Genomic DNA, 72,089 nt, shown 5'->3' with positions numbered 1-72,089 from the left:
AAATGAATTGGACAGGTTTTCACTCATTTTCATTCAAACAAGAGAATTCATTATAGACAGGTCACCACTCTGTCACGACACAGCTGACCTTTCACTGTTATTTCTCTTCCTTTTTCTCACTGCATGCTGGGATGTGGCCCAGCCCAAAGTAAGGACCTGGACAATAATAAGCAGGTACAGTAAATTGATCAATGTGATGGAGGTTCAAAAGACTGTCAGAAAAATGTCATCAACGTGATTGTTTTTCCAACTTCTGTCAAAATAACAAAGAGCAGCTGAAACACTTTTCTCCTAAAGTGTTCTGACGTTCATTTCCATGTAATACATTTATGTGATTGCACAATATCTATTAGCTTATCTTTCTTGTTATCTCATTCTTTCTCTTGTCTTGTTTCTCTCAGTGTATGTGTCGCCTAAGTATAGTTGCATTTGTGTGTGTGTGTGTGTGTGTGTTTTCAACACATTTTCCTCAATACACCAGCAGAACTCCTCTATTTCCACCCAGTGACAGACTGCCTCAGGCTGGCAATATAACTGTCTTAACTAACCGTCAACATAAGGAGACAACAGAGGAGAAAATCCAGTCTCCTCTTAATGCTGCTTCCTCTTTTGTTTTTATCATGGTTTGATACTGAAACAGGAAGTGGCTACATCCTAAATTCAAATCCATGCTGCTCTCCCATTAAATGTCTGCTGTTGAGCTGTGGAGGCAGTTTGATCCAATCAAGTGTATGTTTTTCAGAAAACTTTAAGCCAGAAGGCGGAAAACCTTAAATATCAAATTCAAAAACTCAGATTGACTCTCTCCATGTGTGACAAACTGAAAATGTGCTTTGTAACAGATATTTGTTTTGTTTTGTTTATGCATAAAAAAACAGATATATATATATTGCATTGCAGCAATGAACAAATGCAAAAAGATATGTATGTATGTATGTATGTATGTATGTATGTATGTATGTATGTATGTATGCATGTATGTATGCATGTATGTATGTATCTGTACATTTGAGTAATGTTTAAATGAAAATACACACATGCACACTGACTTTTTCACTTCACATTCTGTAGTGCTCTTACTCTATTCTATTTTTATTGAACGTTATACAAGACCAAACAAGTCTACCCCAGGACAGCTTTTAGCATTTCCCGTTTGTTTATAATTCAGAACAGTTAAGGATATTTACAGGGACACTAAGTAACATTTAATAACATATGAGAATGAATATTTCCCCTAAATACAGCTCAGTTCTCCCCTGCTGACCCACACAAACAGACACATTTCTGATATTAGGAACGTCACACACAATCACACACTGTTTTTATGGCCTAGAGAGGAGCATTAGTATTGATGAAAGAATCTATTAGAAAAAGCAGCTGACTGTAGACTTGCTTTATTTCCCCTGAGAACATCCTGACTGAGATGCTTCAATAAGACCTCACAGTTCTGCACACAAGGTCTCAATTGACAGATTGTTTCATTCACGCAGCTTATAGATATTTCCAGTAAACCAAAATTGAAAATGTAAACACACTTTGTCCAGCTTTTCTTTCCCCACAGAATTTGATAATTCTAACACGACATTTGAGACTTACTGGTTAGTTTGGAAATTTCATCTTAAACTATGAAGCCAGAGAAAGAAGCAAAGTTCACAAACATTATTTCCTCAGAGAAAGGCGAGTTCAGGCAATATGATGCTGTAGCTCCTGTGGAAGATAACTGTAAGTCTGCTCAATGCTCTCATGAAAGTTTAAGAAGACAGGGGAAATAGAAGTTGAAAATGTCATTTGTTTTAATTGTCTAATTTATATGCAACCTTTTCCTTCTTCGTGCAAACTTGAAGTTTATTTTCCTGATATTGACTTTTATTTAAATATAGACAAAAAACTAAGAGAAAATTATATCTGAAAAATAGAGACTCACGTAGTTCAATAAGAAGTGATATATTATTTTACATTGAACAAATCCAACTTTTTCTCCATGATGTCATTAACACATGACAGAACATTCCACAACATGTTGACATCTTAATTTAACCCATCCTTCATCGAGAAGCTTTAATTTTCCAGGACACTTTAGGCAGACAAATACACAACGTGTAATTGCAGTAATATGGCAATTCAGAGCTGTTCTATTAGGTTATTATTTTTCTTGGATTGAATATTCTCTGTTGGTTCTGCATCTTCAAAGTGATCCATTAATGACAGTGAACGCTTGCTTGTGCCTAAAGACTGCATGCAGCATGGATCTGTGAATGGCCGTCTGAAAAACCTACAGTGCTTCGACTGTGGTTAACAAAAAATAAGTTAGTGAGATGTCATAAAGAAGCAAAGATGTCCCTTGAAACATCTTCAAATGTCTCCTTTTGTCTAATTAGGATTTGAAATCAAAATATGACTAAATGGATGAATAGATTATCCAAAGAGATTCTCATTGTTTCTTTGTCATGGACTTAAAGAGTAAAGGTAAAAGTTTCTCAGCCAATTTTACATGGATTGAACTTTTGTACATATACTCTTTGTTGGTATATGAAATAAAATGGACACTCATGGTCAATGTTTGTTGGATAGATTGTGATGAAACCTGTCAGAGTCAGGATCATTTGTAATAACTTTGTTGATCTCTGCCTTTAGCCCCAACATGAGGTCAAAATTGTTATTTGTTCTGCACCAAGTACTTAACCTTTTTCCTCATCAGTCAGGGGTGCCAATTAATGAGGTCGCGCCCCATGTACTGAGGCTATGGTCCCCTAAACAGGCGGTCTGGGTTCAAATCCAACCCATGTCACCTTTCCTACTTGTCATTCCCCATTCCTTCTCCCTTGATTTCATGCTCTGTCCACTGTCCTCCGCAGTACAGGCTCTGAAAAGCTCACAAATAAAGCTCTTAGAGAAACAAAAACTGCATTAGCTTCACTTGTACTTCGTTTTTCAAGAAGCATCAGCATGTTTAAGATCATTATTATAAACATTGTCCTTCAAACATCAGATATCATTATTGTGAGTGTGTGAGCATGTTGGCTTTTACATTAAGCACCAAGCACTGCTTCGAGAGCCTCAGAGAGCAGCATAGCCAAAGTCTTGTTGCCCTTGAGAAAACAAATGAAGTAATGAAGAAAATGTAGCAGCCTTTTTTTTTTTAATTATAAATGTTGTTAGGCACTTTGGAAGGAAAGAAGTCGTTGAGAGTGCAAAGCGTGTTTTCTCTCCCAAAAACACAGAGTTTAATAAATGTTGACTAATGCCTTTTGTCTAACATTTAGCCTTGAAACTATAGCCTTGAAACTTGATTGGCAAACTTTGCAGCGAGGCCACCATACCCAGAAAACAGGTCTCAGGCCTTTGTTTATCAGGTTCTCTTTACTCTGTAAGATGTGAATCTGCAGACCAAGCGATTCAGACGATAGAAGACACAAGAAAATAATGCTTATTGGTAGTATATAATTACAAGCTAAAGGAATTTACAGAGGGCTTTGAAGTTTTGCCTTTTGGTCAGGAAACAAAAAAGTGTAGCATCCTGTAGTCAGGATTTTTCAATTTCATTTTCAAAAATTTTGTTTTCTCTCTTTTTTTAACTTTCTGTTCTGCATTGGCCAATGATTAATTGCTTCATAGTTTGTTACCAGTTTTAAACATGAAAAACATATTTTTTACATCATTTCATTATCATTTCTGCCCACTGCTCCTGTCTTCCTCTCTGCCCCCAATCTTCCCTTCATGTCTGACACACAGAGCAAGGCAGCTGATTAAAGCTGAAGAGAGGGTCATTCTACTGAAGAGGTTTGTGACCCACACAACACAAGACTGTCATTAACTCAAGTACCATGACGCACCAAGGAGAGAATTAACATGAACGCATTCCTAAAAAGACTGCATGTTTGCATGCATATCTTCCTTGATGAATAGTGATGTTGTTATTGAACCACAGATCTGTGAGTAATATACCCCACATAAGTTGTTTTCTAAGTAAGAGAGACTGATTTGTCATTCCAGGAGGAGATATGAATTCATCAATCCATCCATTCATCTATACTGCTAATCCTGTTGAGGGTCATGTGGGCCATGGAGCTGCTTTATTGGGCGAGGGTTGGGGCCAGGTTAGCCAGTCAATCACAGCACTGACGTATAGAGCCGGACAAGCAGTTTAAAGTCACCACTTTATCTTACAAGCATGTAAATGGTAATGGAAAAAGACTTGAGCTTGTTTAGCACTTTTCTAGTTTTACGACTACTCAAAGCACTTTTACATTGCATGTCACACCTACCTATTCACACACTGAGACTGCTATGTAAATCAGAATGTATCAGAACTAACTAATCCCATTCATACACATGCATACGCCAGCGACAAGCAGCGGGAGCACTTCAGGGGTTAAGTGTCTTGCCCAGCGGGCATGTTGCTGCAGGAGCTGGGGATCGAACCCCTACCATTCCAGTGGAGAGACGACTGACTCTAACTGGGCTGCATGTCCATGTCTTCCCATGTCTTTAGTTTGTGGGAAGAAGCCAGATTGGAAATAATAACTGTGAAGATTAAAGGAGAACATGCAACCACACACAGACAGGCCAAGTCGGGATTGGAACTTTGCAGTCTTCAGGGCGGAGGGAAGCTTTTTCTCAACGCCTTCACCAAGGGGTTTAAAAAGGGATGTTCTTGATGATTGTGTTAGTTCCTTCAGCTGAGACGGCTCACTGCTTTTGGATTCTGTAAAGATGGATAAAGCTTTTATATGCTCAACTTGTGGTCTCCAGGTCTGTCTCTGAAGAACTTTAAGACTCCAATTAGAACTTGAAGAAGACAGATAGACTTAGAGAATGAAATGTTGTAGCCTTTGTTTAGTCCGGATTAGTGTAAACCTGGCCCTGCCTGTTTTTGGGTTTAAACAAAAGGAGATGCAACACTTTACAATCTTCTTGCTGTGAGGTGGAAGTGCTAACCACTGCACAACCTTTGTCTTTCAATTAAAGTGTTACATATAAATAAGTCACATATGTCTGATTCATTGCACTTATACCTGTAGACCTCTTTTTAAGCCTTGACAGAACGAGGAGGTTAACCTAGGAGTGAACATTTTGGTAACTGGTGTTGAGATTTCATGATTTTTTGGGGGGAGAAATAAATGATATATGGTGAAAATGGTCAGTTTCCAGGGGAAGTCTATTCCTCTAAATGCCTTCTGTGTTTTTTTTTCTTTCAGGTTTAGTCCCTTGTAGGGATATCAGTAAAACATTGTTAAATAAATAGGGATAAGCCTTGATATAACTTGTAACCAGTCTTCTTACTTTAAAAAAGAAATCACATTACCTATTGGTCATATTGCAGCACAAGTATTGGTTACACTGCTTAATAATCAAGAACATTTCAAGCCCCATTCAAGCCCTGCATGCTTCGAGATCAGCCTCTGCTTGGCTCACCCCATTGGAGGATATTTTTATGCATGCAGGACTACTTTTTTATTACTGTGAATTCAGACAGCTTTCATGACCTTATGAAGGATCCAGTGTGAGAGTCTCTCTTTCACAAACTTCAATATCCGTCCATGAACTATGGCGTCTTTCAGAGACTCTGTAAGGTCATTTCATCATTGTCACTCCATTACCTAATGTGGTCTTGTGATTATTTAACCATATTTCCAGAAAGAAAATGATCAGCTGTATCATGATGCCTTGGGTTGAGTCTGGTGGCCAACTAAAGACTGTGTTTCTTACTTTTCATCAAACTTTGTTACTGATGTGTCTGTTATTTCTAGAGGAAGTTGCTGTTATCCCCATCTCCTTTACTGTAAGTAGTTCTCTAAAGCACTTCATCTGAAATAATTAAAACAAATGTAAATGTAATAAATAACTTTTAGATCTATCTTTGCAAATGTGCATATTTAGATATGTCCATACTTTGTGTAAATTGACCATTCTGGGGCTATTTACTTTATTTTTATTCAGGTTCTTCAAACTTTTTAGGTGTCTTTACACAGAAACTGGCTGGAAGTGTTCATTTAGCCAATCAATGGATTGTTCACAGTGTTTGTTCCAGTCGCTCACAGCGGATGAGATCCATATGTGTGAGATCGTTTACACACAGGACTGTCCCTGCAGGTAAACAAATACATGCAAAGTGTGCAGCAAAGCCATTCAAATATGAAGACAAATTCGTTTTTTATCTATCAATATTAATATAGAGTCATGAGCAAAATAACCAAAAAAGCATAGACTGACTGACCGAGTGTGTGGTGCAGAAACCTGATGAACTTGGCAAAGGATTGTTAAACAAAGCTGACACAGAATGAAGCATAATCTAATCCAGAAGTCGCTGATATTTGCATATAGTGTATATGAAAGCATAATGTGTAACTGTGTCTTTATGTGACAATAGTTATACAGAGCTCCAACATGAGCCTCAATTATCCTCCATCAAAAGACAACAAACACTTCAGGGGAAATATGTAAACGAACCCTAACACGGCATCATGAGAGTTCATATTTCAAGACTACAAAGTTTACATATTAGTACGATAATGTCGACCACATCGGCCAGAAATTACATCATATATTAGCCTACTCAACTGGGGTACGGGAAAGATGGTTTATTACGGTAAGATGTTGTTCAAAAGACACTACTTACTTTTTCTGAATTAAACATAAGCATAAGAATTTAATATTGCTGTAAGCCTCTACAAGTTGATAACAAATAGGTCTCTTTAAAAATATAGGAAATCAAACTTAATACCTAGTCACTATTCAACAACAATACATAACCTTACAACTTTCCAAAACAGATATCTTTTCTGAAGAATTTTAGATGAATTAAATATCTCCTTCCAGTTGGACATGCCCAACTGGAAGGAGAGCCCGGGTAGACCCAGAGTTTACTGGAGAGATTGTGTATCCCATCTGGCCTGGGAAAGCCTCAGAGTACTCCAGGAGGAGCTGGGAAACACACTGTGATATATCCAGGACAAAAAGGACATCCTGCCACGACTTTCTTTCCCAAGTAAAGGTCGTTTTTTTACAGTTCGACTAGTAACTTTAGAAAGAGTTGGAGTACTTAAAGAAGTTGAATCAAGCTATCTATCTGTAGAGATCAGTTAAACATAAATCATCTCATCAGATAAGAAACGGGTACAGACTGCAATGAATGAATAACTCCTAATCCAGACTACTTCTGTTTTGATGTAATAATGCAAAAATGTGACCTTGCCTGTTTTGTTTTTGTTTTGTTTTTTAGCATGCATTCCTGTACTGTTTTTGTTTCTCATGTGTAAGTCTGTGCTTTTTTTCCTTTTTTTGTGCTGTATAACATGTAAAAAATAGATAAAAACTGAGTAAAAATAAATAAATAATAATCTTCTTTTTACGGCTGATGGGAGTCAGGATGTCATAACAGCCAGTTTTGTTTCTCTTATGATCTAGATGGAAACATCCAAAACTCATTGAACGCTATTAGACAGTTATACCCGGACTAGAAACCAGAACACTTCCAACACCAAAGGTTTGCCTACAGATCCTGCATTGAATGTGTAGGTGTGTGACAAAATGTCTGAACTTGCTCACATGCTCTGAAAAAAAGTGTGATAGTTGCAACTTTGACTTAAATGCCTGAAGAACTTTACCAGAACACCTGATTTTCTATCTAGTAACTCTTTTACTTTTTATTGCTTTTGAGCTAAGACATGTTGAAGATTGTAAAGAAAAAGTGTTTGTTGTAAAACATTGACATCTCTGTTACACTAAAATGTTTCAGTAACGTGATGTTACTATAGATCCTGAAACTGAAGCAGCTACAGTCAACCATCATTCATTTTTAGTCAGGCTTTTAAAATGTCTCTATTTTCTGCCTTTTCGTCTCCTGCTTCTTTTGGGAGCTGCAGATGCTCAGTCAGTTGGGACATGAGTTGGGTTCAAGTCCCGGTGAGGAACAAGTCAGAAATGTTGTCTGGTAACTCACTTCCTGAGCACTGCCGAGGTGCCCTTGAGCAAGACACCAAACCTACAACTGCCAAGGCAGTCTTTCATGTGCAGCCCGTCACTCTAACATCTCTCCATTAGTGCATGTCCATAGGATCCTGTCTGTGCATGTGTGTGTATTTCAGCCTTTGTGTGTAGCATCAAAAACAGAGTGTAAAATTGAACTCACCCCCAAGGGATTAATAAAGGATATCTTCTTCTCTCTCCTATGTTTTTCTTCCTGTGACTCAGAAATCAATCTCTGCGCGTCATTTCAAGAGGATGTCTCTGTTGCTAAATTGCATTCTGAGGAATGAGAGAAATAAAGACGAGCTGGAGGAGCTATGAGTGAGGACGAACTGGCATATATTTGTTTTCTCTCTGAGGCGAGACACAAATCCTTTTTTCAGTTTACAGACATGAAACCATAGAGAGGAGCTCACCAGGTTCCTTTGGATTCACTTTATTTGGCTTGGTTATAAGTTACAGCGGCATTCAACAACACCAACATACTTCTTCTCTGCTCAAGTTAAAATAAACCTCATCTAGCTGGGTTTATGAAATAATGCAAATGGAAACAATATGGAAGGATGATGCAGCAATACAAGATCTTATTGGCTTAAAGGGGTCATATTATGCTTTTTCTGGTTTTATATGCCCTTTAGTGTGTTTTCCAAGTGTCCTGTGCATGTTTAGGCACATCTATGTGCAAAAATTCAAAGTCCGCAGAAACGCTGCATAGATTAAATATACAAACTCCAAAAAGGGCATAATATGACCTCCTTAAAATGACAGTTTTAAAGTATGTGGAGAGGAATGAAGAGGAAGATAGTTAATGAGGAAAGTATGATACACATTAAAGTATAACAGACGATATAGCTTCATCACACCTGTTGTTTACTAAAGATTTTTGATGTTTTTCTCCAAACAGCAGACAGAAGCTTACAGACTTGTCTGCAATGCAACCCGGTGGGAGTAGAGTTTCATTTGTTCAGTTTTCTGTTCACCCAAAAGTTCACTGTGTATCTCTAACTGTAAGTATTGGATTGTGAAAGATGCTGGATCAAGAAAAAAAGTCAATATTCTCTACAGAGGATGAAGCAAGAAGTTGAGTTCTCTATCATGTTCAGCAGGGAGGAGTAGGTGTCGTTCAGATGATTTAATTCATGAAATGAACACAGTTAGATGGTGTGTAGTGCACTTCATTAGCCAATCAGAAGGTCGGAGATGGGAAACAGTTTCTAAATCAAGTGTTTGTACATGTGGCTATTGGAGGCTAGACGGGTGCTGATGACAGCAACCAGCTGCTAATGACAAGGACCTGGCTAATGTTAGCCTCATCTAAATACAAGAATACTCCAGAGAAATATCACCCACACACACACACACACACACACACACACACACACACACACACACACACACAACCCTGTCAGAACTTGTAGTTTCACGTCATCAAGACAGCAATGAAAGTGTTACCCCGTGAGTTATTTTTACGGACAGCCTGTTCAAATGAAACACGTACAGTAAATCAAACACATCAAAACACTTCAAAAATATGGCTCTGTGAAATCATATTCTTTCCCAAACGATCTGGTAAGCTGCATATATTCTTTTTTTTTTTTTTTACATCATGTAGATAAATAAATGCAAAGTTTGATATCCATCTTTAGTCGGTCAGTACAAAGTACCAGACACCCTTTTTAGAAATAATCCTTAACATTTTGTCACCCCAATATTTTTTTTGTTTTAGGCTGCTGATGCGGGTTCAGTTTTTCCCTCTATAAACTTAATTAAAAAAAAATTGTACATCAAGGACTTCTGTAGACCATGACGAATAGAGGCATGCAATCTAACTTTATTCAGTGAAGTCATCAGATCTCCAGGGAGGTCAAAGTTTAGGATCTGAGCTACTCAAAGCTAAAGAAGTGAAAATATTTGTCAAAAAAGCTTTGGATTTACCGGGTGACCTTGCCTGCTTCTGAACTACTGAATAATTTTGAATGATTCACACAAAGCCCTAAGAGCAGATCAGGTTTTGCATAAAAGAAATGATGACTGAATACCTTTACGCTGCAGCTCCTTTTGGATGATGAAGAGGATTCGTCTTTTACTCCAACTCTATGGTGTGAATGTTTTGATTTTTTTATTGAATGGAATAAATTGAAAAATGTGACTCCTCCAGCACTATGTGCACTGGATTAGCAAAGGCAGAGGGAACGTTACTACACTTCTCCTGTGGTTTGTACCAACCAGTATCTTAGTTTTGGTTATCAAAAAGGGCAGAATGTCAACACCACACCAGGCGAGCCCTGCACAGACCCTGGCTCCAAATTGTCTTGTGTTTTGCACATTTTTGAAAGCTAACAAAAAGAGGTGAAAAATGCGTCATCCAGCTTTGCATTCAGTCAACAGTGAACAAAGGATCACAAATCTCTGTCAAATATAACAAAAACACAACTCTATAACACGTACAAAAAACTGTGTGAGAAGAGAAAAAGTTCTTCATAAAGTCCTTTTCAGAATGTGAGCGCCATAACAAGGCTGTGTTGTCATTACATGTTTGTACATTCAGTGATGTTTTTCATTTTTTGGGGCTTTTTGTGCCTTTAATTGAGAGATAGGACAGTGGACAAAGTCAGATATCAGGGAGAGAGAGAGTGGGGAATGACATGCAGGAAAGGAGCCACAGGTTGGATTCGAACCTGGCTCGCCCGCGTTGAGGACTACAGCCTCCGCTCATGGGGCGCGCGCACTAACCACTGCACCACCAGCGCCCCAGTCCATTCATAGTGATTCTGCAACGGCGTAATATTGGTCTCTAAGTTTGTGAATTCACTTTCACTGTTTTCACCTGATTTCTCCGCTGATCACGTCTTGTCCCTGTCACACCTCTGTTACTACCTCCGAAGGTGGTACAAAGCATTACACCTCTCTGTGACATTCACAGTGAAGGCGAGACGTCACAGACATGTACATATCACCCCTTGAATGGATATTCTGAGCAGGGCAATTGGCAGAAAGTTTGGTCAAGGTACCCGCTGCTAAGTGTAGCTTCTGTTAGTGATCCCAGTAAATCGTGTAGCTAGCGATATTATAACTCAATCTACCTATTTGAGACGTTTTGAACGTGTTTCTGAATTTGATTGCAGTGGATATTTCATAGATGATATTATTGTTGTTTTTATTAAGTAGGCCTACAAAACCTTTCTCATGACTACATTGTGTATTCAACTGATTTAAGTGCATTTTTTTACAAAACAGGGTGAACATTCAGGCGTCATAGTGGAATCATTTTCTTAAGAATGGGATTGAGCAGAATTTTCTATCAGGGGCTGCACATCCATCACACACAAGAAAGGTTAAGTGAAAGTTTCAGAATTACATTTTGACCCACTTCAGACCCACTTTGTCAGAACTCTATTAGTGATAGCTTGTTATATTAAGGAAAGAAAAGCAGAAGAAAGAAACGTATTTCCCAAGCTGAACAATGTCAGAGTCATTCTGCACCCTAAATGAAATGTGAAGGGCACTGAACTGCTCTATTAGAAAGACAATCAGTGGAACAGTGGATGAATTTTCTGAAGCTGCACAGTGGGACTTATTCTGTTCTCCTCTTTTGATTTTCATACAGTCTCCCTTCCAATCTACATACAGAAGACACCAACTAATATTCATTCTGTGTTACTTTTCCCTTTTTTAAACCTCAATCTTCATCTCTTTAGGGTTTAAACATCTCTTTCACTGATACAAACCAAAAAGATTGTGTTTTTTGTTAAGGGAAGTTTCTGATATTCTTTATTTCTTTCTCATCCTGCGAGGAGACATTAAAGCTGTCACCATCCTCTCGACCCTGTCTTCATTTACTTTGTGTGTGTGTGTTTGTGTGCTTGTTTGCGATTGAGTTTGTGCGTTGGCAGTATGCGTCCTCAGTTGCGTCAGTGGTGTCAGTTTCTGCGCCAGCAGCAGCCTCCTCCCACCCGTATAGTCCCCTCCCACTTCCTGTGTGTCAGTATAAGACAGGTCCCCCCCCTCTCTTTCTCACACTCACTCCTACCTGAACACTGGAGGAACAAATCTCTACATCTTCAGATTCATCCACTCCTGGTCCCAAACAACTGCAGGTAGGAAATACAGAAACAAAACATTAAATAAATATAGTTTGTTGTTTCTAGTTTCCATCTGCAGCAATGATATCTTTTCCTGTAAAGATGGTTGGCGCTTTTTAAATTAGTATTTTATTTTAACTTTCCATTTCTCTTGACATTAAAACACAAAAATAGTATACCTTTAGTCTAATTTTTTTTAAACTTTTTATACTTACATACTTTTTTTTCTCTTCACAAATAATATATTTTTTAATATCTATACATCTATACATCTATATATCCATTGGCCTTGATCTATATCTATTTACCTTTTTTTTAAACTTTACTAAGATTCTGTTTTAGGCGAAAATATAAAAATATAACAGAAAAGTCAAGTGTGTGAAGTTTAACTTACTGTACAGTTGTTGGATGTGTGAGGACAAACATGTTCAGTTTTTTGGATTGAGTGAATTACTGTAATAGAGTTGGGTAACATAAAAAATGTTGCATGATAAGTAAGCTGCTTGACGTTATGTGCAAAAATAATTAGATGACAACAAGATAATTCTGTTTCTTCTTTTTTTTGCCTGTAGACCAAAATTGTGTGTGTATATAACATTTGCATATATCACACTTTCTTTGTCTGATGGGTTGCAGCAAATAATACAGGCAGGATTATGCAAATGATTAAATTCAGGGATAACATGCAAATGACTGTCTATTAAAGGATGGATAATGATCAGAGTGTAATAACAGAGAATGTCAGTTTTAAATACAAAAAACTTACTTTGGTCAGGTTACACAGGAGAGGAGAGGAGAGGAGAGGAAGAAAAAAGAGGAGAGGAGAGGAGAGGAGAGGAGAGGAGAGGAAGAAAGGATTGAAAGAAAAACGAGGAGAGAGGAGAGGAGAGGAGAGGAGAGGAGAGGAGAGGAGAGCTCCATACACTTTTCTGCACCACATCATTACCAGCCATTGAATAATGAATCTGAGACAATGACCAGCTGCTTACAGAAATATATTAGCATCAAGATAATGACTATTTAAACCAGCACTGTGTCAAATAAAAAAACAAATGTTGTTACATTAATTAAATTACTGACACACAGAGAAATAAAATGATAATAGTTTAAGTATTGGTATGATTTAAAACTGCTGAGTTACAAGGTTTAATGTGAAGATACTGTTCATTATGATTGTCTTGATTCAGAGAATATTACTTGTATACTCACCATTTCAAATGACAGTGCACAAAATGTTCTTGCTCTGCTTTGAGTTCAGGCTGTGTTTGAGTGTTTCTGTGAGGAGGGAATATAAATATTCACTTAAACAGAGAAGTGAAACTATTCCATGATACTCTTTGCAATGGGGCGTCTGACGCTTGATATTAGCTTTTTTTTGCCTTGTGCCTGAGTGTGTGCTTGCTCTTGTTTTGAGTGATTGAATATTGAAAGTCTCAGAGCGACTCATGTTGCTTGTTTGGTCTAATTGGATGATTTGTTCTGGAGGAATGTTCGGGCACAAAACACCATTCATCACATCTAATAAGCCACCAAGGTGAATAAATACGGTGTGAGCAATTCAGTCTGACAAATGTAATAAAATGTTTTTTTTCTTTTGCAAATTGAATTTTTTTTACTTCGGACCACAGAAGCAGTTTGTTAAAACAAAAACAATACTATAAGAAAAATAACTACGCAGACAGACAAAAGCAGATTAAATGATGATTGAATGAAAAATATGGATTAGATTTCACTTGCGCTTTATTTGATTTTTTCAAAAAATGTGTTTTCATGTTAATGATGACTGTGATGTGAACTCTGTTTAGCAGACAGCACAAAGATCAAAGTGTAGATTTAGAGATAATTGGTACAAGTCCTCTGGGATTGGATGCTGACAGATACATTCATCAAGCAAACCACACACCAATGCACTCTCTCTGCATGTGTGTATGTGTGTTGAATTATCATTCTCCACTCTGTGAGGTCGACGGAGTGTGTAAAAAGGAAAAATAAGATGTTTGCCTCTGGGTCCGGCTGAATCATTATAGGTTAATCTCGTCGTGAAAAGATTTATCTCTGCTTTCTGCAAAACCTATATTGTCTGTGACTATTTCTTCTCCCAGAAACACAGACTGTAGTTTTAACGGACGGAAAGGGCCGATAAAGAGACAGTTGAGGGGGGCAGTGATATTGCAAATCTGAAGCATTAGATGTGGTGAATTTCTTTAACTGTGTTTTATTTTCTTTCTTTTTTTTTCTCTCCACAGCCATGAATGTAGGAATCTGTGTGTGTGTTCTGCTGGCTGCTTTGTCCAGTGGTTCCCTGAGTCTGAGCTCACATCTAATGGTAAGACAGAAGCTCTCTCACACACACACACACACACACACACACACACGTGTCCTCTAAATACACACATGACTCTTTATCAAACACCAGTGGACTTAGGACTTTGCTGTAAAATCTTTTCATGGTTAAGTGTTGTAATTTCAGGTTTTCATTTCCGATCTGTTTAATTATTTTCTAGTCACAAAGACCTGAGGGTGAGGCTCTTGCGTCAGACAGCCTGTCTCCCCCCTCACTCAGCCACACACGCCACGCCCGCTCAGCTCCGGCGCCACCATCAGGCTTGCTGACCAACTACAACCAAAAGCAGGAGGAGGCAGACGCTCGGAGCGGCCTGAGCCAGCTCCTGGCCAAACTCATCTCCAGGAAAGGTGAGCAGTCTGATGTTCACAGACTACAAAACAACAACAAGGATAGATAGGTATACATTGTAATTGGAGCACATTGATTCCATAATTCCTACACAAAACATTCCCATCAGCTTATTTCCCTCCTATAGTCTCACTATTTATCTCTCTCCCACCACTCCTTCTGTGTGCCGTCAGTCATGCTGTGTCCCACCATCTGCCATTTCCCCACCTCCCTCTGGCTTCCTCTTTCTCCTCCCTCCATCTTTCCATACCTCCTTCTTGTTCCCTCGCTATGTCTTTTCCATTTCTGTTTCATTCATTTGCCTCTACCAGCCATGCGTCCTCTATCCTCACCTCTTTCCCTCCTCTCCTTACCTCCTGACCTCACTCTCTCTGTTTCCCTTCAAGTCGACACCATGTGACTGCTAGACCTGCTGAGCTCACAAAGATGAGAATAGAAACCAAACAAATCAGCATGACTGAACCTGATTCAGAGCTGTAATTTTCATCACACAGACAGTATAGATGTGATAATTGTTTTGTCCAAGCAGAGGGATTTCTTCCTGTTCTAAGTGTTGTCTTGGTCTCCCTCAGTCTCCCCCTACCACAGCAGAAGCTCCCTGACCAGCAGAGCCAGCGGTATGTCCCCCGGCCACAGGATAAAGGACAGAGATTACCTCGGCTGGATGGACTTTGGACGACGCAGTGCAGAGGAATATGAATACTCCTCCTAAAGGCATGGCTTGCTCTCGCTGAAACCTAAGTTACATCCCCCAACATCACCAATAAACGCCCCCAAGAATAACAAGCCCTTTTTGCACGGCACTTACTGGAACCAAAGGGGCTGAATTGACTGAACCCTAGAGGGAGATATAGGCATTGTGATAAGCGAGAAAGGAGGAAAAAAAATCTATCGGCAAATCATAAAATCTGTGGTCCCCGAAGAGCACTTTCCACAGTATGTCTGAAACACATTAAAGCACAAAATTTATATTTACAGAAATGTCTGAAAATATTCAATGTTGTGTTTCTTGGAAGTAAATCCTGTGAAAAAAAACCTCTAAATTACTGTATGTGAATCCATTTCAAACCTGTCTGTGGCTCAATGTGAGTCTCTGTGAGACAGGCTCAATGATTCCTGTTAAAGACTAAAATCGTTAAAGAAAAACTCACTTATAAAGTTTGACTTTTTAAAGAAGCATTCAGTTACAGCAAAGAAAATGTACAATAGAATATATAGTAGTTCACAGGTTTGGATCTACTTTCAGCAGAGGATTAATACACATTTAATGCTCTAGAAAGCAGATTGACTGAGCCCAAATAAACTAACTGTGCATGTGTGTGTCAGATGGTTTAACAGTGTGTCCAAACTGATGGGTTTCAATGGTTTCAATATGTTTTTGATAACAGTGGGTGTTCATGCTACAGTAATTTCAGGTTTTATTTACTTTTTATTTTCCAAGAATGTGTTGACAAGAAAACTCTAGAATATTACTAGACTGATGACGCTAGCTTTAAGATGTATTGACAGCTGGACAGATATTTGCTCTTCTGCAAGATTGAACAATATCCTTCCAATATCATTCTTTTGAATGAAAAGGATTTAAAGAGATCTTTAGGGATACGAAGACACAACCGGAGCGAGGATCTATCTTCTCCTTTCAAAATAAACTGGAGCCCTATTCTGGTGAGATGTGAGTCCTGGCGATCAAAGTTAAGTGTCTAACTTTACAGACATATCAGAATGTACCAAAGGCCTTAGATTGAACCTTAATGAGCAACTTAGGCGTCTTTAAGAATTTGGACCAGCAGTGAGATTTCAGTCTGTGATTGGTACCTCAGTTCACTTTGATTTGACACAGATGAGGAAAAAAGTATTTTCATAGCTTCTGCAACCAAACACGGCAGGGTTACACAACGTAACAGCTAGCAGGTGTTAACTTTACAGTATGGAGATAGGAGTGTTGCTGATTTGGAAGAAAAGGAGCAAAAACAGCAACAACTTTTCACCTTCAACATGTCTTCAGACATGGCAACAGTAACCCTAGCAGTGTGGAAAACGCATGACGTGTCGAAGGGAGCACAGGTGTTCACTTCTGTTCATGAGATGTCCGCGAGTCTCAGATATACATTTAAATCATTACAATTTCAAAAACTGTAGACTGAAGTAGAATAGTATCATCCTTATGAAAATATTATTAAAAAGGAATCTTACATCACCAGATGATAAAAAAAATAATGTTTCTTAATAGAGATTTAATCAAATTCAAAATAATGGTCATTTTTCCTCTGATGTCAGTAAATGAGGTTGTTTGGACTGATATATGTTTTAGGAGGGCAAGATGATGTTGGGCTGATCCAGAGCCTTCATGTATCTACAGTACGTCTGCATTCAGGAGAAAAACTGGACGTTTATCTGGGAGTGTCTTTACATGAGCATTTGGTGATATTTATGATGGTTTCCTTGCTAACATAAAAGCCAGGATAATATCAATGTCTATCAGGCTTTCCAAGGATTAGGAGATTAATTAAAGAACCAGTTTTCAGAATTCAATTAGACCGGATCTAATCCTCTTTCAGAAGTGGCTCTGAAACACATCTTAACTTTGAAAAGATGATCATCAGCCATCTGTGTTAGTACTCATTAGTGAGAGCTGCTTCTGCTGTAAAACCAATCTGTTCTCCTCTGAAGTGAAACTGAGCTGTGGAGACAGTGTGTGAATACTTTACAAGAGGTTTAACATAATAGATATTATGACACCAAGTGAATCCAATGAAATGAGGAGCAGAGAATGATGGAGTGCATTAATGCAATGAAAATGTGTTAAACAGATATGAAGATATACTTTGGAACATGGAAGATATTTATGTGTAAATTAGAGCGAGGGTCTTTTGTGTTGGGTTTAATGTATTCCAAGTAGTGAAAAGACAGGTCTCACTGTCTGGGAATGAATACAATATGATTTAACCTATGAATAAAACTAAGCTTTCTTCACACAACCTGTTCCATACTGTGAAAATACACACACACACCCACACACACACCCACATTTTCATAACCAACCCTCCGACCTTTTTAAGAGTTAGCTCGTGCATCCACTGAGTGTATGATCAGACTTGTTTACAGACAGATGTCCTGTTCTTTCAAGCTACATTACACAAAGAGAGATAAAATGGTTGCAGCACAAATAAAAGAAACAAAAGAGCTCGTACTCGTCTCTACAACAGCACGACTGAGAGCAACAGGAATGTAAAAAGGTACGATTAACCACGTAAACCAAGGTCATCTCTCACACAGGCAAACAAAAAAACAACATTCAGCTTAAAGAATGTCCTCCTTTCTGAAGCAAACGACGGTCTTATCGACTGTCCTTAGTATACAAAGCTCTTATTCAAGAGAAAATAATATGCTCTGCTGCTGCTAAAACACACTAACGAAGAGAGACATTTTCATTTCATACATATAATGCCACTTCTGGTTTGCATGAGTCGCTTTATACAGACACAAAATAAAAGCCCATATGACATCACACAAACAGTATGCATGCTACAGTTCATCACAAATATCTTAACGATTTCATTTTAGTACATGGTAGTTGTTTTTTTGTTTTGGGGTGGGGGGTAGATAATAAATATAATAAGCAGTGATGAAAAAATTATCCAATTAGGCTAAATTAAGTTGCATCAAATGTATTCTATTGTTGTATTAAGATAAATCTGAGGTACTACATCTCTCTAGGTTGGGCTCCTATCAAGGCCAAGTGGATGATTCACAAACATTTTATTCAAAGTTTTAGCTTTTCCTCATCATCACAAAGCCTAGCTCTATGCTGCCCTCCTACGGACAAAGAGAAAATTACTCCCACATGAGATATTAAATTTTAAATCCAAAGAATTACAACTCAGCAGCAGTAATGTTTTTACAGATCTTTATTTCTTTATTTTAAAGACATTGATTGCCATCATCCACTCTCTCTCCTGTGGTCCAGTTACACATAATAGTGACATGCAAACATTCACAAATTAAACTGTACCTTCATGTGACATTCATACTGGGACAATTGTAACAAAAATTCAGCATGTTAAAAAAAAATATTGAAAAATCCCATCAATGAGATTAAGTTCATAACATCTTTAAAAAACGGAGAAAAATGCAGTGATTGACCATTAACCCTTAACTTAGCCACATGGTCACAAAGTGCTGGAAGCCACAAGCCACTAATATAACCAAAACAGATCCAGGAGCAGCCTTTATTATTTCAACAATGAAGTTAAGGTTTGAATTGTTGATTACCTGTTCTAAAAAAAACATTTGTGAATTTATGGAAAACATTTGGCTTTCTCCGAGTTGGAAAAACCAAATACCCTGAAAACATCTTTTATTAGTGATCCTAGAAGAAAAAATGTTCTCCACATGTAAAGGAAATTAAGATTTCAATCCTCCAATCAACTCTCTCTTTTAGACGGGGAAACGGCAGAGCTCAAAAGTGCAACAGACATCTAATATAATTGATTTCATGAGGAGCAATACTTTGTTCTTGAGTCCATGATTTTATAAGGGACTACCTTATTCCCTCCCCTTGGAGTCATTTAGGTAAATAATTTGGAAACATATACAGCCATCCTTCCATAATACACACTCAGTCAGTTATTTACATGATAGTAAGAGGCCTGTGAATCCACAGGGATACCCTAAAACTGTACAACCATATCCTGGAATAATTACATGGAAACAACATTTAGTGCATTCAGAGAGAAAGAGAAAATCATTAAGAGCGTCTCATAGTGCGATTATTCTTATATATCTTATCAAACATTTGGCACAACCTCATTTTTTCAGCGTGGCTACACGGGACTTTTCTGTTCAAACACACTGGAATGAAATGGAGTAGTTTGCTGGGACCGTCACCACACTGGAATGATTCTGAAAAGGTGGCAGTGATATGTAAACAGCATGATTATGGCTCCGAAATGGAGGAGCAGAAGATGAAAGATAATGTCTTAAATCTGTTCTGATGAAGCCTGTTCACATTTGAAACAGCTCCGAAGGCTGGACAAAATACATTCTGTTTTATTCTCTTATCTTTTACTAGTAAGAGAGGGTGTTGCTGTAGAAGTATTTACTGTTTATTGCACTCTGACATTAGATGAGGGCGACAAAGCAACGTGAAGTGACAAGCCATTCCTCTTATAATTACTTCCATCATAGACTCAAAACCTTAGAACAAGTTGAAGTCCTTCTGAAGCTCTCTTTCATTGAGCTTGTTGTGTCTATAAAGTATTTACTTTATCTTTGTGGAGAACAGCTATGAGGCTCAGATCTGGTTTGTGAAACAAAAGAAAGCATATTTTTCAGAGGAATCATCTTCAAGACTATACCTTATTGGAACGATCCCTAAAAAAGATGATGAAACTAAAATGTAACATCCACACACAATCACAAACTGCTGGTATAACTACACACTCACACACACACTTGACGCTATGAACTTTAAATGTGCATCCTTGTCATCATCTATAAGTCATATTTAAAGAAACTATATTTATTCTATTATTTTTTTACTTCCATTCATTCTGTTTTTTTTAAGCTTGGCATCAGAAACATGTTGACGGATTCTTTGTTTCATTTGTACAACACAGTATAACTCTGGTCATGTAACAGAGTGCTACAGACATTTCTTTCTGAATACAGGAACACAGTCTTTGGTCACTAAAATAAAGAATGATCACTTCATCTCAAGTACGAGAGTTAAAAGAAGCTACACACACCTTACAGCTGAATATATGGACTCTGTGTGTATAAGTGTAATAGTGTTTATATTGTGTGAATCTGTAAGTTAAGCTTTAGTTTTAATATTGTATCCTCTTTGGGTTCTGGTCTTTACTTTCAGAATGACTACCCATCAATCATCATGTTTTCATGTAGTGGCTTTCTATTGTCTTTGACTAATGGACATACTGAGATGTGTATGAAGGTGTTGGTTGTGTGTGTGTGTGTGTCAGTGGAAATGACCCATGGCCTCAGCAGCCTTCGCTCTCACTACAGGATCGGGGTCCTGGAGCAGCATCACTAAACCTGAGGAGAAACACACAAAAAGAAAACAGTCAAGCCAAGATGAGAAACAGAACAAGTTGAAGAATTTACCACACTGTAACGACGTCCTGCCGTCAGCGGAGTGACCCAGTGTGTAAGTTCACCTTGCATGAAGGCAAGACGCGGAAAACACAGCGGGAGCTTCACATACACTCAGGCATGCACACACACACACAGTGCTGTTCCGGCCTGCTGGCGTTACACATCTCCCTATTACACCCCTGAAACTATGATGGGAGATCAGGGCCTATTGAAATCAAGGATGTGCAGGGTGTTACCTTTAGTGACGGTCCCCATGTTTAGGTGGGAGAGATGCTCCTCTGAAAGATTCCCCAGCAGAAACCCTGGTGATGCACACACAAACACAAAACATCTTGCATGTTTGATTCATGTCAACTTCATTGTCATCCATCCACATACAAATATACCAAATGAAATGTGGTTTCTCATGGACTGAGTGCAGAGAAATTATTTTGCACACAACAAACAAACAAACAAAAAACATACATGAAACAAATATGTACGCTGCATATGACTGTGGTGTATAAGGTGCTGTGTGCACAGCCAATATAAACAGAGTGAGAATGTAAACAGTAAAGAACAGCATGGAAAATAAATAAAGTATGTGATATAAATTTGTACTTTAGTATGTATTGAAATGGTTTGAGGTAATGGTAGCACAACGGAATGAAGGTAAATCAGAAGGTATACATATTTCTAAGCTGTTCTAACTAGTTTTATTTTCACGTGTTATTTAGATGCAGGAAGCTGAATATGCTGCAGGAGGTTGGAGACATCGATGATGTGACGTAGATTAAAGAGAGTTGTAGTCATACCTATAAACATGGCCGCTCCCGCTCGGACCTCGTGCCAGTTACTCTTGAAGAATTGGATGACTGAGATGTGATAAAAGTTCAACATACCAGGAAAGTCCTGAATCTTTGAAAAAATAAAAAATACAAATTACACTTTAAGTTTCTCTTATTTAGTTTTATAATATCATTTAGTCTTAGTTTGAAAAGGTTGATCGTGAAACTCTTTTTCTGTTCAAAACAGTAGATGTTCAACAAGTATGAATGTTCAGTCAAATATTGTTTCTTAATATGAGAAAATATCAACTAAAGCAGCAGACGTTCACATGAAGGTCACTTTACTTGGAATTATCTGAATACATGCCATAGTTTATAAGAATGATGGTGACAGATAAGGTCAGCTATAAGAAAGAGCAAAACTCCATTCAGCCATGTTTATGTGTGACTGTGTGACTGTGTGTGTGTGTGTGTGTGTGTGTGTGTGTGTGTGTGTGTGTGTGTGTGTGTGTGTGTGTGTGTGTGTATATTTCCTACCAGGTACTTTGTGAGGTCGTTGATGAACTCTCCATAGTGTAGGCTCTTCTCTTCGTGGAGGTGGTTCTGAAACATGGCTGTGATCTGCTCTGATCCCACCACAGGAGCACACACTCGCATTGCATACTTACACGCCTGCAGGGCCACAACAACATGATCCATGTTTGTATCAATGACTGACATGTGTCCACAGGAATAAAAAGAAACAAATACACGATGTCTGTACCTTGACCACCTGTGGGTTTGGATCAACCAGGTGTAACAGCAGGCTGACCAGGACATTGTGGATCTGGTCTTTGAACACAGGCTCTCCTGAGCCAAATTTAGACAAGTTCCCCATTAGATGGATGGAAGCACAGCGGATCTCGTCATTGTCCTGAATCAACACAGAGCAATAAAGTGAAGTAGTTTGTTTGTCTCGATGTGAGAGAAAATAACTCCTGCACTGTTCACATGAAACACATTTAAAATCATGATCACTTCAATGACTCTTTACTCTCTGAAAGATTTCAATTTAACTTACACTTTCCAGGAATGGTTTGATCTTCATGAAGATATAAACCACCAGTAAGTGGACGTTCTTCTTGTCCAGATAGAGGAGGACTTTAGAAAGACCTGACATGGCTTCAAGCGTGATCAGTTTACCTGCAGGAAGATCAGAGGGCAGTCATGAGAAAGAGTATCTCTACCAAGAAGAAGTCAACAGATCCAGATTTCTGTTGTCAAAGCTCTGGTGGGGAACTTTCAGTTTGGGTTGATCTTGGAACCACAAGACTGTAAACTATATTTAAGTTACTTACCAGGATCATCTTTTTCTTCCATGCCTGAACTCATGGCTGCCAGCAGCTCCTTTGCATATTTGTTCACCTGGTGAGAGGATGAAGTGATTGTATGAGATAGGAATGAATCTAAAGTCTTACAGAGATACTGTAGTGTCTGTTCATTTGTATGTTCATGTGCCATGTACCTTTTCAGGTGATCCTTCGGCTATATTGCCCAGCCCCCGTACAGCCAACATCCGGACAGTGCAACAAGGATCCGATATCCTCTCCATCATGTTGTTCATCAACACATCTATCAGCATCAGCTCTGTCACCACGTGATGGTTTAAGAGCTGCAGAGAAAGAGAAACAAAACTTCCTGTTTTAAAGAGTAAAGTATAAAGTATAAAGTTCTCAATCTGCTGGTCAGTAACAGATCAATAAAATTACAACATTTCCGGTCAGTGTTTAAACATTTTTCTTACGGTTGGAGTCTGGATAATGAAAAAAAGGAAATGAAACACATTGCAAACACAGAAAAACAAAGTGAATACTTAGTGAAGTATTTGATGGTGCATCACCTCAGAGAAGAAAGCTGTGACAGTGACTCTCTGGCACTCGTAGATGTTGTTCAGAGAGGGACACAGACACTCCACAATGGAGGGCAGCCTAGGACCAGCATGCTTTGCCATTGCCCTGTTGACAAACACACCCACATCAACGCAAACATTATACCCTGAATTAATGATAAAGAACACTGATTTTATACAATCTATAAAGTCAATATAAACAGTCCTGAAGTCGTGTTGAATATGTTGCTCATCACTCATTAATGATGAATTACTTACAGTATATGTTTGCACTTATTGCTTATACTGTATTTCTTATTGTATTACTATGTCTCTCTATATATTTGAGTTGTATAAAACTGGTGTAGATAATTCACACATTTAGCATATAACTTCTATACATATTTCCTATATTTCTTCATGTTTTAAGCCTGTATAAGAGAAACTGCAATATCCTAATTCCCCTAGGGATGAATAAAGTATCTCTTATTTAGATTTTTTTAACACACTCATCACTTGTTAGTGATCTGTGTGGCAGACATTTGTCAGGCTGATGTTAGAATGGACAGTGCTTTTATTTATCTGGACTGTATTTCTGACTAAGATCAGAGACTAAACCCATCCCGCTTGCTGTACGTATGCATACCGTGCCAGTAGTGCAACTCCAGTAATGTGTGTATTTTGTTCCTTCATTGCTTCCCAGGCGTTATCTTCATCCAGTCTCTTCATCACTTCGTCTAACTGGGCTCGTGCTAACAAGATTCGCAGCGCATCTGCTGCTACCCTGAAACATAAAAACAAAACCTAAATGTGTTAGCCCACAAGGATATACCTGAAGATAAACATTGACACAACTGATCTCTGAAGGTCTCTTGTTAGGATTTTTAGTTGGCATTAGGTGAATAAAAACAGCTCACCCTGCTACATGGACGGAGGGGGCATTCTTATTGTGATTATCTCTGGGTGCATAGACCCCGACACTTGCTCCCAGTCTGACAGTGAGACAAGAGAAGAGCTGAGGAAACATGCTGACAGCTGGCTCCTGACTCTGACCGTTTAATAACAGCTCTTTGAGTCCACACGTCATCTGGAAAAGAGACACATATACATGTTAGCACATGAGAAGTGCAGCTCCTGTTCATGTTGCTGCTCAGTTCAGAAACCCTCTAAAAAGGTGTATTCCCTCAAAGATGGAACAGACTTCCCCACTCATATTATCCTGCATGTCTACACAGGCTGTGGTGTATCCTTTTGTTTTGCATTTTAAGTCTACCTTCTTCCGTTCTCATGTGAACTGGGTTGTGGGTGTCCCTGAATGCATCATGTGTACATACACATGTAGGACTAAACCTGCACCTCCTGCTCTGTGGGCTGTGTAAACTTAATGTTAATAAAAAATACATTTATGAGGGGCAAACAGTATCTAGCTGACCTTAGCTGAAGAACCTTTAACTATGGGAACATATTACTTTAACGTTCATTCCTTTACTATTTATTCAACCAAATGGAATCATGTTTACTATCATTATCTGGAACTTAAAGGATCTATTGTATGCATAGATATGTCTTTGCTGGTGTGTATGTCTTACAGCCAGAGGCTGGTTGGTGGCCATCTTTGTCATCCCTCCTCTCATCATCGACTCCTTCCTGTCTACGTACGGCGCCATGATGACGAGCTTCTCCATCACCATCTCTATAATCTGATTGGCTACAATGGGGTCGGCCCCCAAGGCCATCCACATCTCACTAATCCAGCTGGTTGGGGGAGAAAATACAACTTTTAGTCTCCATCATTGAAAAAAAAAAAAAAACCTCTTGACTTTAATACACATAAGGTCTTAATTGTACAAAATAAAAACAGATAATCTAAGAATGTGGTAAATGTATTTACTTGTTAAAACATATTTAGACCAAGCTGAGATACTTTAGGTCTAATTTGAATAAGATCCAGGTAAATACCTGTCATAAGGAAGTGGTTGGTTTACAAGTGTGTTGATCACAGTCTGAAGATGCTGAGAAGCCAGGATGAGTACCGTCTGTCCTGCTGCCACTCTCACCTAAACACAGAAAAGCAGTTATTTGAGTGTAAAAAGTTAAGTAAGATACCGTATTTTCCGCACTATAAGGCGAACCGGATTATAAGGCGCACCTTCAATGAATGGCCTATTTTAGAACTGTTTTCATATATAGGGCGCACCGGATTATAAGGCGCATAGAATAGAACGTGTTTACAACTGAACAAGGCTGGGAGATATTGTGAATGTATAAATATAAATACGTATAAAACGTAACGTATAAAACTACAAAAACAAAAGTACATAAGACGATTTCCCCAAATAATAAATTATTTCTTTGATGTTTCTCTGAACTCTCAAAACGTAGTTTTATACGTAGTGCATTCACAATAACTCAACGTTGTTCAAACGTTAATGTGCATATTCACAATATCTCCCAGCCTTGTTCAGTTGTAAACACGTAAAAGAAACACAGTCTGATACCGCTAATTCAAACGTTAGTGCAGGGGTGCCCAAACAGTCGATCGCGATCGACAGGTAGATCGCTGACTGATTCTCAGTCGATCGCGAGATGTTTTGTCAATATGAAATACAATTGTAAAATAGAAAAGTGATTTCAATTTCATCTCATTGCACTGTTTCCCACACACGATACCTGTGTTGGGAGCCCAAGTATACTTCCGACCTGTGTGTATTTAATTTTTCATTTATTCATGAAATTGCTGCGTGCATGAGAGAGCGAGCGGCGGAGATAGAGAGAGAGAGAGAGAGAGCACGCGCAAGAGAGAGTGCAGGCATGCGCAATGACGTGCAGGTAAAACCGGGGGGGTAAATGTTTTACCAAAAAGTCATATATAGAAACTATGCTACGAGTATTAAGCGCATTTGATGAAGCTGCAGCTACTTTTCTCTGCTCCTCTCTGCTGTCATGACTGTGAGCATCGCGGGGGACGAGACACACCAACAAACAGCGCACACGCGCGCACACACACACACACACACACACACACACACACACACACACACACACACACACACACACACACACACACACACACACACACACACACACACACACACACACACACACACACACACACACACACACACACACACACACACACACACACACACACACACACACACACACACACACACACACACACACACACACACACACACACACACACACACACACACACACACACACACACACACACACACACACACACACACACACACACACACACACACACACACACACACACACACACACACACACACACACACACACACACACACACACACACACACACACACACTTGCACTGGAGCGCCAGCCACCACGCGAACCTTTTTACTTTTTACTTTTAGTGCTACAGCACACAGTTGATCCGTGATCCGTACGGACCGAGGTGGGAACACACGTGACCCGGTCAAACAGTCGGTTGGACTTTACTCCGTTCACTCTCACCGGGTCTGCAGCTAATTTAACAAAAGCAAAATCATCTCACAGCAGCCTGCTGTAGTCTGTAGTCTGCATTATTTTTTACAGAACTCTCATTTATTATTTTCTGTTTGTTGTGTGAGTATTAAATGCGTTTGTAGGCTGTTGGTAAAGGCTATGGCTCACTATGTGGACTGGTAGATCTCGGCAGACTGGTAACTTTAAAAGTAGATCTTGGTTCAAAAAAGGTTGGGCACCCCTGCGTTAGTGCATAACTCAACATTGTTCAGTTACGTATAACACGTAAAGCTCACTTTTTCAGTTCATTCCCCGTCCACGAATCCCTCGAATTCTTCTTCTTCAGTGTCCGAATTGAACAGTTGGGCGAGTACGGCATCCAACATGCCCGGCTCCCTCTCGTCATTATCCGAGTCAGTGTCGCTGAGCGCCGTGTACAACCAGTATGGATCAACCAATTAACCAATTGATCCATATATAAGGCGCTCCGGATTATAAGGCGCACTGTCGTTTTTTGAGAAAATTAAAGGCTTTTAAGTGCGCCTTATAGTGTGGAAAATACGGTAATACATACGATGACGACAGATGATTATTAAGTAGCTGTTAGGATCATTTAAGTCAGAAATAACTGAACAGTAAGATGATAATTGATGTAAAATAAGACTAAATATGCTGAATCAAGCCTCTATTTCTTGATTATTAAAACATAATAAGAACAAATAAAGAGTGCTATTGAACAATAAATGTAAAACCCCTTTACTATAGTTCAGATACGTGATCCTACCTGCTCCTCTGTGACGCTCTGCAGACGCGCATGAAGCACCTCCAGCATCTGTGGGACCTAACACAAACAAAAGAGACAACAAGAAACAGACAAAGATACACATGTGTCAGGTAATCCAATAACCCTGTTGCCTTTGTGTCAGATGGTGAATGTTTATATAATTATGGATCTCACCAGATGAAACACATAGCTGTGTCAAATGGTGTGCGTGTGTGTGTGTGTGTGTTACCTGATCCTGTAGTCCTCCTCCTCTGTTCTTCAGCAGCGTATTCAGAATGACAGATGAAGCTCTGCAGCAGTTCGCCTGACTGTCTGCGAGTCCTTCGAACAGCATAAAGACCAACGTGGACAGCTGCTCCTGAGGCAGACGCTTACTCATCACCTGACGCACACACAGGAAAAGCAGTACCAGAGTTAAACTGTATGAGTTACATATTTGCCTACTCATGTTACACAATTGCTGTCTGACCAAATTATGGTGAGCAGATTGAAGGGAAGTGGCATAAAAAAGAATAAAATAATAAATGAGACAGCCATGCTGATTGGTTCAAAGTGTACCTTGGTGAGGTCGGAGCAGGTTTTGTATAGAACTGAGTGGTCGGGGTTTTCTAGTTGCTCTTTTAGGGGCAACAGACTGTCTACAGCTTCATCCTTATAGTCCAAGGAGAAACCTGACAGTAGGAGGATATTTAAAGATATGCATATATATTACAAAGACAACTCCTGGAATATCTGCAAGTATAATTTATTACAAAAAGACTTCAAACACATAGAGCCCTGAGCTTTTACAGGACTTAATTTACTCTGTGTCTCTGTACCTTCATAGCGCAGCTGTATATAAAGCAGCGTGTAAATACAGTCGACAGCAGCAGTGCGTACTGCAGGATGAGGGTCAGAACATCGGGGAGACAGACGACCCAGCAGAGAGCCGAGGTTGTGGAACGATACCATGTTCTAGAAATAAATACATCAGTTTACTAAAAGGAACAACACAGAATGAGTGTGAAACAAAAACGCTGAAACACATCTGCACTGAAGGAATTGATCTTCAACAGCGTTTAATGATGAATAACACTTTGGTTCATTGAATAAGTTTGAAAGAGTTACAAGAATTACACGCTTGGGACCATTATCTAAACTGGCAGCGGTGGTGAGGTCAGGATATATATGTTGTCAAAAATCAAACCCACAAGACACATATGCAGAATTGTGTGTGTGGGTGTGTGTACCTTGACAGTCAGGTTATCCAGGAAGTTAGCCAGGATGTGAGCGACAGCTGTGACAGCTCTCTCTCTCTCATGGTCGTGTTCGGAGCTCAACCAAGATTCAATGTGCTACACAGGACAAATAACACACATCGTGTATGGCACAGTACTACAGTACGATATCGTGATTGAAGTTTATTGATGAAGGTTATTCTGTTTCATTACACAACAGAAAATCAAGTTAAGGGGCTAAAAAGAGGAAGTGATGACATTTAAGCAGAATGTATCTGACGAAACAGGTTCCTGTGCACCAAAGGTTTTAACAAAAACTTGTTTGGTTATTGCACGTATCATTCTCTGTCATTGCATTAGTAGTATAGTATATATATATTTTTTTTTTTAATGCAGAATGGTTAATAAAAATATCAAGAACCTCAGAATAATCATCTTTATCCATTCGTCAAACTATTCAGTTTTTAAATGGCACCCTGAATTAGGAAGAAGAACACAATAATACAAACATTTCCTGGCACATGATAAGCAATGATTGATAAAGGATGTGAAGATCTGATTAGTCTTTAAAAATATGTTTTACCTTGAAGACAGTCTGTAGGCCATCAGGTGTGGGGTCTTTGGCGAGGACACTTTTCAGTAGCTCCTGTAGTGCAGTAAACGTGTCTCTGTACAAATCCTGAACACATTACACAGGACATGTTAGTGACAATAAGACAGCCATTACAAATACTGCACATTTCTTTACAGCAGTTTACATGCTGTAAAGGTTATTTATGCGTCTCTCGTCACAGGAGGGAGTGTTAACAGTGAATTATTAGGAGTTATTAAAGGGCAGGGTTGAGTTTCAAATATAGAGCAGATGTAGTGTAGACAGTTTGTGCACGCACACATCACTGCTTTATCTCACCTTCCTCTGCTTGGGGTCCAGTGTCTCATCCTCTTTAGTTTTCTCTGGAGTGCTCGTCTCAGGTGGCAGAGACATCACACTGTTCACACACACCTTTAGCAAGTCATGGATCTCATTCTCACTCAGAGCGGGGTCCAGTGGGCTGAAACACCACTGGTTAAAGAAACTACGCTGGGAAATGAGAGTGCAAAAGAGCAGTTTTCAAACTTACACCAGCTGAGCTTCCTCTTATATCTATGTTCTGTATTTTACCTTAAAGTTTTAATTCTGTGAACTTCACCTGGTATCCATCTAACCAAGCTGTCAAGAGTAAACTAATATCATATCAAAGTCATGAAATTGTCAGTAATATATGATCATAACTATAGAGAACTAAAGAACATCCATTGGTTTTTCCTCAGTTGGAGGATACATCAGGTTGGAACATGTAGTCATCACAAGATGGCGTACTGGAGTCCTCATTACATCAGCAGGCTCGGCTTTGATGAAATCCTGACCAGAGAGGACACAACAGCAGGAAGACAGATCAAATCACTGTTGTTTGTGATGTCAGCAATAAGACAAACAAAGTGAAATAACTGACCAACATGACGTTAATGAGCTCCTGCTTGCGAGAGAAAACGTAGCCTTGTTTCTTCACACACTCTCCAATTGCTCTGGCTATGAGCCCCACACTCTGGACCAAACTGAGCTTCATAGTCAGGTCCTAAAAATCAGGCAGAAACACGAAATACAGAGAGGACAAGAAACACCACAGATTAAATTAAGAACACACACATAAACAATGATTTAGGTCAAGAGGGAAAGTGTGTTAATTTGTAAAACAACAGAATAAGATGTTGAATGCAATAAGGAGAAACTGCAGCACCCTTCAGCAGACGCAGCGCTACAAATGACCGAGCAGAAGCAAAAACAACCCAAACCAAATCCAGCAAAACAGAAATTAATCAATTAATCAATCCGCTTAGTTCATCAAGCCATTAAATCAATCCAGCAGTGATCTTGTAGATTGATACTCCATGCCTATGGATGGAGAGACATTTGAGATTTGTGATTAGGAGAGATTCATTCAACAGAAAACCCACCGACAGCCCGGCTCGTAGAGGTGACAGAAGAGCGCAAGATCTAAAGACACAAAGAGCTGTAAGGATTCAGCAGGAAGTAACACAAGCCCTTGGAAACAACCAGTGAGCGCTTTGAAAGGAAGAATTTTAAAAAGCAATAAAACAAGGAAAGACAGAATGACACAACGTCGAACTTCTGTGTAAATTCAAAATGTGGCGGAACAATTTAACAGCAAGAACTACACATGTTCTGAAGCTTTGCTCAAAATCAAGTTTAAATAATTAAAGTCAATTTACGACCTTTACAAGAAATGGTTACTCAAAAATCAACTTTACTCTAAACCCATCTAAAGTACGGTAACATCAATACTGTATGTGGCATCTTGTTTCTCTGACTCCAACCAGCATCATCAAAACAATTGAAAGGCATTTTCAAAATAAGTTTGCGCTATATTTAGGAACGTTAGAGTGATTTTCAAAATAAAACAGTGAGGCATGTATGGATCTCAAATCTTTCACCTTTAGTCTTAAGACAACACACACTTATAAACCATGTTACTAGTTTACACATTCGAGTGTTGGAGTTATAATTCACAGCAAACCCAGCTTATAGTATCAAACACTTCCTATAAAAAGTCGATTGTAAAAAGTTTGAAGTTTAATTGTGGATATGAGGATGGAACCAAAATGAAACACTCTTTTAAAGCAGATTAAAGCCAAATTGTTTATCGAATTCATAAAAAGCTGTTCCACAACCATGTCTGAAATCCTCTTGGGCGAGTGTTTGATACCATGAAGATGTTTTAGAGGTGCATATCTTCAAGCTACATTTCACTGAGGTAGAGCGTTTGACTGATGAAGACAGTTTTTCTCTTCCGTCATACTCACCTTTGCATTAATGTTGGCCTGTTTTGCTACACAGTTTGACCTCTTCAAATGATGTGCAGCTCTTTTCTAAGACCTGAATTGGCCTTTGATTTAGCTGTGAACACTAGAGAAGTGCTGAACAGTGTGCTGAGAGTTCAGTCATGAATATGAAAATCTATTGCTCTTCCAGCGTGAAATATAACTTAGAAAAGCTACACGTTTAAAGAAAAATGATCTGCTTCATTGCTGTGCATCTTGATTTGAGAACGTTCAGTAAATATTGAGTTAGGACACCACACCCAGGAGTGCAGATCAGAGGGGAAAATAAAGATTAAAGAAGGAGAGCAAGATGAAAGGGTGTAGTATTCCTGTGACGATACCTTTGTCTCTACTTTAATCCCAAGAACCTGTATGACATAGAGGTGATACAATCATGAGTGAACACACAAATACAGCCCTCCTACCTGAAAGACTTGTGCAAATGTAACAACATAATCAATACGGTAAACTGTGTTTTGGATCATGTAGGTGAACATGAAGAAGATCAGAGGGTGTGTTGTAAAATAAACACACTACAACAATAAAGAATCATCTTCTCCAGGAAGAATTGTTGTTTTTTGTGTGGTGCAAAGCAGCAAAACAGAGCAAACAAATACAGAGAACCACAAAGAGGCAGAATATGAATTATGATGAATTTAAGAATAAGCATGATCAGCTGACTTTTCTCTGTTCTAAATGACCATGTTCAAAGAGCTTTAGTTCAGCCCTGTTAATCCATCTCTTTGGATCAACTTCATGAATACTGGCACCTCTCTTTCTTTGAACAAGACCACAGAAATTAAGCACAAATGAGTGGGGGCGTTGCTTGAACTGGCTGCTGCTCGGCCACGTCAGCAGGACCCAAAATGTTTATTGTAGGACTGACTTATGAGGGCCGTACATTTTAAACACACACTGGATCAGTGCTGCCTTTAAACCAGCTTAGAGAAATCAGAAGGCCTGTTTTACTGCAACGCCAGGAAATGAACGTGAAGCAAAAAATCGGAATTGAAAGTTAAAAATATCATATGTTGCCTGCCTGTCACTGTGGTGGTCTTAAAACATACGCTACACAATACAATGTTTTTAGTTAGATTAAGTTTAAACACAGAAAAGATAGTAAAAATCTGTCCTGTTCATCAAATATAACTTGGTATTTAAAAAAAAGGGGGGAGGGGGACCAGACACTAAGCATGAAACACGTAAAAAAGAGGAAGGAAATACATCAAATGCATTTATTAAAATGGCTTAATCCATCAAAAAGCTAACATGTTTCAACCAGAGGTCCTCATCAGAGCTGAGGTGTGGCTGCACCTATATATCAACTAGAGCCGATGGTAGGCAGTCACACGAATCAGAGAAAGAGAAGTCAAGTGAAAGTCTGTTTCATGGAGTAAAACATGTCATTACTCCTCTTTACTGACAGAGTCGTGTTCAGTTGTTTCTTTACCTTAGTGTTGAAGTGTTTACTGATGCAGCGAAGGATGTCTTGATCTATTCTGTTCAGTATCTTTTCTGGAGGAGCATTCAAAGCCACTTGACCATAACACAAGATCAAAGTGCTTTTGACTTTCTCTATCTCCACATCGTTACGCTCCTGAGGAGAAGTAAAAGACAAATCATTTCACAGAAATCATGAAACATCTTTAATATCATTTAGTATTTCAGAAATCCTAAATCCTTCCTCGTACTTTGAGCAGGTTGAAGATACTCGGTGACTTCTTGAAGGCGTCTGACTTTCCAAACTCCTCCAGTTTGGCCAGAGTTCCCTCTAAGTGGCTGTTTGCACACAGACCCACGCCCATCGCAACTCCCTGATAGACACACAGGACAGAGATCAACAGTTAGACCATAAACCTGATCAGGTGTGAAACACATGACACCAATAATCAAGTAAAGTCGTCTTATATTTTAAGACTAGACAATAGTTATAAGAAATGAGTTTCCAGCAACCTCTCGTTCGATGGCATCACTGTGACGAGCTGTAAGGAGGATTTCCTGCAGCTGCTTTTTAACCAGCTCTTTGTTGAAACACTGTTGGAGTGTGACTCCGATACATCGATACAGGAAACTCTAGAGACGATGGAAAAAAGAAACGTATAAGTACAGTTTTCTAGAACCAACAGATATATCATTTGGCCAATAATATGTTTTGTTTTCTAAAGCAGTACATGTAGACACAATGCCCAGGAGTGATACAGAGTTGTTTTCATCACATAGTTTAAGTGAACTCTGACTTAACTCCTTTACAATGTCTGCATCACACGAATACAAATATTCTTTACAAAACTTGTTTTGTTAGAAAAAAATTAAATCAGCCTTCTGGTTTCCGTTGCATACTCATATCACGGCCCAATCCAAATAGAAAAGCTCTTCTTTCATTCTTGTAAAACTGTTTTGATAGTTTTAAGGTTTACCTTCTCCTCTAAGGCCGTGTTATACGTGGGGAGATATCTTGTTGCCTCAGCTGCCAACTGACACACCCACTTGTCATCATCAATTGTATCCAAGGTTTTAGACAGCAGCTGTAGACAATTTTACCACATTTAGAATCACATTTTACTCAATGAAAGTAGATTTGAATATTTCTGTTTCAACATAGACAAATTAAGCAGACAACATAATGAAAAGTAATATCTTTACACACAACTTTAAATCTGAATAAATATCTCTAAAGGTTATAGGTTTCATTTAGCCTTCTGCCACTGAACATGACTGTGAGAGTAAAACAGTATTATTAATCGTATCTGGGATAAAAACAAGTTACATTTTCATCTATTAAATCACAACATACTGACATTTCATGAATTGAATTAGATAATATCCTAAACAAAAAAAAAAGCAAACCTTTAGCAACTTTTCATCCCAGTGCTTCTTGTCCAGACTCTCTGAGGTCGACTCTGCAAATAACAACACAGTCAAACTGAATGCCTACAGACGAGAGAACTACTTGTGAATGAAAACAAAGGATCTTCGTCTTAAGATTACAGAATACATTCTCAGATAAAATGTCCACAAATCTCCATACCCTCTATCACTGAAAGTAGAGGCGGTATCTCCTTCTCCCAGAGAATCTCTGTGTTGGGGTGAATGTTAATGCTGAGGATTTGAAGGAGGGAGAGGGACGGAGCTCCATGACCTCTGCCATGAAACGGGAATGCTGCATTCAACTGGGAGAGCCCAAGGCAAAGTAAGCACACATGCAGACAAACAGACACCAGTCAGAAATGTTCTGAATAACAAACAATCTTTTACTGAATACACTTTGATCGTGAGATATGTTGGACTATACCATTAGTTCTCCTTTTCCTCCATTTTAGACACAAAGTGGCTTGTAGTTGACTTCGATAAGATCAACTAAAAAGATTTCATATAGAGTAAATGTACTCACCAGCAGCCTGATCATTAGAGTTTGAGGAGAGGGAAGATTAACTGGAGAAAAAAAACATTAAACACATTTAGCTTCATAGCTTCTAAAATAATTACTCTAAATTTCAATCCCAAATCTCAATGCTAAAGAATAAATATGTGATAGTCATTCATTTTGACATCCCTTATTTCTGATAAAACTCATAATTTGCAGCATTGATTTCACAAACAATTGGATCCTGTGTAAAAATAAAATAAAATCCTCAGGCGTCCATTTGGAAAGGGTCAGTTTTTATAAAGAAATAGGACAGTTTATCAGTATGACTATAAACCTTTCATCTTTGCAATTTTTTGACAAGGTAGAGTATATCCAAAAGGATTAGTGATGTATGACACACTGTTTAATTCTGTTTCAAACAGCATCCAAGCTTTTATGGATTCAGGGCTGTAACCTTGACTACACAGCAGTGTAAGCACTGAATAACAGGGTAAGTCTGTACTTATTTCTCCTACCTTCTTGTGTGAAGTCTATGTTGAAGCTGGGCTCCTGACTATTTTTCTTCTTAGTGCCCAGCACTATGAGACTCTTACACAGAGGAGTGGTGGCATTGCTGTACTGTGCAGGGGTCAGATAGTACAGCAGCTTTGGCCACAGCACCTACAAACAACAAGGTACATTAGTTACATTTCTGCAAAACAACACATAAGGCACAACCAATCAACTGAGATCAGATTAACTTGTTCATCTAAGGTTACAAATACAGATGTGTAAACAAGGAGAGTTGTCGTACGTCAGCAAGTCGTCCAACGGTGGTGGTCAGGAGGTGTAAGGTGTTGTCACACATTGTCCTCAGTGCCTCGTTAGTGACCTCCTCTGGGTCTGTGGGCTTCTGACCTCGCTGGAGAAACGCAGATACAACGACAAACAGATCAATAACAATATTCCATTCACTCAGATGTTCTCCTCTGACTCCTGCTTGGCCTCTGCACACACACAACCTATGAATTGGCATATATCTTCAGTGCTGTCCTTTGACCTCATGCATGTATTTGTTTGCTTCATGTTTTCTTTTTTTAAGTGTACTAGCTACGAGATGTCACATATCTCCAGTCGTGGATTTGTAGAGTTTAAGTTTGAGGCGAGTTCTGCTCTCTGTAAACAACCCGACAAGTCAACAGTTTGCAAAGGCTAGAGTTTATTTGCAGCTACATGTTAAAGCTGTTATTACTGGAACATTCAAAAACCTTAGCAAAAAAGTGAGAATGTGAGAAATGTATTTTTTATCTAATAATTGACAAAATATGTTGGGCATGATAACTGGTCATTATTATGTGGTGTTTTAAAAATGAAAAAAATAACTGATGTGATACCTGATACGTGTCAGGTAAGGCACAGTGTTGAACTATGAATCGAACCAGTAATTCCCCTCCTTCTAACTCCAGGTAGCCATGATGAGCCATCGCACTGATCACCTGGACCACTCGCTTCTTCACCTGGAACAAAGAAAGAAAGGAGTTTGCGAAATAACAATGCCATGACAGTTATCACAGAGGCTGTGTGTGTTGACATGTGTGTTACCTTGTTGCTGTGGTCAGCCATTGGTTGTCTGATGCTGGCCAGGATGAGCAGCTTCTTACTCTCCATCGTGGAAGCTGCAACAAACGCAAACAATATTATTATAACATATTAAAGATTCAAAAAAAGGCAACCATGTCCAACTGTGCTCAAATTTAAACGGTTACATTTCAGGACACAATGAATTGCTGAGTACTTTTATGCCAAACCAATGACAAATCAAACACTGGGGGTTTGTGGAGTGACACTGCTTCTACTCACTGCTAGAGTTGATGAGGTGACGTAGGACAGCCAGGGAGCCCACCCTGCTGCGCTCATTACTGTTCTCCAGCTTCTGAAGAACAAACATCACTAGCCGGTCTGGGAAGGCATTGGCTGGAGGGAGAAGATTTAGGGTGAACAGAGAGAGAAATCTGAAGTTTATCGAGTGTCCCAGAAATATACATAAACATGTATAAATAAGAGGGAAAAAAAATCACATGATGGATAAGCAACACAAGAGAGAGAGGAGAAGAGAAGTAGGCCGACAGCTTCAGTTAATATGATTATCTTGTGCTGGTCAGTGAGTCTGCCACACTAATGGATGATCTTATTACTGTTCTTGTGACTCCACAGAACTAAAACAGATAGAAGTGACTGACGCTGCTGTAAGCCCACACTTTCCCTTTTTTTCCTGTCTTAAACAATAATCATCTAAATGTTAGGGCAAGGAGAGTAAAACCACCCAATAGAAAAGTTTTGGGATTTGAGACATCCAGATTCATACATATTATAAATATAAGGACAAGTACCTAGTAAGCTGAAGCAGCGCAGGACTTCGTTGTGGTTCTTTACAGTAGGAGGGTTGCTGTAGTCAACAGGGGCGGACACCTGGGGGAGACAAAGGAAACAATACTGTGGAACAGCAATGTGTCAACCTCCTACACGCAATACAGCTGAAGTGAGGACTGCTACTTTGGTTATACAGGAAAATCATAACAATTGAAGAAAAAGTTCATACAAACTTAAGAAGGATGTCTAACAGCCTGATCTCTATCCAGGTTGTAGTATTAATCAAAATGAGGGAAACAGAATAAGCAGTGATGAGTTCATAGTGGCTGTACTTTGTCTAAGGAAGTGACTGATTGCACATGTTATTTTCACAGCCCCAGGTCACACATGAGAAGTTACATTTACATTTCTCATGAGCAACTTTCTACTTACTGGAGCTTGAAATAAGAAGTAAGAGATTTTGAAGGACCCGATAATTCAAACTCGAGTAACACACAGGTACAACATGTGCAACTGTACAGCTTGGTGTACAGACATGGGTTAAAAGGTTTGTGCAATGTTTTAATGATAAGTCGTACTGTTATATTATTGTGAAATATGCTCTATTCAGATACTCTATCCAGATCAAACACACACATCATGGGCACAGTCATTGTGGGTGAATGTTGCAACATTCAGGCATCAGGCCAAGCATCAGCTGAGTCACGAGATCATAAAAACATCTGACTACAATGACTCTATGACAGCTACTTGATCCATTCAAAGGAACGCAGCATACAGTTAGGTCTATAAAGAGGGATGAACTGGATTTGAGATGGTATGACATCAATCCAGTCTTGTGATAGAAACCCACACAGCTGGAAAGTTGCAACTGTCAGCAGTCAAATCACACAGATCAAGGTACAGCTAAATCAATGCAGCAGTGTTTCTGCTCAGCGTCTCAGAGTGGAGACTTCTATTTTCGTCTACGTTGTGACCTATAAACAACCCCAAACCTTATAGAAAAGACATCCTTTCAGAAAAACCTAATGAGACAGCATTAGTGTGTTTAAGACAGATTTCCCACAATGCATCTTACAACTACTGCACCAAACATGTCAATTAAAGTTTACTCTGTTCTAATCAGCTTACCCTCATCACACATAAACTGTTTTTGAAAATGCTAAGAAATTAGGTCATTGAGAAAATAGCTAAAAGTTGGAATTCTTCCTCGACCCTGCCAGTTTACAAACCACCTTAAATATGTTGGATCTCCTTATTTCTGTGTGAAAGGGTGCTGAAAACTCAGAAAACAAAAGCTGCTTTAGATCTCAGAACATAGGAGGGCACAGTCTACATGAGCCTGTTATTGGCTTTGCGCCACCTCTTTAAGACCATCTGTGTGTCATACATCAGCCACCCTGTTTACTCAAGCTCGGGAGCAGCACAGACATGCTAAATGTGTACCTGTTGGTGCAGTGCAAAGAGCAGACAGTCCAGTTGTGTCTCTAGCACCCTGCTGCCCATGTTGAGAGACGCATCAAGCACTTGACAAAGACTCTAAGTGAAGGAGAGAGAACAAAAACATGAAATTACTTCAGAAAAAGCTTTAAACTAATAATTTTGCAATGTTGCAAATACTTTATGTGCAAATGTCATTAAACCATATTAAAAGCCAAAAGGCAGGTTAGAGACAGAAACTGTCGACTACACTCATTCCCACCTTGCTAATGACATAGTGCTCGTTGTTTTTCTTGTACAGGGACAAGATGGCAGGAATCAGTTTTGGAATCTGCTCCTCCAGTTTATCGCTGGCCATCAGATGGCACATGGAGCCCACTGCCTCAGCTACTGTTAGCCTCAACTGAAACACAGACAAAGAGAAACACAGGATATCATGTGACAGACATAACAGAGATTCATTGAAACATTGTGGATTGATTCGTTTTGGCAAGATGCTATTAAAACAGTTAATTATTGTTTACATCAGGGAGAAATAAAAAAAAGAGAACACTAGCTGTAAAAACAACTACATCTCTAAAAGGACAATACAGATTGACCTTAAATCTACAATGTGTCAGTGTCGGCACAGTTCCGCACTTCACTTTTCAGGGGAAAGAATGGACAACAGCAACAAACACAAGAGAAGTTATTAAGGCAAATATTCATTCCGTATATAAAAGCACTTCTGAGAACCTTTTATGTTTCCCAGAGTTTGAACTCTTAGTTTGCACATTCAGTGCCCTTTTTTGACCGAGTTGACTGAGTAATAATTAGCTCTAATAGGTTTCCTGCCTTCTCTAATGTTCAACATAAGCACAGAGAGAACATTGTTTGACTTGGTAAGATAGAGTACAAGGAAAAGTGAAGAGTGAAGGAAACAAAAACATGATAACTTTACTGTTAATATAAACACAGATAACTGATGAATTACAATAATCTTACAGATTGACACGATGGCTAATATGCTTTTTGTTAACACGTTGATTTTCTAATTCGGGAACAGAAAAGGACAAGAAAAAATAAAGTTTTCCCACAGTGTATTTTCTTCAGTTTCATTGAAGTGAAATACACATTTTCTCACTCAAGGTGGAGATGCAATTTCTATTCACCAGCTCTCTTAAGCCGAGAAAATAATTAAATGTATTGCACCAAGAATGCTGCCTTTATAGAGTCATTTTGTCTCTGTTAGGAGTGCTTGTGTGTAATCAGGCAGCTGGGAGTCTCTGGAAGTTCTCATGGCCAGGTTAGGTAATAACTTTTAAATAAATCCTCATTATAATGTGTTTTGAGTTATTCTGCACAATTCTGACTTTTTTTAAGCAAGCCATTTTCACTGGCAGCATAGCCAGAAGCTTTGCTTCTCCGAACATTTTTTTTCTGTGCATAACTTGTAAAAAAAATTACATTACCTTTCTCTGTATTGAACAACCCACTATATCGTCTTGCTCACCCCTCAATAGTGACCTCACCTTGGACTCCCTGCTTTGCAGCCACGAATTGAACAGGATTTCGAAAGCAGCATAGATTTCACTGGAGAAGGTGTCCTTTCTGACTGTGGGGTCTGGAGCTTTGTCAAGGTTGGCGAGGTACTCTAAGATACTGTCACTGAAATGACACAGAGCTGAAGGACAGAAACACAACAGAGAGAAATTAGAACAAGAGAGAGAACAAATGAGATGATAAAAAATGATTAAGTAGAAGAAGGTGAATACCTGGAGGAAATGTTTAATATGGTTTTGGGAAAGGGTTCATATTTTTAACAGCCTGTTGGCAGATGCTTACCTGAGGAGAAGACCCACTTCATGTTGTCCTGTTTGGCCATGCCCAGCATGGGCAGCATGGTGCCTAGAATAGCATTCAAGAATGGTACCATGCCATAGACTAGAGAATAAGGAGAAGAATAGATATGTTAAAGGCATGTTAAATCTTACCTCTCCTTCTTTAATGTGGGGACACACACACATGGTAGTCCTTTTGATAACGTCAGTGCTAAATAAGGGAGGACTAACTATAGCATAGGAATAGAGTCATGATTTACATTCCAAGTTAATCAGTATGTTATCAAAAGACCTGTTAAGAGCGAAAAATGATTCATAACAAGCATCCTTTCAATGTAACCCTGTGTGTCTGTGATTTTAAAGTATTAAAGCTGGTTCAAGTTCATATTTCTACTACAAATTAAATGCTAGGCAACAGAAATCCATGTTTATCAAGGTTTTGTGGACACAAAATAAATCTACTTAGAAGCTGGCAACTCAGAATGACCAAAGTGCTGCTACGGATTTATGAGCTCCTGATCCAGATCAGAGTCATTTCATTTGATTCATTCATATAGAATCATATTGGCGCCTATGTTTTAATATGTCATAACGCTGAAAATCAAATTGAATTTAAAGAATACCTGCATTAAACGTGTAAAGCGAGTCAAAAATAGTGTTTGACGGGTTTCTAGGCTCTGGAGCTGCTGGCAGAGACGTTTGAAGTTGAACTCTGGTTTTAATTTAGCAGAAATCAAATCAGCAGCACTTCAAAAGGGACAGAAACAGGCAGACAATGTTGTTGTGTTTTTATGCTTCCAACCTTAGTTGTAATGCTTTAGTCATTGTGCTGATTGGTTAAATATGAGGGGTCTGGACAACACTGGCAGCAGTAAAAAGGTTTGAAAGTATAAAAATATCCCTAACAACAGCAGGTGAGAGAGCCAGGCTCCCAAACAATGCAGACTTTGATTCACCAGATTGTTTTCTATGATATGCAAGGCACGCAAGACTTCAATTTAAAAATAAATCTGCTGGTGTGGGAAATTTAGGTCTTGAAAATGGGATGTCTTGATTGGTTTAACAGGTTAGAGACTTCCTCTAACTCTGAATACCTGTATTTTTAAACAAATGTTATGACTTCCTGGTGTGTGTGTGTGTGTGTGTGTGTGTGTGTGTGTGTGTGGACGTGTACTTATGTTTAGTTCTTTGTGTTATTTATTGAACTATTGTCTTACCGTTGGAGTCAGAAAGGTTGGCTAGTGTCTGGACCACAAAGAAGTGAGGTATGAGCCCTGGCTGAAACTTGCTCAGTATCTCCTCCATGATGTCATTGATGTGCTTGTTACCCACAGCAACCAAGATATTACTGGCTGCCTGCTGCCAATCAGGGATGACATCCTGATTGAACCAGGAAGATGGAAAACACAGTCATAATTTATCGTCTCTCCAGTGACAGACAAAATCTGATGAATTGTTTTCCACACTTTACCTTCGATCGCGTCATCTCCTCTGAGGCAAGAGAGATGATGCTCTTTATCCTCGAGTTACTGATCCCCTCTATCCTGCAGCCCACAATCAGCTCGATAGTCTGAAGAATCACAACTCTGTGGCTCACTGCCAACTATAAGAAAACAAAGGGAGGAGCAGGAGGAAATGAAAGACAAAATTGAATACTTATTACTGGCACTACACTTTTTTTAATCTGAATTCAATGGCAACAAATATTTGGTCAAATATTTGCATCTAGCTTTGACAGAGAAATAGTAAAACAACACAGCAAATTCAACAGTAACACATCGTCCATTCTTTGAACTGTCACTGGTGTTTCCCAAGACATTTCCTCAGTGTAGAGATGCCATCATCTGATAATAAAAAGCAACTGCATGTGACAGCATGATAAGATGTTGCAACATCACACCGTCAAAAGCTGACTCACAGCTCTATTGTTATTTAGTTTAGAAGCAAATGAGCTCCCAAGAAAAAACACAGAAAAGGCAAAGAGCTGAATTTAACGGGTGATTTAAATGGAAAGATGCTTACGTAATAGTTTTCAATTTTGTTGGTCGATGACTTGATGAAGGACTTATTCTATAGACAAAAAATTTAAAATGTTCTGAATATGCTGCAGAGTCAGGTCAGGTGGTATGTTTTGTTTTACATGATGACAGACATGTGGCAGATGTTCTGTTGGAAACCAACAGGAATTTGGTCAATCATTTAATGACTGTCCAATCAAAAGAAATTCACCCGAACTGGAAGATTTGGCTGCATAATCATTAAGTTTTACGACTCCAATGAATTGTTTCAGTAACTTTACAAACAGTAAGACATGTCAGCTTCTTATCTCTGACAAATATATTTTACTTTCATTCCTTTTAATCTGTACAATGTAGAAAAATACTTCAATTTTTTGCCTTTACAAAGAATGAAAAGGTGCAGGAGGAAGATATTCTTATGCCTTAAACCATTAAAACTTGTAAACCATAATATGATCTAAGGGTTAAGGACATTTTAACTGGTGTTTTACAACTTTAATTTATTGGCAATTAACCAAGAAATAGTTTGATCAAAATCATGATTCCTGCTGCATGAAATCTGAAAACTTCACTTCAACTCACTCAGACAGGAATGCAAGTCAAGTAAAACAACTTATTTACATATGTATGAGTCTCAGAGTGAAGTTTTGATTCTGTTTTAACAGGCACAAAACCACATGCCAGGGGTTCTGAGAGGCTTTTGAATGTGACCTGGTTTAACAGATTAGCAGCCACAGACTATTGTTAGCTGGGTTACTGGAGTCAAGACAAATCTTTAATAACACCACAGACATTTCCATCATATGAGTCTCACTTCTTTGTTCTTAGTACAATTCAGTTTAACAGTTTTGTTGGAGAACATTTTACCCTTCACTGAAATCAGAGGCAAGAGGGACTTCCCCTCGCAACTTTCACTGTTAATGTATGATCACACACCGCGGTCACAGTAATTATTTACGGAGCTGTGAGGTGTTCTCAGATAGATTTGAGACATGAAAACACAAATAACATCCACACTACATGCAGAGCTGGATAATACAATTGTGCTCATGTGGTAATACCTTTCTAATAACAGACTATTAGAGTGTGTGTGTGTGTGTGTGTGTGTGTGTGTGTGTGTGTGTGTGTGTGTGTGTGTGTGTGTGTGTGAGAAAAACAATTATAATTAGAGCTAGGTTATGTTGGTTTGTTTTCTTGCCTTATCCTTCTGCTGGCACTCAAGAGATGTTTGACATAATAGAGGTGTACTCTTTACCTTTGGGTGTTTCAGAAGGTAGTCCTGACACATGGCCAGCACTCTGTCAGGCTGCTGTTTTCCCAAGGTCAACATAGATTTTCTGACCTGTTCCTGCACCTCTGAATCTTTGTCAGTGGCCGCATCTAGTAGAGCCAGGGTCACCTCTAGTGTGAGAGCAAAACAGAACAAAAATGAATCTGAATTTAAAGATTCACATATAAAAAAGTAGACATAAACTGAATAAACACATGGCAGACTGTAAATACTAAATATACATTGTTTAGAATTCTTAATTAATTAAATCAAATCATAGGCAAATACTAATGAGTCACTACAACTACAACTAAACTGAGAGAAGACAAGGGGCTCACGTTCTACATCTGTGTTGTCCATGGTGGACGGAGAGGGTTTGCTTCCTGGAGAGTGGCCGAGGATGCAGCTTTGTTACAGGGAAAGCGTTGGGAAGATGATGCTTGGACCTTAAGAAGAGAACATGAAATGTGGATACAAACCATTTATTCATTCTTCAGAGACTAAAATGTTCTTATCATCTATCTAGGAATCTATCCAAGCCAGCAGAACAAATAAAGACCCATATGACCAACTTCCTTATCATTCTATTTAGATGGCTGACACCTACAATCAGCATTTGCCAAACATGACATGTGATGTTTTGTTACACAGTCACTGTCCTCTGTCACAACCTCTTTAAAGGGAATAATCAGACAACATTTTAGTCTTACACCAAAAGCTCTTAAAGTCAAATTGGGTAAACTAAATTCGCTTCTTAAAGCTGCTGTCACTCCTTCTCCCTCACGTAGGTAAGATACCTGTAAAGCTACTTATTTAGCTGCTAAACCTGCTGTCATCAATTAATAATAAGTGGCTCAGTCGTGCAGTTACTTTAAAGATTATGTAGCTATTTGAAGATGACAAACACAGCTTAAGGCGTTAGCTATATAACACAGTTAGTGTCGTGTCTTTTATAGCTGCTGTCATCATTTAATGTGTAGTCTTTCACCTGGCTGGGTGGTGATGCTGCAGCACACGTTAGCATGCTAAGCTAACAGCTGCTGCTGCTACGGAAGAGCCAGCAGTCTGAAGGAAAACAACAGCTGTGCTAAATAAAGATAACTTACCAAGTCCCAGCTTAACAACAGTCTCTCACGAAAACCTCTTCTTCTTCTTCTTCTTCTTCCTTCGGTTCAGAGATAAGGTTCCCCTGCCTTTGCCGTGTGTATCTTTGAGTCACTGCAGGTGTAAACACGCCTGGTCATGTGCTTGTAGTCAGCAGGAACGTATCAGCCAGGGGGCGTGGCCACACAGTTTCAGCACTGAAACACATAGAGCTGCCACTCAGAGCTTCTCTTGTGTTATTTTAACAATACGGCTGAATGATGAGGGACAAAAAATGACTAAAGTATAAATAAATGAATGAATAAATAAATAATTGTTGGGAGAAATGCATAAAATAATGTATAAATACATACATAATTAAATAAATGCATCAATAAATATATAGATAAATATATTCATATATTTATTTATGTATTTCTGTGTCCATGTTGTACATGCTTTTTCATTAACAAAGCGTAGTTATTATTTATTCATTGATGTATTGTTTTCAGCATTTATATATTTATTGATGTATTTATGTAATTATTTATTTATTTATACATTATTGTATGCATTTCTCACAACATTTATTTATTTATTTATACTTTAGTCATTTTTTGTCCCTCATAGAATGAAGCGGTCCGTAACACGGGGTATAATAATCAAATTAATGTGTGTCGTGATATGTGACGCAGACTGAGAAAGAGGAAGGGGAGAATTAGTTTACCGCATGTTGTTGCTGTGGCCCGATTTGTGTTTTTTTCCCTCTGCATCAGTTCTTAGTGGAACTGCCTTAATGTGAGAAAAACTGATTGAATTCTAAATGAAATGAAAAATTAAGGCTTCTTCATTTATAGCATGATTTATTTTACGTGGTTACGCTTGTACACTGATACATTTTGGTAGATAAATAAAAAAAACAGACATTAATAGCACGTGATACAAGACTTTTACTCATGACCAAAACTTTATGCACATTCAAAATATAATCCACAAATGTTTGCATAAAATAAATTGTATAAATCTTGTGCTTTTTTTTTTTTTTTTTTAACTTCTCAAGCTTTTTTTGTCTCAACTAATTACAAAACGTCTTATCTGGTTAATACAATCTATTACAGATAGGTGTGTGGATTTTCTATGGCTTTTTGCATGCCTGGTTAAAAGAGATAACCTCTCAATATTCAAACTTCATCCACTCACAAGATCTACATTGTAGGCCTACGCTGCAATCTCAAAACCACAAAATGTAGGAAAATTACAAACTGTAAAGAAATTATGATAAAATAACAACAAATCACATCTTCATTCTGTAAAAGTCAGAGAAATCTATTCCTTGCACTTCAAAAACAACATCAACTTAAGATCTCTGTAACAGGAGAGCTCTCTGTGTCTAAATATAAAACATTTGAGCTCATATCAAAACAACATCTGCAACTAAAATCTAATGCATGTCAGATCATGTTTCTGGTAAACACCACACACAGCAGAAACATCACTTCAATAATGATGTAAATAAACCAATGGTTAAAGGTCCGATTTTTGAGAAGTAATAAAGGGCACAAGGATTTGGTCATAAAACATTTTCCTCTCTGTGTTTATGATTTAAAAGTGGATGACGGACATTATATCACCATTAGTAACAAAGAATTAACGTAGGGAGAACAAAGTAAAAAAAGCTGCTCCATGTTTTTATGAAATATAAAGATGCAACAACATGTGTATATACAACCATGTACAGTGTTCAGTATCAAAATATAAAATTAATATGTCAGAGAATAGTCAAACATGACAATATTTAAAACAGAAGAGGTGCAACAGCGCTAAATGTTTGACTTATCTTATAAATAATTATAAGTCAGAAATCATAACATAAGTTAATTTTGTAATTTGTTTGTACTGAGTACAGGTATTAAAACAAGGTTATTATTTGTTGCCATTGTTACTGTTCAACCTGAAACATTTAAAGGGATCAAGATTATGGCTACAAAGCTTAATATGGACTCATGTACAAAGTTTCTTGTGATGAAAATCTCTTATAGTGTGGAAGCAATAAATATCAGTTCATAATACATGAAGGTGAGTTGGTTAAGTTTTGTCTGAAATGCCTTTTAAAGCGTTAATAAAATACTGCTAAGTATCAGAATACATTGTTACATTAAAAGTAAAATATTTCCTCAATAACCATATGAGCAGCAACAATTCAAAGTTAATAACAACTTGAGAACAGTAGGAGGATTTAAGAAAAAACAGGTCTTCAAAATAGCTAAAAATGCTGCATTTCACAGGATATCCAAAACACACTCAACAACTATCAAAAATAAAATAAGTCTTTACAACATGCCTACAAGTCCACAACATTCAAATTGCAGCAAAAGGTAAACATTTATTGTGAAAATAAAGCAATTGAAGATTAACTTCAAAAACAATATTGTTACCCCGTTAAACACCGTTATCAAAATGACCCTGTAAAATTAGATATTTGTTTAGTACTAGTGTACGTGAGAACTGACAGAGCAACATATAAAAGACTACAAAAGAATATCATTTCCTGCCTGTAGCCTCATTCAGAGGACACGTTGTCATGAGAGGTCGAATGTGGGCCATTCTTCCTTTCAATCATTCAAAACACGCTGTTTTAACCCAAACATCAGTTGTGATGTTTCATCTTTCCTGTGGAAGATGTTTCCAATGTCCCCAGCTTCTCTGACTCCGTTATTGAGACTGTGAGGGCTCGGTTAGTCTGCTGTTTTATTTCCATGCTATCTCACATTTCTCTTGTTTCAGTGGTTTCATGCATCAGCATGGGGAAGGTCTTTGCATGGTTGTGTTTTTCTGTGGGAAAAAACAAAGGATCAATAAGATACTGTCGAAACTTCATGGGAAATGTCATAAATAGTTCAATCTCGCACACACAAATACATTAATTTTGTGTTTATAGTTTAGTGTTTCGAAACATTATTGTATTGCTCATTGACTGATGTATATAACAAACGTTCAGTTTGACCCATACATAATCAGATTACAGAACAATAGAAAACATTATCAGGCCTTTACTTTTAACAGTTTCACAACACACTTTGAAATTGAAGCCTTGCATACTCGACACATTTCTGGTTTTCCAGTCCAAATTCCAAACATTTTGCTATCTTCTATAAATGCCACTTTCTCTGCTAGCACCAAATTGTTGACGTTTGCCATCACTGTGATATTGTCGTAATAGATAACATGAAATCAGTTCTTCTTAGCCGAACTAAAACACTAGTTTCCGGCAGCAGCCACGGTAAATCCATGTTGTCAGAACACTGGAACCTGAGCTGCCAGGGTTACAGTTTTGAAGAATTGATTACTGATCAAACATGAAAACATTTTTCAAGGCTCATAATTTATGTGATTGGATTGTTGCAAGGACAGGCATATTTACTGTAATTGTTGGATAAAGTTAGTGCTCTGTACATAGAATTAAAGGAACATACTCGTGTTTGGTGAGAGGAGCTTTGTCACAGGTGACCTCTGTGAGCTGCCACCCCTCCTTAGTGATAGTCTGAACCCCTGTCTGTTGAAGACTGCCTCTGGGAGTTGACATGCCCTTCAGCTTCACCTCTCTGCAACACCAAAAATAAACTGAATGAAACTAGCTGGACAAAGAAAAAAATGTTTTTTATTTTGTGCAAATATAGCCTCCATGATACATGAATGTACACATGCTCTCTCTCAGACTCTTCTAAACCCTGCTCACCCATTAGTATTCCCCTCTGCATCGTCCAGCATTCGCAGGCCTGGAACTTTTTGTCCAAACAATCTCACAGCGACGGTCATGAGCAGGCCACAGCGGTTTATGTAGCAGCACGAGGCGTCGACCACAAGGAACAACACCAAGAAGATCACCATGACGATGGCGACCACGCCGCCTTTGGTCATTCTGCTTGCTGTGACCGGAGGGAGAAAGGGAAAGTCAAAATACAACAAACATTTTTATTGTTGACTGCCATGCAACAGTTTAGAAGTTGATGAAATATCTTTAGCTAACAGGCTCCAGTGTAGGTGTAGTGCTGCGTACCAGGCTGAGCACCGGTGGTGAAGTTGAACACGGCAGGGATAGAGGAACCATTGGCATTGATCGCTGTGACTTCCAGTTGATAGGCTGAGATGAAAGACAGGCCTTGAAGAGAGATAGAGTCGGCACCTGACGACAGCTGCATCTCTTTCCACTCAGTCCCCTCTTTGTCCTGAATGGGGAAAAACAGAATTTGAAAAGAAAGTAGTATTTGGTTAGAAAAACCTTTAAATAGGCACTTGACCATTGAAAGGTATTTAGTTAAAATACACTTTTGTGGAATACTGTCCTGCTGTGCTTTTGCCAAAGAAGTTTGGTCCTACATAGTCCAACATCCAAAACAATGTTTGTTGCAAAATTATGTGATAGGAAAAAATGTTGTGCTCATTTGTTGATCCTTCTGATCTCACGAGACTACACTGAGCATCTTATTTTTGACTCATTCTGTGATCACTGTATCTGAGTCATTTCTCCTTTGAGTGCCTCATCATTATTTACTCAATGTATCTTTATCCTTTGTGTTTCTTTTTTTGCCACTAACTGCAAGTATATTTTTTGTTCCAGTTTGGATTCAAAGAAAGAATCTTCTTACTGTGAGGCTCTGGTGAGGCTCTGGTGATAAGTGCCACACTACAGACACAAAACTACATGTCAGAAGATTTCCATAAATACATCCAAAAGGGGGACACCAACGAAAGTTTAAAAGTTTTCTAAAATGTCTTTTTTAGCCTGAGCTGTTTGATCAACGGTCCAAAAGTCAGAGATTCTTAATTAATAAAAGTTAACAAGGATTAAAGAAGCAACAATTCCTCACTTTTAAAGAGCTGGAACCATACATTTCCTGCTATGAAAATCAAACAATAAATGATTTGTTTGAAAAAACAGACCAATGCCTTTTTAGTTTATAAGTAATCTAGTTGACTAAATGTCTCCACTGTAAGAGGATGTTTAATGAAAGATGTTAATTGTGTGTAAAATGAACACATAGTTGTGTGAGTACACAGACGGGATGGAACAGAAAAAGCAAAGTACAGCATGAATTCATTCTTCTTAGTCTCATTATTGGAAAGATTAAAGATTAAAGATTAACTTTATTGTCCCAGTGGGAAATGTGTCTTGGACTTCACAGAGCTCTGATGCAGTAGCAAAATAACTAAATACATTCATTCGTTGGTAAAACATGTCAGTTCAATAATCAATAAATTCCATACAAGTGGATTACTAAAACCATAAATATGTAATAGTTAAGAAAAGTGATAAACAGTGCAGGTACAGTTTCACATCTTCACACACACACTCACACAACCTCATACATGCACACATATACACACACATTACAGCTCAGGTACTGTTGAGGGCTTTGATGGACAAGGGAACAAAGGTATTTCTGAAACGGTTGTTCCTACCTAGGGGTACCCTGTGGTGCTGAGCTATGTACAATGGGCTTGTATGAGACATAACTTTGATGGGGTTTTTTTTTATTGCTGGGATCAAATCGAGACTAATGTGAGAGCTTGAACTACTCTCATCTTTCTCTTAGCTGAGATGAATGAACTGTACTAAACACTAAAGACATCTCACACAGGAGTTACTGTGAGTATGAACCATAATCATTTCTCAGGAGTCATAACTGAGCCAAATGAGAAAACATACAAATTCTCTTTTTGGTATTGAGTAGAGCTCACTTTTGCCTAGGCAACGTGATACAAAGATAATCTCGCCCTAAATGTCACTTTGCAATGGGAGATGTTTTGTTTTAAGCTTCTGAGTCACTGTGCATACCTGTTTGTAGCGTATGTTGAAGTGCTGCAGAGGAGTTCCTCCATCATCGGTCTGTTTAAGAGGGATGGAGAATGAGTTGCCGTCTACTTTCATTGCATCAGTGGACAAAACTGGACTATCTGGTTCACCTGCAGAGAGAAGGCAAAGACAGGAAGCTAATGACCAATCATGAAAACACATTACAAAAAGGAGCAATGGATCAAAATCAACACCTCATCTTCAGATTTAGATGTATTTAATTCTAGAATAGTTTAATAAATCACAGTGTGTACTTTACCCTCTGAGGATGGATGACAACATGGCAGCATGAAAGGACATCAGGTCCCATATGATGATGTCATGGAAATGTTGTGATGATGGTTGCATGAAACATAAATCAGAACAGTAAGTGATGGATGACGTGAAGTAAAAGTCTTGATTGGTAAAAAAAACATCAACATACAAAGTATGAGACATATTACACATGCCACATCCATCAATATAAGTGATTTAAATGGTCTTGCAAAAAATACAAATAAATTGCAACAATAAACCCAAACACACAATGCATATGGATTCAGTGTGTGCTGCTGACAGTTTGTGCTGGAAATGTTCTGTAGTTGTGTGTATGACACTTACGTATGCCATGTGTGCGGACGGTGTTTGTGTCTGAGAACTGTCCTGGTCCCATTACATTCATGGCAGCTAATCGCACCATGTACAGCGTGTACGGCTTAAGGGAGGTGATCTTTAAAGGATCTGGAGAGCAATCACAGAAATACAGAAAGACACACAGTAAGCTAACATGCTGATTTAAAATATTATTCTGGAATTCATTGCAGATTGAGTTTGTGGTCTAACTAGTTTAAAGAGTTATCGGTTGACTTAATTTCTATGATACACAAACGCAAACCTCTTTACCTCTACCCAAAGAAGGGGCTGTGACGATCTCCTTCCACTGCTCTGCTGCACTTTGCCTCCACTGCAGGACGTAACTTGTGATGGGTGATCCTCCATTGACGGGTGGGGTTTTGAGGAAGAAGAGGACAGATGTTGGTCCAGGTGCGACAGACAGGTAGTGAGGGGGACCGGGCTGGGCTGTGGGTCAGGAGGCATGGCAGAAAATAATGTATTTATTTTTTAAAGTAGAGAAACAAATAGCCGACATGAAAATTGGAAAGTGTGTGTACATTTTTACTTCACTTTTTTTTCACAAACATAAACACAAACATAAACTCTTACTGATAATTGCAACATCTCTTGAAGCGTTTCCAGAAGCGGTGACAGCCATGCAGGAATACAGCCCACCATCAGAGGGCACCACCTCACTGATCGTCAACACACCATCAACAACATGGACACGACCAGTGGTTAGGTCCTGATATACAGAGGAACAATAAACATTAGTCACAGCTGAGACCATACATAAATCTGTAGACATTGTGTCTTGTGTTTGAGTAGAAGCCTGACATTATGAGATTTCAGCACACAGAAAATATGTCAGTTATCCTTGTTAAATAAAGGATTTATATAGGCCTACATAAGAGTGCCTTGGACTTTCAGTTTAGGCTGCCTTTCCATAAGACTATACTATCAGGACAGTTAACTATTTATTAGCTATTTGACTTCTGTCCCCTAATTGGATACCACAATGATTAGGATGACCGAGAAGTGGCAGCATGTTGAAGCATGTTTGATTGCGTTTTAATACCAGAGTTTGTCCATTGTGCTTGTTGATCCAATGCAGCTCAGGCTGGGGGTGCCCAGAGACGTTACAGGACACAGAAACACCCTCACCCACTGACATGCTCAGCAACTCTACTGACACAAACACCTCTGGGGCCTCTGAAAGGAAACATGTCCATAAAAAAATGAATACGTTTTCCACAGCCCATGTCCATTTGCTGTCTCTTCAGAGCAAGATTAACTGCACTAACCAAAAACATAAAGCATGATGGTCGCGTTGCTCTCAGAGATCTTGTTTTTGGCAGTGCAGACATACTCTCCGTAGTCCACCCTGGCGACAGACCTGATGGTCAGCTGACTGTGGTCTGAGTTAAACTGATGATGTGAAGAGTCAAACAGCATCGGCCTGCGAGGAGGAAATACAGCCAAAATACACATTTGTTATACACGTTGGTAATGCTTAAGGGATTCACTTTCAAAGCTAGATTGATGCCAAGTGTCTAAACACTTAAGAATGTCAAAAGAAAGAAGTCCCATTTGTAATAAACAGATACGGAAGCCCTAAGAGGACATGTATCCGTACATTTGATTTACTCTGTTCATCTGTGATAAGGGGTCATTTGTGGTTGTTCTCTCAAGATCTCAACTCAATTTTCTAATTTATCAAAAGTTGCAAAAGCACACAATGAAAACAGAAATAATCTTAAGGGCGCGCACACAATAGGCAAGCCGTACCGTGCCTAAGCACACTTCACACCTGAAGTCCAGTTTGTTTGACTAGTGTGAGTGCTTGAAGTTGTACACTTCCTTGGCCCTTGCAGGCTTGGAAGAGGTTTTCTTCTGCACAGTACAGTTCATGCACGAGCACAAGAATGGGTACACAACGTGGACAGCCTTCAATTATGGAGAAATCCTGTAGTGATATGGCTGTATCTGACAAAAGACTCAAAATAAACCACAAAGTCAGTAAAGTAGCTGTCACGTTCCCTGTGATGTTCTCCAATGTTTGGACGTGGACTCAACCACGAGTCCCTTTTATTAGTTTATTTATATTAAAACTATTTATATAGTTTAAAGCTGTCTTGTAAACTAAGCACGCTTCACAATTCCATTAACCCCTTCATGTGTTATATTACATCGTTACTGGTCCTATGTATTGACCAGCCTATTGTTTTGTTTTCTATTTCGACCAGAAACCTCTCCCATCATCATAAGAAAACAAGCTTCGTTACCTCAGGACAATGAGATTAATCTATCTGTTATCATGGGGGAACCAACATTATTATCCACAAATAACAAGATTAATAAGCTGAGATCTTGAGAAAATGACCAATAATCACTTGTTATCAAGGGATGAAGCAAATAAAATGTGGAAGCATATATACATTTATTTTTAATATATTCTCGTTTTGTTTTTTTTCGCCACAAGTCGAGACATACATGGTCCAGGTGATGTTGGGTTGTGGATGGCCGGCTACCAAACACAGTAAAGTAACGTTGGTTTCTGGTCCAGCCATCACTTTTTTCACCTCCTCTCTCAGACGCACAGTAGGATGAGCTGCAGAATGGAGTCATAAGTTATGTCAAAGTTATGCTTATCTTACACTTAATACATATTTTGATGTCCTTATGACTGAAAAATGTTGTTTTAATACTAAAAGTTGAATAATCCTTAACCACTTAGTCCTCAACCATAGTCTATTACATGCATCATGTTTTGAAAGAGCCAGATCTTTGTATCATAACCGCAGATCTCTGACTGTTATTGGATCTTGATGTGAAAAAGATACTGACCATTGACAACAACAGAGATGGCTAGTTGCTTGTCGATTGGCCTTCCTCTGATTTCGGCATGACATGAGTAAATCCCAGCATCTTCTCTTTTCACACCTTGAATAAAGAGTGTGTTATTAGGAAGATGACGCACACCCCTTCCTGCTGAAGATGGAAATAAAAGCACAAAAGCACAGAGGAACAGAGTGAGGGACAAACAACATGGATGGATGAAGGCCAAAACATCTTAGACACAAAAGAGAAAGGAGGTTAAGAAGCAAAAGACATGTTTAAAATCTGCACCCAAAACATTCTTTATAATTTAAACTATAATATCAGTTCAAGCATCTGAAGCAAATTTCTGTAGGACCTCAATATTACAGTTCAGGCTATGTGAAGACAAGTTAAGTCGCTACTTTTGTCTGGCTGACTGAATCTGCATGTCTAGCATGTCTGCTTTTTTTTTTTTTGAAAGAGAGAACTTAAAAAGTAACTATGAATTCATGAAACTCAACTATTCACAGCAGCTCAACAGATCAGTCAAGTCCGGGAGAAAAAAACATACTGGTGCCATCCCTGCTTATGCAGATCACAAACAAAGGATTGGATGGGTTTAGTTCACATTTTGTGGGTCAGTAGACACTCAGGTTACCCAAATATATGTTCAAAATATGTTTTCATAATATGTCCCCTTTAAAGAGACATTAAAATCAGTATCAGCCTGTTTCATAAACAACTACATTTTCATCATGGTCATCTCAAAGCAGCTGCTTGCTGCGCTTGAGAACAAAATTGATGAATGAATCAATGGTAAAGATCTGGGCTGTAAATTCAAAACATTAAGATTAAAGATACTAAAGCCCTATATTCCCCACTTGGCCATGTTCTTGTCCTACCATTGGTTGAAATTTCTTTTCCGTCTCTGAACCAGTGAACATCAACAGCTGGCTGTCCTGTCACCAAGCACGGCACCATGCCATCTGTTCCCTCCAGAAACTCATGGTAAGTCGAGGTGCCTCCAAAAGAAGGACCCTCTGACAGAAGGGGAGAAGGTTAGGGTGCCTTAGTCTCTATACAATATAGTACAGATGAGGGAAATCATAGTCAAAGGTGTGCAGCTAGTCATTTACATACCATAAATGTAGATCATTTTCTGAACTTTAGCTTCATCTCCGTTGTCGAAGTCACAGTGACAGGTGTACTGCCCTACAAAGGCAAAAGACAGTAACTTCAATTTTTTCGAAAATGAGTTTTTGTCATTTTTGGAACATTACAGATGTGCTTTATCATGTGGACAAATATCTTGAGTCAATTGTGCTGTTCTTCTGAGAAAATAGTAGGTTGTATTTGCCTTAACTTCCAAAAGCCCTGAAGAAACCAAGGCAGAGTCCAGTAACTTCACTCATCAGGGTCTTTTCCTTTGAACTGCAGCATTCAGGAATGCTCAAACTGAGTTAAGGTCTTCTGCCTTTGTTTTGCTGCGGATCAAAGTGAAGTTACTGTATTACTGCAGGGGAGTTAAGGCGTTATGCCTTTGTTTTACTATCTGTCATCAAGCACTTAATTGTGCCATGATCACTAGATTTCATGTATATGTTATAATTATTATCATATACTGATTTAATATAGTGATCAGCAACCAAGGGAGCTATCAAATGGAAGTTAATGCCTTTTGCCTTGGCATGACCCCTTATTATTGTACAGGCCATGCAACGGCAGAGTACCTTAACTCCAAATAAGGGTCAAAGGTCATGTTTAAGCTCAAGATTTTTATGAACATTAATAATCTGATTAAAAAGACAAAGAATTGCCACATTTCCAATATTCTGCCTGCAACTCATTTGGCTGGACAACAAAATTACTTTAAAGTCATTTTTCTCAGTTCTACACTCTGGCGACTTAAGGTCTTCTGCCTTTGTAGGGCAGTGTACTTGCCCGCATCTTGCATCGTGGCCTTCATAATATGGAATTTAGAGGTGGTCTCATCCAACGTAGAAACCTTCTCTTCAATATCTTCCCCATCCTTCTGCCATGTTATGATTCCCTCTCCACCAGCTAGAACCAGAGGAAACAAAGGTTCAGAGTTCTAGAGAAGGTTCAAAATTCAATGTAACTTTCTTGGACAAGCTCGATGAATCATTAAATACGATATATAAGACTCACCTTGACACAGCATTGTGATCTCTTGTCCCACCGGAACATTTTCTTTACTGGTAATGATCTCCATCTTTGCTTCTATCATCATTCAACAGAAATACACATTTTTAACTCAACAACAGTGAGTATAACAATTCGTAATTTTAAAACATAAGAGATCAAATGATACCAAAGCATACACTGAACTATTGTGAATATCTATCTGTTATCTTGTAAAACACATTTAAAAGGAAATCATCTAAACACTAACTTCACTTTGAAATAAACATAGAGTTTGTTGTTGGGTTGTTGTGCTCTAACACATTTTGTAGCACACAAAAATGTAGGCAATTTTTAAAAACTCATCAGTTTGAGCACCTGCAGAAAGATTTCAACCCTTGAGTCATTTTGAGTCATTTCATGTTTCGTTTGCAAAGTGCAAAAGTATTTACCCTTAATGCAGCACTTATCAACACATTATTTTGACACTTCTTGCTAAGATTGTAATAATGTTGACAGATCTTACCTGTGCCTTGCAGCAGCAGCAGCAGCAGCAGTGAGACCATTCTCAGGATGAGGGCTGACTGGTTTGTCATGTTTACCTGAAGATATGACACTAAATAAAAAGATCTGCTGTTTTGTGTGTTCAGTCCAAAATGTTTGATTTTGCAGTCAGCGCAGATGAACAATCGTGTTTAATGCATCATCTAATGATGTTTAAAAATCAAACAGCTCCAAAATGAGACCTAAAACATGTGTGTCACAAATGTGCAGCTCTCTGATATTTCCTGTCCACCTAACATAACTATGATGGGACAGGGTCTGTGTTAGAGGTTATATAGAGGAACAAAAACAGAGATGAGAGGATACGAGAAAGGGTGGGGGGAGAGAGAGAGAGAGAGAGAGAGAGAGAGAGCGAGAGAGAGAGAGAGAGAGAGAGAGAGAGCACTGCTCTCTGGTCCATGTGTTTACACCACTGGAGTCATTCATGAAGACAAATGAAAGGTGACGACTGAAAGATGCCTCTCCTCTCATTTTTCTCTCTTTTTTGTTGATCCACATTCGTCCCTAACTAGTCTTTGTCTGTTATTTATTTATCCTTTATTCTTTACCTCTTTTTATTTCCTTTCTTCATCTTCCTTCTTTCTCCCTTTTCCACCCTGTCTGTTCCCTTTCTCTTGCTCCAGGCTATCGGATGAAAGGGGAAGGCAGCCCTCCAGGGAAGGGAGAGATGGCCAAAGGTTTTTTATCATTCCATCCTTTTTCCTCTCTCATTTACAAAAAGGGTCACATACTTCTCAAGCACACGCAACCTTAACCTGCACTGTACCAAAGTACAGATACAGTACAATATGCCAAACCACACATGTTGCTGAAAACGTGCATCCTTTAGGATGCTGGTATCAACAAACCTCAGTGACACCCATTCTACTACAAAGAAAACATTTTCTTCACTTTGAACTCTGTGATTGGAGGAAGGAATAGAAGGAGCTGAGTTTAAAAGTTTTGATTACCAATTTAGCCTGAAACATTTAATCATATAAGTCAAGCTTTTGTAGTCAAAGTCAAACTTTGATTAAAGTCAGTGATGTGTTGAAATTCACAAAACGCCTTTGAATGACATTAGTTTGAGTTAAACGTTTTTTAAAAGAAACCTTTAAAATAATTATTCCATAGAAAGCACCTGTGTTACTAAGTGTAAACCTCCAGAGCTGAATAAAAGAAGCAATGCTAAAAAACGGCACTGCCTCAAACGACTTGAGGCTTGCTCCAGAGGTGATTCCCTCCCAACCAAGCCCCATACTAAAATACACATTTTTACAGTAGAATTAAACATGGTTACAGCCGCGAGCAAAGAACAGTTTTGATCTTTAAGGTTTTAAATGGCATTATTGAAACAAATACATTTTAGAAAAAATGTGTATTAATTAATCGATCCGTCAAATGCATTTGATAAATTAGATCACTGATCATATTGATCAACTTCCGGCATATTGGCGTATCAAAACAAGCCAACTATCTGTCAGCCTGAACGCAACACATACAGATGGCAGGACCTCAACCTCTGCCTTTCTGGAGGTCTCAAAGGGTGTCCCAAGGTTTGATTTGAGGACCCATTTTATTCCATTTATAGCCATAACCTGTGTAAAATCGTGTCTAATGCCATGTATCATTTTTATGCTGATGACACCATCGCAATGGGCGGCAGTAGCTCAGTCTGTAGGGACTTGGGCTGGGAACCGGAAGGTCGCCGGACCAAATATGTAAGTTGGTCTGGTAGCTGGAGAGGTGCCAGATCACCTTCTGAGCACTACCGAGGTGCCCTTGAGCAAGGCACCAAACCCCCTCCCCACCACCAGCTCAGGAGCGCCCACGGTGGGCCGCTCCATCTCTCTGACATCTCTCCATTAGTGCAAGTCCAAAGCATCCTGTTTCTGCATGTGTGTGTTCATGACTTACAGAGTGTAAAAACTGAAATTTCCCCTTGTGGAGATCAATAAAAGTTCATCTTAATCTTAATCTTAATCATCTACTGCTGTTGCACAGGCTTTTGAGTTTTTGAATTGTTATCTGTGTTCACAACATGTCATGTTTACATCATGTAAATATTAGACAAATAGCATGTCTGTGATGTTATAGAAGTCTGTGGTTCCACTTGTATTGTAAGATAATAGTATAATTTAATTGATATCTAGCTAACCATACATTGCTTGATAGCATATTCAGTGTTTGTCATAAATTGATTTTACAATATACTTTATTAATCCCTGAAGGAAATTCTGGTTTACACTCTGTTACTGAGAGACATACTTCTCACACATAGGAATGAAATACATATATATACACAAACAGGACCTGTGGACATGCATTAGTGGAGAGATGTCTACACACTGCCAAGCAGGGAGCGCACCAGAGCTGTTGGGGGTTAAGTGCCTTGTTCAATGGCACCTTGGCAGTATTCGGGACCTCTCCAGCTTCCAGACCAACTTCCATATTTTAGTCTGCACTGAGACTTGAACCAGCAACCCTCCAGTTCCCAACCCAAGTCCCTACAGACAGCAAAAGGAGTGAAGAGTCACATAATTCATAAGGTTTATACTTGATGCTTTAAGGATTAAAAGTTCCCACAAGAGACCATCCTATATGAAACACACACAAACACAATGCTAACATCACTGCCTTTCATCTACTTGGTGTTAGAATCCACTGATAGCCAAGTTTTGTCCTATGGGTCCCATCAATTTTATTGGCCAACAGCCAGCCAGCCCTTCCCACCTCCGTCTTGATAGGCTATCAGTGACTCCACACCGCCATCCAGCCGACCAATCAAAGGATACGTAGTCCAAAGGGGCCACCTATCAGGTTGATTATCAGGAGGTGCTATTATGGCTCATTTAAATGGAGTGTGCTCATAATGAGGACTGTTATCCAGGGCCATTAACGAGGGTGGGCACACACTTACAGCTGCCCCACATCAGATAGTTCGGCAGGATTTCTTGTTAACAACTCTATTAATTTGTACAAGACACAGAAATCTGCTGCTGTCACAATTGTGGAAATGTTCTACATGTAACAAAGCCATGATGTTTAAAGTCTAGCCTAGTTGGAAAATGATTAACTGAGCAAGGACATCTTTTGATAACAAAAATGCCTTTTCATTTGTAATGAAGTGATATGACAAAAGCTGTTGAGTTTGGCCCCTTTCAATAGTCATTTAGATTTTGTAACGCTCTCAGGGAAATGTCTTCGTGGATAATCATGAAAATTGTAGTTCATAAATATTTTTTTAGGACATGAAAGTGTTAACGTAGTGGTGGTTGGTCAGTGTTTAAAAGAATGGGGAAGTGACTATCCTGGCTTAAGGTCTAACACAATTAGTTGATTGACAGTAAAGGTTTGATAATAATAGCAGAAGAGCCTTTGTCAGTTTCTTTTTTGGTAAATCAGTCTTTTACTAAGTACTTCTTTATTATTAAGCACGACTAGCTTGTCCAAAACAGAAGGTTTATGCTGTAATTTTTCCATTTGATAGTCAATAACTATGCATGATTAAAGTTGTTTGTTGACAAATAAATCCTCATCAACATAATGGCCACTGATTTAAACCTTTAAGAATAAAGTCTAGAAGTAAACCACAGCGACTTTTGTAAAGAGCTTACTCAATATATTTTCTTGGGTCGTTTGTGTGTGTCAAAAATAATGTTTTTTGAAAAATGTAAAACTTCAATAGTTTTCTCAACATTCTCCATTATGAACAAATGCAAGTATAAAAAATATGCATGTAGCAAGTTCATGAGTGAAATATAGCTATTCATTTTGGGTGGACATGTTTTCTGGAAAAAACAAAAACAAAGAGAAATGCACATCCAATGTTGCACATTCAATTTTTATCTTAAATAAACAAACAAGAACGAAGAACAATTCACTGCGATGTTGGTGCCAGAATCTCCACATTATGCTAACAATAGTATACGGACACATGCAAATACACAGCAACATGCCAACATACACAAACATTGATTTATGTTCATAACTTGTGTAAAATAACCTTAAAGAACTTTGTGAGGTCAAGTTTCAAATGTGACTCATAATAAACATGAACATTGTTGAACATCTAAGTACGAGATGTATTCTAAAGTCATTCTAAAGTTCAACTTCAGGTTAATGTTATTAAATATGATCCAGTGCAAAAGGAAATCAGCTGTTATTCCAGATGTGTAGAAAGTCAGTTCTAACACCTGCTCGCAGTGAAGTAAGGTTTAGCCACCAAACTATTTGGTTTATTTTTTAAACACTCAAATTACTTTAATACTCATTTAAGTAATTTTAGTGAACAAGTGAGGTACTCAGGCACTTTCATCCAAGAGAACAGAGTTTGTTTGCAGACCTTTATTTCTCTTCATCAAAGCTGACTTCGCAAAGGGTTAATGTTCCCAGCACAAAAAGGAATCCTATTACTTTCACAAGTATTGTTTCTGTGTTCAACACATTATGTACAACCACCAGATGATGCAGAGTTCATTTCACTTTCCTTTCTGAGACCACATCAAACTGATTTGGTGTCAGAAAAGCATCATAGATGTTGTTATAAGTCAGATAGTCAAGGACACATTATCAAAACCAGATAGAGACAGGGAAGCAGACTCACACGTAGCTGAGTTCAGGATAAGGCAGAGTTTAATAACAGTCCAGGTCAGTACACAGAAAGGCAAATCTTCGAGGCAAACAAATCCAAAGGGAACAGGCAAAAGGCAAAACGGTAAGGCAGGCATGGTCAAAGATCACTATAAGTTTACTAGGAAAAAAGCTGGAACAAGGTGACACACAGGAACACACTACGAACTGGCACATGAGGGAGGAAACACAAATATATATACACACAGACAATCAGGGGATAACGAGACACAGGTGAGCACAATCAGGGCAGGGAGGCTCAAGGCAGGAAAACATGAGGAGCAGGATCTGAAAGAAACAGGAACAGACAATAATACTAAATAAATGAGTAAAAAACAAAACATGACACGAGGTATCTTTATGGATCGTGTCATACATCAGCAACATGTCGACTTGTGCTGTCTGTTTCCAAGCAATTAGATCATTGAACTCTTACATAACAGACATTTATTGTCAACAGACATGTGGCTCCAGAGCCTCGGGTTGAGTATCACTGCTCTAAACCATGTCTGTGTTGTTGGCCCCTTGTGGAGTTTTTTTTTATTCAAATGTTTAAATGTTTAAACTTTTATGGCTGGTTGTTACTTTTATTGTGATAACTATCCTACTGAGTTATTCTGGTTTTACACTAATTATGTTAGCACTCATTATTGTGTTTATGTTTCAGATCTCTCCATATAACTTTTTGGCTTGTTCAGTGTTTGTCATACATTTATTTATGTTTGTCATTTAGTGCTAGAGCCGGGATGGTTGTTGGTTCTTCCCTGTATTAGAGAATATGGCAGACTATGGGATAAGAAGGTATATTGGTTTTATTACCTGGTTTAAAATGATCTATAGGACTTACAATCAGAGATTTACATTGGGTGTCATCTCTTTATAAAATCTATTCTCATGTCTTAAATTGCGAGTCGTACAGTAAACAATGACCAGCATGCTAAAAAGGAAGTCTTTGCTTGGAAGACCATTATTCATTATCTGTGTATCCTGTGCCATACATCATCCCCAAAAGGCTTTATCGCCTTTAGACGACAGCCAATGGGTTACGAGATAGGAGCGTCCATGTCTCCTGTTTACAGCAACCTCACTGAATTATCTCTGCTGACAAAGCAAAAAGCATTCCAAATCATTTCTGAAAACAGATGAAAAATAGGCAAAATTACCGCAAAATGTTGTCATCTGTCTCATCAAAGCACTCACATGTTGTCAATCTGTAGGATTACTGTAACATCAAGATGTAGGAAGTACTTAGTGTTCACACACAAAGATAATGATCAGTGATTAGCCCGCTGTTCGCATGTTCCTGCCTGTGTGCGTAATGACAAATACCAGACGTGTGATCTCCACCCAGCTGAGAGTTTGGCTGACGTAAACTAAAGGGCAGTGCCACCACGCTGACTGAATATAGGTTTCTGTATGTGATGCTGAGTTATCCTTGCACAAGATAAATTAAAGACTAAACATTTAGTTGATTTTAACCAAATATATACCTGAGAAAACAATGTTTTTAACGTTATTTTATACATGACAATGAGACAGACAGGAAGAAGGAAGAGGCATCAGAGGGAGAATACCATTGAAGAAAAAGCATCCTCACTTTTGCATTTTTTCCAGACAGAACAGAGGTGTGTGTATGTGTGTGTCCTCCATTCAAGTCTCATTCTTGAGGTTCAGGGATCACAGCTCTGGCTGTTTTCACACATTTCACAATGAGCTGCATGTGCAAACTCTAACAGCCACATTTTTTCTATCTGACGTTATTCAGAATTTTTTCCTACATGTTTCCTCTGATTTCAGTAATATGATGTGTAAACACATCAGGAAATAGTCAGGACAATTCACAGCGGTTTGATGACGTTATACTGCACAATCTCTGTGCACTTTATTAAACTGCTTCATTCTGTTTTGAGTTATTTTTTCCTTTACACTGGGAAGGCTTCCAGTTACACGTAGCATTAATATAAAAGTTTGATATTTGTTACTTGCCCACCATCTTGGGTCATCCTTTTTATGTCAGGGCTATGTTAAAATGGCTTGTGTTTTACTCTAAATATAAATGCCAAAGATTTAAATGCAAGAGTGCAACAGGTTCTAATCCATATACAAAATGTGGGAAAGACATAGTTGTGTCCATGGAAAAACGTATTAATGGGACGTTGATGTGACAGCAGAATTAGTGAGCAGCTCTTTATCCTGAGTCTACTTTGCAGAAAGCCAGTAATTGTAAACTGTTGTTTGAATTCTGTCTTTTTTTTACCCAACTGCATTCAACTCGTCTTTACAGCTGAGTAACAACAGGCCATGACTTAAAAAAATGATTTTTTATTTTTATTTTGCCATTTAAAGAACAATCTCAAAACCTTTGATCTCAAAACCTGATCTCAAAAACATCCTCCACATTAGTTGTTCTGACATAAAAAGCAAAATATTTTTGCCTTAAAGTAAACACAACCTTCATAAAAAAGTTTCAATGTTATGAACACATTCTGTTTGCGAACACAATTTTACTTTCTTCAACTTACTTCAGTTCTCATCATCACTGTATAGCAGGAGACCAGATTTTTAACATAAGAAATACTTTCCTTCTTGTCTGTGCGCTCGTAAACTTCATATTCTCCTGAAAGGGAAAGCAAGACAGCTGCTTGCTATATTTATCCTGCTTATATTTACACAAATAAACGGCAGTAAAGGATGCCGAGGTTTTCAAAACATCTGTTTACACACACCATTGTTGCCACGTAAACAATGAATAAACACAAACTTTAACCAAACCTCCTTCACCTCCACATGTCTCCAGATAATATTCATAACAATGTAAGTCAGCCGTACAGCTTCCTGCTCTGTGCTCCTCTATTCATAGCCTCTTGTGCTGAACAGGAAACTCACAGTCAGGTGATAAACATGGCCTCCAGCTAAGTGTCTGCCTGGTTTATTATTAGCATAATCAGTGATTTCACGTCCAAGAAACTGTGGAAACAGACATAGGCATCCTACTATTAGCACGATGCACACAGAAGATGAGCAGAAGAAAGTCGTTAATGGATTCGATGTAGGATGAGGGAGCGGGAGGAAGTGTGGTATTACTAAGTGATCGTTATTCAGTTGTAGCCATGTCCCTCATCAAACCGCAGGGCAGTCTAAACAATCCTGAACGTCGCCATTCAGTCTTATCAAATCTTCAATCTGAACATTCAGAAAACAATTAAAATCCACTCCAGCTGTAGATGTTACGTCGCATCATCAGAGTGTGAGAATGCAGCAGAAGGGAGCACATTTTAGGGTTAACATCATTTTACAATCAGGGCTGATTTGCTGGAAATGGTACTGAGACATGGACACATGGCATTAAGATGATGGATAAAACTGAGAATCAAATAGACCTGTCAAAATGTTTACAGTGGAAGTATTGTGAGTAATTAAGTGAGTAAGTCATAATAAGTATTTTTTGGAGTATAGCCTATACCAGCCTTTCCCAAACTTAAGACTGCCGCGGCCCACTTTGAAATGCAAAATTACTGCGGGGCCCATTATTAAAAAAAATTTATGACTACATCTATAACTTTCAGGAAGGGTAAAATTATTGGACATGACAACATGATATTATGGGAAGATAGACAAAAAAGTTTACTAAACATTATGTCCACGAATAGTCATGACACGCCTTACTAATCACTGAAAGGGTTGACTCATGGTAAATCATCATTATTGTGATATTTATTTTATTTTTAAAATTGGTGGAGGGATTTTTGCGGCCCACCTGCAGTACCCACACGGCCCACCAGGGGGCCGCGGCCCACACTTTGGAAAGCACTGGCCTATACTTTACTTGAGTTTTTATATTCTTCTACTTTTACTCCACTACATTTACAAAATGTAATATCGCAGTGTGCATTTTTATGTTGAAAAGACGATTAAAAAACATCCATAGCCCCTATATTAACCTTAAAAACGCCAAGAGGTCAAATGTTCTGGTTATCAGAGTGCATTGATTTTCAAGGTACTGCTATGGAACAACAAGGAACAAATGAGGAACTTACCATAAGTTTAGTACACTAATGGCAGCTGTAGCTCAGTTGGTAGAGTCGGTTGTCTCTCAACAGGAAGGTTGGGGGTTTAATCCCCCCCCCCACATGTCTCGGGGAGGACACACCCTGTACTGCTCCCGCTGCTTTGTCAGCGGCGTATGAATGTGTATGAATAGGATTACATAGCAACCACTGCCATCAGTGTGTGAATGGGCATGACATGCGCTTTGAGTAGTCAGAAGACTAGAAAAATCTATTTACCATTTAATGATTTTAGATAACTTTCTACATAATAATTCATGCATTTTTATGTTTTAATTTAACTTTATCAGATACTTAATATCTTATACTCAAGTAATAAAGCTGACATTGACAATTTCATTTCATTTTCTGGTATGATACAGTATCTGTACTTTTACTCCAGTATAGCTTTCTGTCACTTCATCCAACAGTGTTTAATTACAAAAATCTGAACTCAAGATCTTTCTAAAATGTCTAATGTGTGACACAATTTCAGGTCAACTGTCCCGAGCGGAAAGTGCTAAATTTAGAGAAGAAATCCAACTCTTACGTCACTGAAATTCAAAATACAATCAGCAACAACAATAGTAGGAAGACAGACGCAGGCTGGTATAACATCCACATACATGTGCTTAGACTAATCAACTGTCCTCTGTAGACACAGCAGAAGAGACTGGCTGCTTCTCTGTGCTCTGAACTGTCCTTATAAGTGACTTTAACCAGTGAACTTGTCCATGCAGGATACGTCTTCCCTTTAAATTCTGTTCACTAAATTATTCCGTAAATAATTCTTGTTCTACAATCCAGTTGAAGTTTTCATTGACATTTTGAACTGAAGGGGAAGCTGTTGACTTCTCCTCTGTTCAGCTATACAAACAGTATTTTACCAGAATGGAGCCATGTTTATTTGACTTGTAGTTTATTTTGCATGCCATCACATGAGTGAATGAATTCATGTCCAAACACTGTAGCAGGCAGCCAGCAGTTTGGAACCCGCTGATATGATACTAAAACTTCCTTCAGGATGTTTTCTTCCAAACACATGCGGCCTCTCATTTAGCAGACATCATTAAAACTGACTGCCTGGAATAGCTACTGCACTTTGGACTTTCAGCCAGATGTTGAGAGAAGGAGGAAAAACAAGCTACGTTTTATGAATGAATGTTTATTGTACTTAGGTATAAGATTGACATCAGTCAGTCAGCAGGGCCAGCTCTCCTATTGGACGGGTAAATGATTCAGTGACACAGTGTTGGACAAACCAGCACGTAACCTCTCCATGCCGCATTACTTTGAGTTATTTCTTAGAGCGTCTTATCTCAGTGTTGATTGAGAACTTTTGTTTTGTTGAGCTGTTGCCTTGGGGAGTCGATGCTGGGAAAAGGAGAGGTCTGTACAGTTACACTTAAAGACACAAGGTACACACTTTCTCTCTACTACTCTGGGCCCAATAGTTGACATGAAGAGAGGCTCCTGTGTGTAAATGTGCAGCAGGTGTTTTAAACGCTGTACTGCACTGAAATGGGTTCTCAATCATGATAAAAACCCCTGATATCAAATTCCTCTTCAGTTTATTGTCTATTTGACCGTCACAAACACGAAGCCATTGTGGCTTTAACATTGTGACTTTGTCAGAGCATGTTATCTTCCAATTTTCCCTTTTTAAGTTTAAGCATTCTGGACAGGATTTCCACGCTATTGTTATCCTCAAGTCCTCAAATACCAAGATTAAAGTCCCAAGTCAGTCCTATTTTTGTAACCTCCCAGTGAGCACCAAACAGGATTTCCATAATGATCGTTGATTGAAAAAAAAAGGGTGAAATTAGGTCAGATTGTCCAGAAATCCAGTCTGTGCGAAGACATCATTTTCTATACATTTTGTCTTTATTTCAGAATTAACCTTTTATTTTTTTCATTGGTGACATAATAATTTCAGCTGTGTGTTAATGTGCTCATGTTGGCTGTGTAAAGCCACCCTAAAGCACTATATAGAGAAGACATGGATTCCATGCAAAATAAGTTCATTAAGACAAACAGCTTAGGCCAACTTTTCTTTGACGTTGAATGTTAGCGAACATAAATACTGACCTATGCTTCCAGTTTCACTTGAGATTTAAAGGGGTCATATTATGCTTTTTCTGGTTTTATATGCTCTTTAGTGTGTTTTCCAAGTGTCCTGTGCATGTTTAGGCACATCTATGTGCAAAAATTTGAAGTCTGCGGACATGCGGCTTCTCCTACGTCCTCCTGTTAGCTGTAGCATTAGCCGCATGTAACACTCGGTTCTAGCCCCCCTAGAAAAAAATGTGTCAGTGTGACGTCTTATCAGTGTGATATCACTGATCTAAGCCCATTGGCTCTTTTTGGCAAGCCCAGCAGCTCATGTTGCACGCCCACAATATGCCGTAGCCTGCGGTAGCACAGTAGTGCTAAGGTGCTAATGTTTTTGCTCCCCGGCCCTCAGAGCCAGAGTGGCTGCATTCCCAATATGGTAAAAGGGGCGTGACATTTCCGAGAACCGTGCTGAGCAACTGACCAATCATGACAGAGCCGACAGGCCGACCTATCAGATCAGACTTGGCACACGTGGGGACTCTGAACATGGGCACTTCAGAGCCTTAGAGAGAGAGAGACAGCAGCGAGCCGATGCATGGAGTGGCAGTACATGAAAACAGACACTTTTTTAGAACTTTAGCTATTGTGAAAATACTTTAGTAGGTACATAGATTAACTATACGAACCCCAAAAAGGGCATAATATGACCTCCTTAAGTAATAATACACACCATTCTCATTTAGGTATTAGAAATTATATTTAGGGTGCATGCAGTGGTTCCACACCATGACCCCACATTGCAGTGACAATTTGGCCAATGATTTCATTGGAGAAAATGTGTGTGGGCTTTCTTCTGATTGAAATGACAGTATCCTTTAATTTACAGCACCCTTTGCCTCACCAACAAAGCCCTTTGCTTGATTTTCGTTGGATGACTCAGTTGATGGCAAAGATTATTATTATATGGTTATCGCAGTGTTGGACAGTTTTATTCATGTTGCAGGTTTTTCTCACCTCCTGCTGGCACAATATATTTAGTACACAATATATGAGTATCACACATGCTGAATCCCTGTCAGTCATACAGTCTATTCTTAGACTGTAGAATCGTCTAAGACTATTCAATCTTTAGAGATACTTCTGGACTTGCTTTTTAAAAACAACACTGCTGGATGTTTATTGCTGATGTACTAACGTGTAAATGAAATTACAGTGCACCCTTAATGCTAACATCAATGTACTCTGCCAGTCTGACATGTGACCTGGAGCTGGGCAATCCTACGTGACTTGTTGTGTGGCAGCCTCATTCAGGGATTTGTTTTGTTTATTTAGTTCAGTCTTTTTCGGGCCTCTGTGATCACATCCGCTCATGCTCTGCAGCACTACTTATACCATGATCCCTTTTGCCCCATCCTCAAAATAAACACACCCACCCTGCCATGCACTCTGAGGGTGTGTGTGTGTGTTTATATCATGTATACAGGAAGAGAAGCATGCTGCTGAAACAATAGATGGACATTGTTACTGCCGCCAGGACCAATAGTAGTAGTAGTTTGTTGTAGTATCATTTTTGATTTGCCTAACCCTATAATGTCTGACCCAAGAAATAATGGACAGAAAATTCGAATCTTTTGAATATGAAGTCTTAATTTGGCCCTTTAACAAAATGTAAGCACATACCATATTTTCCGCACTATAAGGCGCACTTAAAAGCCTTTAATTTTCTCAAAAAACGACAGTGCTAACCCTATGATCCGGAGCGCCTTATATATGGATCAATTGGTTAATTGGTTGATACATACTGGTTGTACACGGCGCTCAGCGACACTGACTCGGATAATGACGAGAGGGAGCCGGGCATGTTGGATGCCGTACTCGCCCAACTGTTCAATTCGGACACTGAAGAAGAAGAATTCGAGGGATTCGTGGACGGGGAATGAACTGAAAAAGTGAGCTTTACGTGTTATACGTAACTGAACAATGTTGAGTTATGCACTAACGTTTGACTTAGCGGTATCAGACTGTGTTTCTTTTACGTGTTTACAACTGAACTAGGCTGGGAGATATTGTGAATATGCACATTAACGTTTGAACAACGTTGAGTTATTGTGAATGCACTAATGAATGAACAATTTTGAGAGTTCCTATATTGTGAATGCACTAACGTTTGATTTAGTGGTATCAGACTGTTTCTTTTACTACGTGTTTACTGAATCAGGAAAAAGTTCCCCTCCACGTTTGGGAGAAGAGGAGTGGATGCATAACGCAACCCCAGTTTGACTGCAGTATCTTCTATTCTATGATCTATAATCCGGTGCGCCCTATATATGAAAACAGTTCTAAAATAGGCCATTCATTGAAGGTGCGCCTTATAATGCGGTGCGCTTTATAGTGCGGAAAATACGGTAATTAAAAAATAATAATTTGCATTGGCCTAAATGTTTTTTTGTTTGTATCAAATTTGATACATCGGGCATTACACAAGAAACAGCTGCCTTTTTCAATCCTTTTCTTTTATTTTGAAATGTGGTAACCAGGCAGTACATGAAATTCGGGCAATAGCAATTATAAACGCCTTTTTTCAGATTGTATACAACAGGGTTTTGAGCAAAGATTTTACCATATGGTGATGCAATAGGTCTCAGAAAGGTTTGTATGAAATACAATACCCCCGGCATTATAGGGTACACATATTGTGAAAACAAACATTTAAGGAGTCATTTGAGCCGGTTTATATTAATAGCTTATTAAAATTGTATTTTCTTTGGCTGGACAATTGTTTTCCTGATCCTGATCACAAAGAAATGAAAGCAGAGTGTATTGAACCAGATGAAGATATTAGTTTGTTAAATTAAAAAAGATGTGAACTTCTTAATCCTTTCTTCTTTTTATGATTAATAAATAGTAGGGATGTTCGCAAATTTAAATTGGGACTAGTCTAAGGCAAGACAACCCTCAGCAAACAGTCAAAATTGAGCACAATTTATTTAAAATAGCAAAAGACAGAGTCACTGTGTCTGTGGGTGAACAATGTCAAACTGTTTTGCCGATTCAGCATTCGGCCTTCATTTCAGGTAAACATCCACAAGCAACAGGTTGTGCTTTTCTCTAGTCTAGTGGTTACACCAGTTCAACTTGACAGAGATACAACTTTATCTTTATTTTATAGATCACAATACTGCCAAACAACTCCACGCTATAAGATGCCATTGATCCAGTGTGCTGGTTTACATCCTGGTAGTAGAGCATTGTGGCAGTATATGGCTGTAGTACAGTGAGTTACAGCGCCAGCTACTGGCAGGTAGCTGTGTTACAGCTTTGACACATTTTACCAACAATTAACCAACAGTGAGTGTCTGAATTGATTAAAAGAAAACCTAATAATAATTTCAAATGACTAGTAAATCTAGTGAGGGTGACAACATTTAATCACATAAACAAATTTATAGGCTCTCTTACAATTTGTAACCTGGGTTGGTTATTTTGTCCTGAGACACTCTATGACTGTGACAGGAAGAGAATTTGAATGGCCAATCTTCAGATTAATGGACCATGTGCTCTATCTTCTGAAAGACTGCTGAAGTTTATGTAATATAAATATGAGACCCAACACAGTCCTGTTTCCCTCAGGGGAAAAGTATGAATGTGCTCTGAGGCCATGTGCTGGGGGGCTTTCTGACCCTTCCTCCTCCTCTTCCTCCTTCACTCCCTGCCAGGCTCTCTGTCTGACTGTCTGTGTCTCTACGTGACTGGTCCAGGGTCTGTCACAGCCATTGCAGGCAGCCATGGTACTAGATAACACTAACTAGCTTCCTGCCATTACTGCTAATTGCCCCCCAGCCCGGAACCGTGCAGACACCCTGGGTGGGGCGTGACTGAAGAGTGTGTGTGTGTGTGTGTGTGTGTGTGTGTGCGTGTGGCCCTGTGTGTGTTTTTCTTTAAATGTAGGTCAATCCAATGTCTTTAAATGGCACCTGCCTGTTTGGATGGCTGGATTTATACCTACAACTGTTCATAGTCATCAAGGAACATGTTTTTTTGTGAGTTGTGATATTGTTCTATTAATTGAAGAGAGAGAGGATGATGGGTGTGTAGACAGTACTGGGATGGATAGAAGAGACAGAAGTCTACGTCACAAAACAAAAGAGGGAGAGTCCATAATCAAATCAGTGGCTAACCAGCTCTGAGCCAATAGACAATAGA

General features: G+C 38.7%; 3 protein-coding genes across 7 annotated transcripts; 1 reads left to right on the top strand and 2 right to left on the bottom strand.

Moving 5' to 3' along the window:
• Positions 1–11,983: 11,983 nt before the first annotated feature.
• Positions 11,984–16,070, top strand: LOC109984861 (cholecystokinin). Of its 2 annotated transcripts, none has more exons than XM_020635018.3 (4): positions 11,984–12,065; positions 14,297–14,376; positions 14,555–14,744; positions 15,318–16,070. In XM_020635018.3, the coding sequence occupies exons 2-4, from the start codon at positions 14,299–14,301 to the stop codon at positions 15,455–15,457; spliced, it is 408 nt and encodes a 135-aa protein (XP_020490674.1). In that variant the 5' UTR covers positions 11,984–12,065; positions 14,297–14,298; the 3' UTR covers positions 15,458–16,070. The 2 variants fall into 2 exon arrangements, with proteins under 2 accessions (XP_020490674.1, XP_029133353.1); XM_029277520.2 differs by lacking the exon at positions 11,984–12,065 and adding an exon at positions 12,975–13,584.
• Positions 16,071–18,638: 2,568 nt separating this feature from the next.
• mroh1 (maestro heat-like repeat family member 1) lies at positions 18,639–45,368 on the bottom strand. 4 transcript variants are annotated; one of them, XM_020634008.3, is made up of 46 exons: positions 45,224–45,368; positions 44,456–44,563; positions 44,103–44,248; positions 42,852–42,899; positions 42,301–42,432; positions 42,047–42,209; positions 40,834–40,932; positions 40,521–40,672; positions 39,272–39,412; positions 39,016–39,108; positions 37,590–37,668; positions 37,060–37,173; positions 36,802–36,875; positions 36,594–36,716; positions 36,014–36,121; positions 35,736–35,880; positions 35,245–35,285; positions 34,882–35,023; positions 34,701–34,753; positions 34,271–34,378; positions 33,807–33,926; positions 33,545–33,667; positions 33,304–33,450; positions 32,195–32,221; positions 30,467–30,589; positions 30,296–30,375; positions 29,884–30,025; positions 29,557–29,652; positions 28,986–29,090; positions 28,575–28,710; positions 28,315–28,427; positions 27,986–28,138; positions 27,757–27,813; positions 25,453–25,550; positions 25,083–25,248; positions 24,411–24,580; positions 24,140–24,277; positions 23,506–23,620; positions 23,131–23,277; positions 22,964–23,030; positions 22,687–22,808; positions 22,390–22,539; positions 22,164–22,298; positions 21,654–21,756; positions 21,096–21,161; positions 18,639–20,799 (listed from the first exon to the last, which is right to left on the bottom strand). In XM_020634008.3, exons 2-46 carry the CDS (start codon positions 44,475–44,477, stop codon positions 20,723–20,725), a joined length of 4,959 nt encoding a protein of 1,652 aa, XP_020489664.1. In that variant the 5' UTR covers positions 44,478–44,563; positions 45,224–45,368; the 3' UTR covers positions 18,639–20,722. The 4 variants fall into 4 exon arrangements, with proteins under 4 accessions (XP_020489664.1, XP_020489673.1, XP_020489682.1 ...); XM_020634017.3 differs by lacking the exon at positions 32,195–32,221; XM_020634026.3 differs by lacking the exon at positions 42,852–42,899.
• Positions 45,369–46,132: 764 nt separating this feature from the next.
• On the bottom strand, positions 46,133–57,424 carry ncam3 (neural cell adhesion molecule 3). The gene is made up of 18 exons (XM_065957864.1): positions 57,137–57,424; positions 56,638–56,709; positions 56,410–56,529; positions 55,609–55,680; positions 55,371–55,508; positions 54,496–54,639; positions 54,142–54,259; positions 52,953–53,107; positions 52,727–52,860; positions 52,258–52,393; positions 51,937–52,113; positions 51,596–51,774; positions 51,314–51,329; positions 51,037–51,164; positions 49,258–49,426; positions 48,937–49,126; positions 48,674–48,802; positions 46,133–48,032 (listed from the first exon to the last, which is right to left on the bottom strand). The coding sequence occupies exons 1-18, from the start codon at positions 57,204–57,206 to the stop codon at positions 47,990–47,992; spliced, it is 2,190 nt and encodes a 729-aa protein (XP_065813936.1). The 5' UTR covers positions 57,207–57,424; the 3' UTR covers positions 46,133–47,989.
• Between the last annotated feature and the right edge of the window lie 14,665 nt (positions 57,425–72,089).

Source organism: Labrus bergylta, chromosome 8 (assembly GCF_963930695.1).
Source record: "Labrus bergylta chromosome 8, fLabBer1.1, whole genome shotgun sequence".
Taxonomy (NCBI): domain Eukaryota; kingdom Metazoa; phylum Chordata; class Actinopteri; order Labriformes; family Labridae; genus Labrus; species Labrus bergylta.
Note: the sequence above shows the minus strand (reverse complement) of the source record. Positions and strands in the feature narration are given on the sequence as shown.

Coding starts and splice junctions, on each gene's coding strand:
- LOC109984861 (XM_020635018.3), top strand. CDS start 14,299: ATGAATGTAGGAATCTGTGTGTGTGTTCTGCTGGCTGCTTTGTCCAGT. Junction 14,377..14,554: donor GTCTGAGCTCACATCTAATG/GTAAGACAGAAG, acceptor ATTATTTTCTAG/TCACAAAGACCTGAGGGTGA. Junction 14,745..15,317: donor CAAACTCATCTCCAGGAAAG/GTGAGCAGTCTG, acceptor GGTCTCCCTCAG/TCTCCCCCTACCACAGCAGA.
- mroh1 (XM_020634008.3), bottom strand. CDS start 44,477: ATGGACAACACAGATGTAGAAC. Junction 36,122..36,593: donor CCTTACCTGACACGTATCAG/GTATCACATCAG, acceptor GCGTTTCTCCAG/CGAGGTCAGAAGCCCACAGA. Junction 20,800..21,095: donor CATGGGGACCGTCACTAAAG/GTAACACCCTGC, acceptor GTTTCTCCTCAG/GTTTAGTGATGCTGCTCCAG.
- ncam3 (XM_065957864.1), bottom strand. CDS start 57,206: ATGACAAACCAGTCAGCCCTCATCCTGAGAATGGTCTCACTGCTGCTG. Junction 53,108..54,141: donor CCCAACATCACCTGGACCAT/GTATGTCTCGAC, acceptor TCCTCCTCGCAG/GCCGATGCTGTTTGACTCTT. Junction 52,114..52,257: donor AAGAGATGTTGCAATTATCA/GTAAGAGTTTAT, acceptor CCTGACCCACAG/CCCAGCCCGGTCCCCCTCAC.